The sequence below is a fragment of the Helianthus annuus genome, chromosome 9 (genome assembly GCF_002127325.2).
Source record: "Helianthus annuus cultivar XRQ/B chromosome 9, HanXRQr2.0-SUNRISE, whole genome shotgun sequence".
NCBI classification, from domain to species: domain Eukaryota; kingdom Viridiplantae; phylum Streptophyta; class Magnoliopsida; order Asterales; family Asteraceae; genus Helianthus; species Helianthus annuus.
The window spans coordinates 161,403,476-161,475,564 of record NC_035441.2 but is presented as its reverse complement, the minus strand read 5'-3'; the positions used below and the strand labels follow the sequence as shown (position 1 = coordinate 161,475,564).

General features: G+C 38.7%; 1 protein-coding gene and 2 long non-coding RNA genes across 3 annotated transcripts; 1 reads left to right on the top strand and 2 right to left on the bottom strand.

The window, feature by feature from the left end:
* Window positions 1-20,227: 20,227 nt before the first annotated feature.
* On the bottom strand, window positions 20,228-22,196 carry LOC110876631 (extensin-like). The gene is made up of 2 exons (XM_022124795.2): window positions 20,964-22,196; window positions 20,228-20,266 (listed from the first exon to the last, which is right to left on the bottom strand). Exons 1-2 carry the CDS (start codon window positions 22,194-22,196, stop codon window positions 20,228-20,230), a joined length of 1,272 nt encoding a protein of 423 aa, XP_021980487.2.
* A 10,370-nt stretch (window positions 22,197-32,566) lies between these two features.
* On the top strand, window positions 32,567-34,416 carry LOC110874859. The gene is made up of 2 exons (XR_002556276.1): window positions 32,567-32,871; window positions 33,719-34,416. It is a non-coding gene; the product is annotated as an uncharacterized LOC110874859 (long non-coding RNA).
* A 32,135-nt stretch (window positions 34,417-66,551) lies between these two features.
* On the bottom strand, window positions 66,552-69,331 carry LOC110879287. Its single transcript, XR_002558601.2, has 3 exons — window positions 69,146-69,331; window positions 68,315-68,590; window positions 66,552-68,224 (listed from the first exon to the last, which is right to left on the bottom strand). It is a non-coding gene; the product is annotated as an uncharacterized LOC110879287 (long non-coding RNA).
* Window positions 69,332-72,089: the final 2,758 nt, after the last annotated feature.

Sequence of the window (72,089 nt, the reverse complement as noted above, 5' to 3'; positions counted from 1 at the left end):
TAATCGACCGCCGTCAGCCCCTTTGCTCTCCCGGATGCGTGGAAACCCAACCTCCACACGGTCGAATGCACGCCAGTGGAATAATCGGTAAAACCTCATCTTCGATCCAAGACGAACCGACGCAACCCGTATTCGACCTTCACCTGAATGCCGCAAAAAATAATAGAGCTGGGAGTCGAACCTTAGTCATAAGGAACACCAAGTCTTTCCCCAGCCACTCCATCACTAGCTCATTGGCATTAGGTATTCTTTATAAATGGAAAAGCTGTAATTAAATAAAATCTATCTATACTTACTATATAATAAAAGAAACCACTTTGGGGACACTTGTCATCACACTGGGCCATCTCTTATAGATAATTATTATTTTACTTTAATCTTTTATAGATAATTATTATTTAATTTAATATTATTTAGTTTAATATATCTTATATTATAGATAACCCTTCTACTAAATATTATTAGTTTAATATCTTATAGATAATTATTATTAGTTTAATCTCATTCTCATTTATAATATTATTTATTTGAATTAATTATATTTGAACGTTTTGTTTACTTTGTTATCAAATAAATTTTACGAAACTTAAAATAAAAATAACTAATATTATTTATCATTTATACATTTACGGAGTTTTAAATAAAGGGTTAAATTTATTGAGACTTCGTTAACAAATTTTGCAACAACAGAATAATCTATTTTTATAACGAAAACCAAATTTGTATTAATATATTAAATATTTTTATTTTCACTAGACAAAATTACGTTTACTCGAAACATGTAATACATGAGGTTTTTTAAGATATAGCTTTTTATTATTTGATATATGTTGATACACGATTGTGGACGCGACTCAACTCGACGCGACTCGACTTGACGCATGTTGACTCGTGCAATGGCTTTCCTCCGTCACGTACAAGATCAACAATGATGGATCAAGACTTCAAAGACTGGATCTTAGTCCTTGGGCTGAAACAAGGTGGCGAAACAAGTCCTTGGGCTTAAAAGGATTGACGAAACAAGACATTGGGCCTGTTCCTTTGGGCCGAAGCCCATAATCGACGAAACAAGGACATGGTTGACGAAACAAGCCTGTTTCGTCAACATCAATTCAGTTTCGTCGTCTTTCACTTGTGATTCGTCGATTGTGATTGTGTTTCGCCAAGATCTGTTTCACCAAATCTGTTTCGTTGTGTCTGTGTGTATAAATAGACTGTCACTAGTCTTAGAACATAAGAGAACACACACAGAGCAAAAACACACACACAAAAGAGAGTTTGAGAGAGTTTGCAAAATATATTTGTAAACATTGCTTTGTAACTGAATCTTTCATACGTATTAATACAGAGGTGTTAATCGGTGAATATTGCGTGTCGTGTATTTGCGTGTTCTATCTCGGTTTGCCTTTCCGGTTGGATTCCGCACAACCGGGTTGGTTTGTACACAAGGATTAGGCGACTAGATCCTCCTAGCCGGACCTACAATATATAAAATTAGTTTAAATAAATGGTTAAATTTATTGAGACTTCGTTAACAAATTTTGCAACAACAGAATAATCTATTTTTATAACGAAAACCAAATTTGTATTAATATATTAAATATTTTTATTTTCACTATACAAAATTACATTTACTCGACCCATGTAATACATGAGGTAAATTACATTTACTCGACCCATGTAATACATGAGGTTTATTAAGATATAACTTTTTATTATTTGATATATAAAATTAGATTTATTGAATTCGTAAAATACACTGGGTTTTTTAAGGATGTATATTTTTTTTATTATTTAGTACATAAAATTACACTTTTTCAAACCGTGTAATGCGCATATTTTTAAAGATGTAATTTTTTTATTATTTGGTATATAAAATTATATTTATTCAACCCGTGTAACAAATGAGGTTTTTGAAAGATGTATTATTTTATTATTTTGTAAACAATATTACATTTATTCAACCCGTACAATTTGGTTCTTATAGATATAACTTTTTATTATTTAATATATAAAATTATATTTATTCAACCCGTGCAATAAATGAGGTTTTTAAAGATATATTGTTTTATTATTTAGTATATAAAATTTATTTATTTAACTTGTGTAATACACGAGGTTATAACCTAGTAATTGTAATATACGGTTTATATTCTTTCCAACAACTATAATATCTATTCTATATATAGTGTAGTTAATTAATATGATATAAAGATAAGATATAATTTAAGTAATATGATATAATAATATGATATGATAATATGATAAGATATAATTTAATCTAATCTAATCTAATATAATCTAATCTAAATATTAATAAAAGACAACAATTAATGCCATGCGGCAATTTCTTCTTCAACTTCATAATTATATTTTTATTTCTATTTAAAAATATCTTGTTATCCTTCTTATTATTATAATTATTACTATTATTATTATTATTATTATTATTATTATTATTATTATTATTATTATTATTATTATTATTATTATTATTGTTGTTGTTATTATCATCTATAGATCCCTTAATTTCAATTTTAATATTATATATAGAAAATATTTTGTTTTCCTTATCCTTATTATTTTTATTATTATTATTATTATTAAATCTCTCAAATTTAATTTTAATAACATACGGAGGAATATTATATTTTTGTCTTTTTGTCTTCTTTTTTTTTCTTTTTTTTTTGGCATTATGATTTTTATTTTGTAACAAAAGTTTTATTTTTATAATTTGTGTCACAAAGGTTAAATAATTTTAGTTTTTGTTTTACGTTTTTCTCGTATTTGTTTGTCGTTCGTTGCTATTTAGCACAGTGTTTGATAGTCACATTTGGCTCCTTAGGTTTTTTTTTTTTTTTTTTCATTCGTATTTGGTGGTCACATTTGTTCTTTTAAGTTTGTTTTACCCCCTCCACTTTCTAATACACATCGTTATAAATTCGACTCCTTCTACGTTTTACGTCATGTAAGTAAGTCACTTTGTATTGGAAATTCGTGTTTTTTAACGCTTTACTCGGTTTTGGTCTTCGTTCGATGCTACTTTGCATGGTTTTGTGTCCCCATGTCCTCAACGTTGGTAGCACGTTTATGATATGATAAGATACAATTCAATTAATATTATATAATAGAGTATAATGTAATATGATATAACATAGAGATGTAATATGATATAATTAGGTTATAACCCCGTGTATTACACGAGGTTGAAAAAATATATTTTATATACTAAATAATAAAACAATATATCTTTAAAAACCTAATTTATTGTACGGGTTGGTTAAATGTAATTTTATATATTAAATAATAAGAACCATATTGTACGGGTTGAATAAAAGTAATTTTTTATACCAAATAAAAAAGTTATATCTTTAAAACCACGTGTATTAGACGGGTTGAATAAATGTAATATTGTTTACCAAATAATAAAATAATACATCTTTAAAAACCTCATTTATTACATGGGTTGAATAAATGTAATTTTATATACCAAATAATAAAAAAATTACATCTTTAAAAATATGCTCATTACACGGTTTGAATAAATGTAATTTTCTGTACTAAATAATAAAAAAATATATCCTTAAAAAACCCCGTGTATTGTAGTGTATTGTATGAATTAAATAAATCTAATTTTATATATCAAATAATAAAAATTTATATCTTAAAAAACCTCATGTATTACATGGGTTGAGTAAATGTAATTTTGTATAGTGAAAAAAAAAAATATTTAATATATTAATACAAAGTTTGGTTTTCGTGATAAAAATAGATTATTCTGTTGTTGCAAACTTGTTAACGAAGTCTCAATAAATTTAACTCTTTATTTAAAACTCCGTAAATATATAAATGATAAATAATATTAGTTAATTTTATTTTAAGTTTCGTAAAATATATTTGATACCCAACTAAACAAAACTTTCAAATATAATTAATTCAAATAAATAATATTATAAATGAGAAGGAGATTAAACTAAATAATAATTATCAATAAGATATTAAACTTAGGGGTGTGCAAAAAACCGAATTAACTGAACCATAACCGAATTAACCGACAAAACTGAACTGAAAAAAATCGAAACAAATAAAAAACCGGTGGGTCGGTTAATAGTTTTTTGAAAACCGAAAGTAGTGGGTTGGTTATGGTTATCATTTTTTCCATACCCACCATAACCGAACCGAACCGACATGTAATAAATCTTTGTAGGATTTAGGATTTTTCACCATATTGTTAATATTTGATGTTTTTGACTTGACTGAAGATTTTTAGTACCTATGGGTTTTTCATATTATTTTGTGGTTTTGGTTGAATGTTTATTTGAATATATGAAATGCATCATATCACATTATTTGAATATTCGATAATAATTGGTATTAATACTATAGATTATATGTATTTTTTAATACTATGTAATATACTAATATATACAAATATGCAATAACAATTTATTCCATGTTAAAAAAATTAAGCTATTCTTAACTAGGCTAAATACACGGTTAACCACCTATAACCGAACTGTTATAACCATCAAAACCGAATAACCATAACCACCATAACCGATCGGTTATGGTTATGGTTATCTAATAACCGACATCGTGGATATGGTTATGGTTTTTGGTCAAAACCGACCCAAACCGACCCATGCACACCTTATTAAACTAATAATATTTAGTAGGAGGGTTATCTATAATATAAGATATTAAACTAAATAATATTTGGTAGGAGGATTATCTATAATTAATTAGAAGAGATTAAACTAAAATAATAATTATCTATAAGAGATGGTCTAATATGATGAAAAGTGTCCTTAAAATAGTTTCTTTTATTATATAGTATAGATTAAGCTTTGGTTTAAGAGTAAATTAAAAAAAAAAACACGATTGGTTTAAGAGTAAATAATAAAAAAACCACTATGTGCAAAATATAATAAAATAAGTCTTTGGTGCGTGACATAGATAAGTTTGAGCTTAGTTGGTTGTACTCTTAACTTTGGGTGATTTTCAAAAAAAATTGAATTATGTGGTTTTAAATGTTTATAAATTAGAAAATGAAGTGCATTATTAATAAACTAAAATATATATAATCTATTATTTCTCAAATATTTGTTAGTTCCAAATATGTAATTAATAATAAATAAAAAGTAAAACAAAAAATTATAAAATTCAACATATAACTTTATGTTTTAGAAAATATTTATGTAATTATAATCGAATTGTTACTTAAGATCTTTCGGTTCGGCAAATTTGGTATCGGTACCCAGAGCAATTTGCTTATCTCTGACCACGGTTTTCATACGAACACGCTCGTAGTTATTTCAAAACACATGTAAACACAGACTAAATAACAAAAGAAATTCACCACAACGCGACGAAATTCTTTAAACCTAGTTTCAATTCAAAAACAACACCATTGGAATATGAATTTAATTTCAATTCAAAAACAACAACATTTAAATATTATTTTTCTATATATGATTTTTCTAAATAACTTTCAGGTTTAACAATATGAATTCAATTTCAATTCAAAAAACAATAACATTTAAATATTATTTTTCTATTTGTGAGTTTATATGATTTTCTAAATAACTTTCAGGTTTAATATTTCTGAAAAGAAAAAAAAAACTTTCAGGTTTATTATTTTGTATGTTATTTTTCATTATTGTAAAGGTATATATGAAATTAAATAATAAATTTTATAAATTTATCATTACCTTTTATCTCTTCTTTTTTTTTTTTATATATCCCATATATATCCCATAGGTTTTTAGCTTCCTTTAACCAAAATATAGCTATAAGTAAGGTATTTATACCATTTTAATTACATGTACAAGTCAAAAAACCCAAGGTACAACATTCTTACGCAGTAAAACGCCTAAGTTACATGAGGCGCGCGCCTCAGACCAAAAAGCCCACAAAAACTCATCAAAAAATGCGCCTTTTGGTCGCTTCCTGTAATTACACAAGGCGAGAAGCAAAAAAGCCCCAAGCCCTGCGCCTTGTTGCGCCTTGCGCCTAGGCGCGCCTAGGGCGCACTTTTTAAAACCAAGGTACCGGTACGGCACCGGTATTTGAGGGTAAAAAACGGTTCCGAACGGTACCGAAAATACACACGGTTTGGTAAATTTGATACTGGTACTGGTACTCGTACTTGACATCTTATTGACTTTCCCCCTCATCTTTTTGAAAAAAGCCGTTCCACGGTGGTAAAGTAAAAAAAAATTTAATAGGTTAAATACGTTAGTAAAATTGTGCCAAGTAGCACTAATGCCAAACCATTGCCAACGAACACCAACATCAGAAGAGCTTGTAAAAATAAAATAAATAAATAAGTAAAAAATAACACCGAACAAAAAGCATACGTAAAATCGTTGAACCATGCACTCCAGTCGCGGCGTGTTAATGCGAAGAAATTATATAGAAACGTAAAACGTAAAAAAATAACTAAGTCGATCTAGGATTCGCGCGTTGCGATGAACTTTTCAAACGTGAGAAAAATAGACGCGCTGCGACTGGACTGTCAAACAGAGAAAACAGACGAAAAAAACGTTGCACCCTACACGCACGTTGTTGTGTGTTAACTCGCAAAATTTAGAACGAAACGTAAAATGAAAAACTTGCGAAAGATCGAAAGTATAAGGGACCTAAGTTGAAAATAAAAAAGTTTTGGGGTTAATGTAACAACCCGTATTTCAGAACCTATCATTGTGTTTAATGTAACGTGTATGAACTCAATGTGACTAATTGATGTGTTGGTTTTATGAATGAATGTTACATGCTATGTTGTTATGTTATGTGATTGTATGTATTGTATGTGTATATGCTATGTAGTCGCACAACACAACACAACCCAACCGCACAACACTTGGCTGGTCGCACAAGCCCATTCGGGCCACACTCTTGTACTCGAACCATAAGGGCAGCCCATGAAGGGTTCGGCCCACTCCCTTAGTTCGAATAGCATATAGGGTGTTAGTATAAATCCCACGCGTTATCAAGTCACACAAAGTTTACAAAACCCTAAATCTCTCTCCCTCCCTCTCAACTTGAAGGCAAACACCCCCCTGCCCATCAAAGACCTTCTTATTCGGATCATTCTCATTCTACCCTCCCTACCGGTTAGTGTCATATCATTGTTTAATTGTTGTTATCCTTGATGCTTGTTGTATGTTTTAATATATGCTATTCGAGATTTGGATGTTAAAGTGTTATGATGAACAAACTGTCCGATCACCATAGGAGTAATGAATGCTTTGATGTTGGTCTGTATGTTTATGTAAATTGGATTTCATGTTAATGATCTAGGACCAAAGAGATGTTAATCGGCTATCATGTTCTGATTTCGGATTGTTTGCATGATGATTTTGAAAGCTGTAATCTGATAGTTTAAATGTTCTAAGATGTTGTTTATGTTTGGAATATGGCTAGGGTTCATAAGAAATTAATTGATAAAATCATGATTGATCGATAATAGTAGACATGGAAACTGTTGATGTTGCTAATTGATTTCGTGTAAAAAGGAAACTGTTGAATGATTAAAACCGGTTGCTTGAAACTAGGGAATTAGGTAACCAATCGCACAAGTCACACGAAACATGATTCACACAAGCTTGAACCACACGAAACCTGTTTCGTGTAAGGGGACTAATCGCACAAGTTGGGCACAAACCCATAAAGCACAGGGTACTGTTTAGTTATGCATGATCACACAAGACTTGTGGATCGCACGAGACAGTGCTGATCGCACAAGGCTTGGGCCACACACAACAGTTGGACTTCATATATGTATTTGGGCCGAAAGGCCAACCTAATCGCACAAGTCTTATTGAATCGCACAAGATTAAATGGATCGCACAATTTGACTCATGCTTAATTGTTGGGCCGTATACATGATGGACTGTTTATGTTATTTGGGCCGGGTATGTTCGGATCGCACAATCCGTTGTGAGTCGCACAAGGATGTGCTGGACGCACAACAGGTTGGGCCGGATACAATTGGACTTCAATTGGTGATTCGCACAAGGCTGTTGGGCCAATAGACTTCTGCAAGCCCAATCACCTGAGTCGCACAATTTGGGCATTTTGTATGTACTTGACTCTTAACATGATTATACGTGTTTGCCATGATCATTACGTGTTGTAACCTGTTAGGCTGTGTGTAAAACATATGTGCACTACTTGAACCTAGACCTGACTTGTATGGTAACCATGATAGGACGTGGTTGACCACATATAGCACAAGTGACCTTTTCATGTATCTGCCGAGCAAACCAAGGTGAGTTCACACTCTTAAGGCATGGGATTCCCGGTGAATTGGTAATGGGATTAAATAGCTAAGACGGAACTTGTACTTTCGCCACTACTAGACTACTTACCTCCGTCCTCAGATTGGGAAGGACGCCAGCGTTAAACCTACGTACTCGCTACGTACCACTGTCCTCGGTTTGGGAAGGGCACCTGCGCTAAACCTACGTGTTCTTATACGTACCTCCGTCCTCAGATTGGGAAGGACGCTTGTATTCATATACATACCTCTGTCCTCGGATTGGGAAGGACACCAATATATGCATCTAGTCTAATTGTTTATAACATGGGGTAGCCCCCACTGATCATGGTTTGGAAAACAAGGAAAGTTGGTTTACCATACTTGCAAACAAACTCTTAGTTCTTGAGAAACTACTTTAAAACAAACACCTCCTGTGAACTCGCTCAACTTTATTGTTGACTCTTTGTTACATGCCTTGCAGGACGTTAGGTGTCTATGGAGCTTGCATGGGAGTGGGAAGAGTCGTTGTGGGACATGGACAGCTGTGTGCCATGCTAAACATTTGAAACGTTTAACTTATGATTTGGTTTTAAACATTATGCTTCCGCTTGCAACTTAAACTATGTTTTGTTTGAACACCAATTGTATTGTGTTGGATTTTATAACTTACTTACATGCTTGTTCAATATGATTGGTGGCTGGATCCTGGTCAGTCACGCCTCCTAGCGGTGATACTCCGCATGTGGATTTTGGGGGTGTGACAGATTGGTATCAGAGCCATTGGTTATAGTGAACTTGGTTTTAAAAAGGGAAAAGCTTTTTGATAAAACCAGACTATAAACTGTACAGTGCTCAACGATCCACAACGACGCTTCGCTCCACGTGCAAGGCTCAACATACTAGGTGATATGATTTACGTTTATATTGCCTGCTTGTTAGTTACATAGAACATTGCTCATGGTATGTTTAGATAACATAGTGACTACTGTTTGCAACATTGTGTGCTTGCTCTCTTTTGTCACACCACACTTACGCACATTCGCGACACCTTTCTTACTTGTGTTTCCTTTGATGTGAAGATCATGAGTGGACGTGTGAACCTGACCCAAGCCCAGCTGACGGCTCTTATCAATGAACGAGTTGCTGAGGCACTCGCAGCGGCCCCTGCAGGAGGTATAACCTGTCACTTTGATCCACCATAGGATGTTTAGATCCTATCCTCGTGAACCAAATCTCGTGCTTAACCTTGTCTTTTCTTTCTCGCGCAACAGGTCAGAATGCTCAGCCACCTGTATGCACGTTCAAAACCTTCATGGATTGCCGACCTAGTACCTTCAGGGGTACTGAGGGAGCTGTAGGCCTCCTCCACTGGTTCGAGAAGCTCGAATCTGTCTTCGAGATGTGTGAATGCCCTGAGGCTCGTAGGGTAAAGTTCGCTACTGGAACACTCGAAGGTGCTGCATTAACCTGGTGGAAAGCACAGGTTCAAATGTTAGGGCTAGCAGCTGCTAATGCCACCCCATGGAACGACTTCAAGGATCTGATTAAGGAAGAGTATTGTAGTCGTGACGACATCCACAAGCTGGAGGTAGAGTTTTTCAATTTAAAGATGTTGGGGTCTTAAATTGAGGCTTATACAAAGAGATCAAATGAATTAGCTATATTGTGTCCCACTATGATAGACCCTCCCATCAAACGTATCGAGCTGTATCTCAAGGGCCTTGTGCAAGAAATTCAGAGTTATGTGACCGCGGCTAATCTTGGCACCATCCAGCAAGTCACTCGACTTGCTCATCGTCTCACTGATCAGGCGGTGGAACAGAACAAACTGCCAAAACGTGTTAATGTTGCTACAACTACTTCAGATGCTCCTAGTGACAACAAACGCAAGTGGGATGGAAATTCGAGCAAGGGTTCCACTTTGGTTCAGCCTCAGTCCCAGCAGCGAAAGACAGATGAGTACAGGACCCCAGTCAGCAGTCTTTTGGTAATCGAAGTCAGGGTGGATACAGGGGAAACCACCCTAAGTGCAATCGATGTATTTTGCACCACAGCGGGCCATGCAACAAAGATCGTTGTCAGAGATGTAACAAGCTTGGTCATGAAGCCAAAGATTGCAAGAGCTCATGTCCTGCAAACCAGAATCGACAACAGCAGCCACAAGCCCCACGGAACCAGCAAAAACAACAGCAGGGCAATAAGAAATGTTACCAGTGCGGTGCTGAGGATCATTTCAAGAGACACTGCCCACAGTTGAACCAGAATCAGAATCAGAACAACAACCAAGGAAACGGGAACAATAATGGAGGCAACAACGGGGGTAACAACGACGGCTATGGCGCCAGGGGACGTGCGTTCGTGATTGGTCAGGGAGATGCTAGGAATGACCCCAAGGTGGTGATGGGTAAGTTCCTACTGAACGACTTTTATGTTAATGTTTTATTTGATTCGGGTGCCGATACCAGTTATGTGTCCTTAAAAGTTAGTCAAATGCTCAAGCGCACACCAACCCTTATGAACACCAAGCACATAGTAGAGTTAGCAAATGGTAAAAGTCTAGAGGCCACGCATATAGTTAAGGGTTGTAATCTCGTTTTAGCGGGTCAGACTTTCTCTATCGATCTTATCCCCATCGTTCTTGGTAGTTTCGACATCTTTATTGGTATGGATTGGCTATCTCAACATCGAGCAGAGATTCTTTGCAAAGAGAAGATCGTCCGCATTCCTCGTTCTGGTGAAGAACCCTTGGTGATTCATGGTGACAAGAGTGGTGCTGTGGTGGGCATCATTTCTTTCCTTAAGGGCCAGAAGTGTTTACGAAAAGGCCACACAGCTATCTTAGCCCTCGTTACGGATGCATCAATGAAAGAGAAGAGAATAGAAGACATTCCCGTTGTACGCGACTTTTCAGAGGTATTTCCTGAGGAATTACCTGGTCTTCCGCTCATCGTCAAGTCGAATTTCAGATCGAGCTAGCTCCTGGAGCAACACCAATAGCTCGTGCACCGTATCGCTTAGCTCCATCAGAATTGGAAAAACTATCTACGCAACTACAAGAACTCTTGGATAAGGGTTTCATACGTCCTAGCTCATCATCCTGGGGAGCTCCAGTCTTGTTTGTGAAAAAGAAAGACGGTACCTTCTGAATGTGTATTGACTATTGCGAACTCAACAAGGTGACCGTGAAGAATCGCTATCCTCTTCCACGCATCGACGACTTGTTCGACCAATTGCAAGGGTCGAGCTACTATTCGAAGATTGATCTGAGATCGGGATATCATCAGTTGAGAGTCCGAGACGAGGACGTCTCCAAAAAAATATTTAGAACTCGTTATGGGCACTACGAGTTTTTGGTCATGCCCTTCGGACTGACAAACTCACCTGCGGTCTTCATGGATCTTATGAACCGAGTGTGCAAACCTTACCTAGATAAGTTCGTTATAGTTTTCATCGACGACATCCTGATCTATTCGATGAGTCAGGAAGAGCACGAGCAACACCTGAAGCTTATTTTGGAACTCCTTCGAGCAAAACAGTTGTATGCAAAGTTCTCGAAATGCGACTTCTGGCTTCGTGAAGTCCATTTTCTAGGCCATGCGGTAAACAAGGATGGGATTCATGTTGATCCATTGTCACACCCCTAATTTCCACGTGTCACCGGTGGGCCCGGTGGGGAGTATAGTGACGTAGTTGGCATCATCATAGACAAACAACACAATATATAAATGCACAGTGGAAGCAAAGATAGATTCATTTCAACTTTAATAGAGTGTAATATCAAATATCACTAATAGTTGAAACGGATCCACAGGCGGATCAAAATAAAATAAGATATTGTTCAACAGATTTATTGTCATCCAAGCTTGCGAGACTTATTGTGGACGCTCTAGAAGACAGCCAGCCTATTACGTGTAGTACCTGCACTTAACCTTTTGGGAAAATACGTCAGTTTACACTGGTAAATACAATTTAACTGACTCATTTTGAAAAGGTTGAAAATTGATTTGAATGCTCAAGGCACAAAACATTTTTATAACTTGGGATAATTATTTATTATAATCTTGTGAATGAATTACATGTTACTTGTGCGTTCAGTAGCCCGGATCTTGTCCGGGTTAAAGATCAATAGACACACCACAATAATGAGTTATACACTGACAGGTGTACGCCTACACCTCGTGCTCTGGTCGTGGCCATCTCGTAAGATGATGCCAAGGATATCCGGGACATGGTCATTAATCCCCCAAAGGCTTAAAGTAAACAAGACTGTTTAAACGAGCCGATCAAATTATTCAATTAACCACCCAAGGATGTAAGATTTGATGCTCGATCAAGCGGTATTCTATATACCGTAACCCAAGCCCGTATAGGGAAAATAAGTTAAAAGTATTTACCTTGGTAAGTATAAATCACAACTAGCAAGTGAAGGTAGCTTTTACTGGTTCTTCTATTCTGGAACAAAGGTCTATATAACCTATTAGATTCCTAACGGATCTTTATTTAAGCCTAAGCTTAGACCGGTTAGTTTTAAGGACGATACGGTTCAAACGCACGATTAAGCAAAGACCGGGTAGAACGTGATTTAGACCCGACAAGTTTGAATACTTGTATAATATGGGTATGCTAAATACATTCTGGATTTTGAGACAAAAATGATAATGTTTGACCCGTTTCGGTCAATTTATGCAAACTAGTTACATAAACCGAACCGAACGCTAAAAGAGCGTTACGGGTAATCATAAGGGTCATATGCAAGTTCCCTGAGATAATATGCTCTAAATATGTCAAAATATCAGTAAGTTATGTTCTATTATGTCCCGAATGAATTTAAACTCAACTTATGCCTTATAAGGGCATGTTGGTCATTTAAAAGATTATAAAAGAGTTAAATTTGTAATCTGGGTTGTAGGTCTGATTCATTCAGTAAAAATACTTAATTTAACATATTATAACAGTAGGGTATGTCCCATATATGAAACTTATCATTTAAAATCAAACTATGCACCTTAGGGGTATTTTGGTAATTTCACAAGGGCTAAAAGTGTCAAAACTGGAAACCTGAGTTCAAAAACTTATACTTACTGTCGTTTTATAAAAATATACTAAGAATATCAGTAGGTATCAACCTTATATGTTTAATATGGTTATAGTGCATACTAGGCGTTAAAAACGCTTAAATAGGCGATTTAGAGCCGTTTCCGGATTTTCAAAAGAAAGCTGATATTTTTATATTTCCAGAATGCTCAAAATAATTTATTTAACAAATAAAATCAGTAGAAAAAGGTTTGGGGTCAAAAAGATTTATAAAACTCATTTTATGGCTTAAAAGGGTAAATTCGGTATTTACCGAATTAAACTTAGAGACCTATGATACGATCAGCCAAAAATTAAATAAAAATCTTTAAAAATCCCAAAATATTATATAACATCAGTTGGTAAAAAGTTTGGTATTAAAAAGTGGGTTTAAATAGGTTATATACTAATTACGCCGTTTAAGTAACATAAGGCTTTTAAATTACGATATTGGGCATAACTCTAAATCTGGACCTCAAACTGATATCAAATTTTTGGTGCAAGTTTATAAATCAGTAACAAACATTTCTTCTCTCTCACTTTTTCAAAAATCGCGTTTTATATCAAAAAGGGCAAAATAGTGATATTTAAGCATAACCGGTAACATGCATATGAATCGGATAAGTGTTGAACCAAGCTGTAAAATCTCAGAGAGTTGTACATATATAAAAATGGTCCAAATTAAGCTCTAAGGCAGATCTCAAACATGCATGCACGGATCCTAATCGAGAGTCAAAGAAAAAGTCATTTTATGAGACTTTCGGTTCCGATCCGGGTTTAAACTAAAGATTGTCGAGTTGATCATGATGAAACAAGTTTTTACATTAATTACAAAGTTATTTTGATGATCAAACAGGTTGCATGTGATCTACATTGCTATTTAAGCTATATTTTGCGAAAACACATTCTGTTGACTTTTTAAGAAAAGCTTTGACTCGACAATCAACATGCTTAGAGTGGGAATCAGAAAATACCCTTTTGAGGGTTTGTTCCCCACATAAATACCAACTTGTAGGTACTTTCAATTTGAGAAATGACTGAGCCATTTTTGTTTAATCTTAAAGTCAAACTAGATTTACGACGGATTGACTTTCGGCTAATAATCTAAGCTAGAACGAATTAGAGAAAGGTATGCACACTTACAAGAGTCCTAACAAAGCTTAGAGATCACTAGGAAGGTGCCTTGTCGTCCAGAAAGCTCCAGGAGTTGATCTTGTGAATTTTGAAAATGCAAGAGTTCTTGGTTACAACTTCAAGTCCCCTTTTTATGAAGATTTTGATCTGATTTATGGTGATGCAGGTGTTGTAAGAAGGTTACAAGTGTCCTCTATTGAATGCAAGCCCATTGGTGAGCTTGGGAGGTGATAACAGCTGTAAACAACTCGCAAAACAGACCTGAAACTGGCATTTGTGGGTTTTCTGTCGCTGGGCAGGTCACGCGCCCCGCCTAAAGGTCCCCAGGCGGGCCGCCTGGGTCTTCTGATCCACCAAAACTTTTTCAAAGTTTGCGTTTTGGTCCCTGGTCTTTGCTTACGAGGTTTTGGCCCTCTATCTTGCTCATTAGACCTTCAAACTTGATTTTTAAGGACCTTGGGACATTTACAAACATGGTAAAGTCCTCGGTTAACTTTGCGCTCACCCGAAAAGTCATGAAATTCGACGTTGACGCTTTTAACCCTTCACGCACGGTTTTGGCCATAACTTTCTCATACGATAACGAAACTTCATGAAATTTTTACCACATATTCTAGTGAGTACATTCTATCATTACAAAGCTTCGGGTCTGCCAAAAGATCACTCAGAGGTATAAATTCAACATGTTGACACGTTTAGCCCCTGTAGTTTGTAATTCCTCACTTTCTTATATTTTCCGCTTCGTATGATCCATGATTTATCCGATTAGAGTTATAAACATCATGTAGGGTTATTGTAGAGCCTATTTATCCATTGTTGACACTTTGGACCCTTATATTCCATAATTTCACTGTTTGTCAACTTTAGTCCCTCTAAAGTATGTTTTCACATATCCAAAGCTTATGCCACGTGTCAATACATTATTGGACGTAAATTTCCGAGGTGTTACATCCTCACCCCCTTAAAAGAAATCTCGACCTCGAGATTTACTGGAACAAATGAGGGTATTTTTCTTTCATTGTGGATTCTACCTCCCATGTGTATTCGGGACCTCTACGGGCATCCCATTTGACCTTAACAATAGGTATGTACTTTCTTCGGAGATTCTTCACCTGTCGATCCTCAATCGACAATGGTTTTTCCACAAACTTCAAGCTTTCATCAATGTGTATATCTGTATGCGGTATGACCAGTGATTCGTCAGCGAAACACTTCTTCAGATTACAAATGTGGAACACATTATGTATACTACTAAGTTCTTCAGGTAAGTTTAGCTTATAGGCAACTGATCTGACGCGTTCGATAACCTCAAAAGGTCCTATGTATCTCGGGCTTAGCTTACCTTTCTTACCAAATCGCATCACTCCCTTCCAGGGTGATACCTTAAGCAATACTTTGTCACCTACTTCGAAGTGAAAAGGCTTACGCTTTGGATCAGCGTAGCTTTTCTGCCTATCTTGGGCAGCTTTCAAGCGATCGCGAATCTGGACAATTTTGTCCGTTGTTTCAAAAACCAAATCTGGTCCTGATAACTGAACTTCCCCTACTTCTGCCCAACAGATGGGTGTTCTGCATTTTCTACCATATAATGCCTCGAAAGGCGCAACCTTAATACTAGTATGGTAGCTGTTGTTATAGGAGAACTCTATCAATGGTAGGTGGTTATCCCAACTGCCACCTAAATCAATCACACATGCTCGAAGCATGTCTTCCAATGTTTGGATGGTACGTTCGCTCTGACCGTCCGTCTGTGGATGGTAAGCCGTACTAAAGTTTAAGCGCGTACCCAAAGACTGTTGGAAACTCTTCCAAAAATGAGAGGTGTATCTCGTATCTCGGTCAGAGATAATCGACACTGGTACACCGTGTAGAGCTACGATCTTATCCACATACCATTGAGCTAACATTTCAGAGTTGTAAGTTTCCTTAATGGGGAGAAAGTGTGCTGACTTGGTTAGCCTATCTACTATAACCCATATAGTATCGTTTCCCTTCCTTGTCTTGGGTAATTTGGTGATGAAATCCATTGTCACCATCTCCCACTTCCACGTGGGAATTTCAGGTTGTTGAAGCAAACCTGACGGCTTCTGATGCTCAGCTTTGACTTGCGCACAAGTCAGACATTTAGCTACATACGCAGCTACAGACTTTTTCAAACCAATCCACCAGTAGTTTGCCTTTAGATCCTGGTACATCTTATCAGCACCAGGATGAACGGAATATTTGGAGCTGTGGGCTTCCTGGAGGATAACATCTCGAAGTCCTCCATAATCTGGAACCCATATTCGCCCATTCAGTCTTAGCATTCCATCCTTGTCATAGGATAACTGCTCCTCAGTTACTCCTAGCTTTTCTTCAGGATAGTTAGCTTCCAACACAGCTTCCTTCTGTGCAGCTAACACCCTTTCGTTCAAATTATTCCTTATTTCTATGCGCTTGGCATTGATTCTTATCGGCTTTACCCTTTCTTTTCTGCTTAAGGCGTCAGCAACTACATTCGCCTTGCCTGGATGGTATCTTATCTCACAGTCGTAATCATTTAAAGTTTCCATCCATCGTCTTTGTCGCATGTTCAAGTCCTTCTGATTGAACAAATGTTGAAGGCTGTTGTGATCCGAATAGATCACACACTTGGTTCCATACAAGTAGTGTCTCCAAAGTTTCAATGCAAATACAACGGCACCCAGTTCCAAGTCGTGGGTGGTGTAGTTTTTCTCGTGCACCTTTAGTTGTCGTGAAGCGTAGGCAATGACCTTGCCTCTCTGCATGAGTACACAGCCCATGCCAGTGTGTGACGCATCGCAATACACCATGAATTCTTCTATACCATCGGGCAATGTTAACACTGGTGCATTGCTCAACTTCTTCTTCAGAATGTCAAAGGATTCCTGCTGCTTAGGGCCCCAATCAAACTTGATCTTCTTACGTGTCAACGAAGTTAGGGGCGCAACAATCCTTGAATTTTTTTTTATGAATCGCCTATAGTATCCTGCTAATCCTAGAAAACTGCGAATCTCGGTAGGTGTCTTTGGCTCTTGCCAATTCATAACTGCTTCTACCTTAGCGGGATCTACTTGGATACCACGCTCACTTACCACATGTCCAAGGAATTGGACTTCTCGAAGCCAAAATTCGCACTTTGAAAATTTGGCATAGAGTTTCTCATGATGTAGAAGTTTGAGAATACAACGAAGGTGTTTCTCGTGGTTAGCCTGGTTCTTTGAGTAGATAAGGATGTCGTCAATAAAGACGATGACGAATTTATCCAGATAAGGCTTGCAGACGCGATTCATGAGATCCATGAATGCGGCTGGTGCGTTAGTGAGCCCAAAAGGCATCACTAGGAACTCGTAATGTCCATAACGAGTCCTAAACGCTGTCTTGTGTACATCTTCATCCTTGACCTTCAACTGGTGATAGCCTGACCTCAAGTCTACCTTTGAAAAGTAGCTTGCCCCTTGTAATTGATCGAACAGGTCGTCGATCCTAGGCAAAGGATACCTATTCTTAATGGTGACTTTATTAAGCTCGCGGTAATCGATGCACAGACGCATCGATCCATCCTTCTTTTTGACAAACAAAATCGGCGCTCCCCAAGGAGACGAGCTAGGTCTAATAAAACCCTTAGCTAGCAGATCGTCTAACTGCGTCCTTAACTCCTTCATCTCCGTTGGTGCCAACCTATATGGTGCTCTCGCTACTGGCGCCGGACCCGGAATGATGTCAATTCGAAACTCCACTTGCCTATCCGGCGGTAAACCAGGTAGTTCTTCCGGGAACACTTCAGGGTATTCCGAAATGACAGGGATATCTTCAATCTTTGGCTTTGGCTCATCAATAGTAACTTGTGCCATGTAAATGACACAACCCTTCTGCATACATCTGGATGCCTTGAGCATGGATGCTTGCTCAGGCAACCCATGCTGAGTATCTCCTTGGATAGTGAGTGACTCACCAGACGGAGTTTTAACTACCACTTGCTTTCTGTTGCATAGGATCTGGGCTTGGTTATGCGATAACCAATCCATACCTATCACTATATCAAAACCGGCTAGCTTAAAGGGAAGTAAGGATAATGGAAAAGAGTGATTCCTAATGGATATAGCACATCCATCTAAAACAGTTGAGGCGGTTTCTATGGTCCCATCAGCTAATTCCACCTCATACTTCACACTAAGGCTTTTACAGGTAATTTCAACAATTCACAGAACTTATTATCTACAAAAGACTTATCTGCTCTAGAATCAAACAATACTCTAGCAAAAATATCGTTTACAAGAAAAGTACCTGTAATCACGTTGTCATCTTGAACAGCTTCCTTAGCGTCCATCTTGAAGACCCTTGCGTTGGTCTTTTTCCCTTCTTCGGTTTTCTTGGTGTTCTTTGGGCAATTAGACTTAATGTGCCCCTTCTCGTTGTAACCATAACATGTTGCATCCTTCAGCTTCTTACATTCCAAGGTCTTATGATCTGTGGATTTGCAGATTCCACAGGGTCTCGCGTGAGACTGGGATTTTGACTCAAATCGACACTTCCCAAAATGGTTCTTCTTGCAAGTTTTACATTTGGGCTTATCCCCTGATTGTTGCCTTTCCTTTTTAGATCCCGACCCTTTCTTGTGGTCGTCATTTCCTCGGTGTCTCTTCTCTGATCTTCGTGAGGGATCATCCTCACGCATTCTCTTACTCTCTTCTGAGTTCCTAAGAGCTCTCAACCTGACTACGTCCTGGGTGAGAGAGAGGGATAGATCAGCTACTGATCTGAAAGTTGTAGGCCTCGATGCCTTAACACTTGCTTTAATCTCAGGGGCCAAACCCCCAATGAAACGGGCAATCCTTCTCGGCTCTGGGGTTACCAAGTATGGAACCAACCTAGATAGGGTATTGAAAGTGGTGAGGTATGCCTGGCAGTCTAGATTTTTCATCACCAAAGATACGAAGTCTGACTCGATCCTTTCTACTTCATGTTGTGGGCAAAAATTCTCTTTAATAAGGGCTACGAACTGATCCCATGACATACTGTAAAGTGTGGCCTTTCCGGCAGCTTGTAAGAGAGATTTCCACCACGCTAGTGCGTCCCCTTTGAACGATTGGGATACGTACTTCACTACATCCCGATCAGCACACCCGCTGATATCTACCACTGTATCCATTTCGTCCAACCAGGTCATGCAGTCAACCGCTCCCTTCTCCCCAGTAAAGTCCCGGGGTTTACATGAGACGAAATATTTGTATGTACATGACTTACCACGCGGTTCTGACTTATGCTCAACCTCCCTTGATGGAACACTGTTTTGGTTGGATGAATGTCGCTCATCATCCTTCTTGAGCTCATCTTTCTTAGATGCATCTTTCTTAGAGGGCAGTTTGGTATGAGCCTCCGAATGACCCTTGGTCTTGGAATGTGGCGCGGACCGGGTCCTACTTCGGGTCCTATTTGATTCACTATATTGCCTTTCAATGGCTTTGGCAACAGCATTTTCTACTAATGCTTGTAGCTCCGCACCAGTTATATGTATTCTAGTGTTATCTGGGCCTTCCTCTGGGTGACTGTTTACTTCTTCAGACTTAGCCATGCGGCTTTAGGTGCTACATAAAAGTAAGGACAAGGTCTATTTAGAAGCCTAAACAGTATTATCGTTCTTGACGATTTATTAACGATGGTAAATAAGAGCCATACTAGTTAATTAGTTTCATTCATGATTTTTTTTTATTAGCTACTTTACCCTAGAATGAAATATATATTGGCACAATAGGCCTAGTCACTTGGACAAATTTCTAAATTTAAATTTAGATTCTATAGGATTAAAATTTGAATAATAAAAACAATTAATCCTTTTCTTGGTAGGGGGTCTATAAACCACGGCTGCCTTTTTGTTGTATATGACATTAGTTATAACCCGTAGGCATTATGTCACAATCAAATATATATATATATATATAGAATATAAATTTTTGGATAATTTATTAAAAGGGTGACATGTGTGATTTTATGGATCACACTAGCCAAGAATGCTAACATGTTTACAGATGTTAACAGAGATTTGAATCTTTTTAAACAGGTTCTACCATATTGGCCAGGTCTTTAATATGACATTCAAGCTAGGTTTTACCTTTTTAAGATTCTTATTATTAGAATGGTAAATTAAAATAATAATTGCTATTTTTCATTTATTCGTATATTATAGTTATGCATATAATTTAAAAATGAAAAACTTAAATTAACCATTTCAAATAAAATTAACTAACAAGAGTTTGCCCTAAACGGGACTTTTACACAAATAACATACCCACGCAGGGGCTAAACTAACAAACAAACCCACGCAGGGGTCAAACAGAAACAAACAAACCCACGCAGGGGTAGAACAGAAAGGAAAAATATGCCCACGCAGGGGCAGAGTACAGAAATAAATGTACTCGCAGGGACATGATTAAATAACTAGCAAACAAAGGATTTAGTAGTCCTTCTTGCTTTTTCCCTTGATTAAATCCACCATCTTCTTAAACATCCCACGATTATGCCGACGCTCTTCCCGCAATTCGTGCCGCATTTCACGTCGCACATCGTTTATCCCTTGAAGGATTTCTTGAACTTGTGGCGGCGACATCATCGGTGATGGCGGTGGTAGCGGATAATGCGGTGGTTGAGGAGGCTGCGGCTGCTGATATCCATATGCTGGGTATCCATAGGTCGGTTGTTCTGTAGTCCAGGGACCTCCAAAAGTACCTTCCGGATTGAGAGAGTTGTAGTTCGCAGCTACCCAGTAGGGATCCTCTGTAAAGTTATAACCTGGGGGAAACGTCTGCTCGAAGGGATTATATGCTGCCGCGCTAGTATAAGCAGGGATTGGGTTCCCGAAGTCCTGTGGTGGTGGTGGCGCGATTGGTGCAGAAGTTACTTCTGAGACGGGATGTGAAGATTCTCCCATCTCTGGTTCTTCGTGAAGTGGCGAATATCGGCTGCTACCTGAATGTGGAGGGGTGCCGATGCATATTCCCCCTCGTGCGGAAATCCGTGCGTTCCTTCCTCTTCGCCTCGGAGGCGGAGGAGGCAAAACCGGAGGTGGTGGCGGCGGTGGAGTGACCACATCACGCCGGAAATCCTCAGAAGGATTTTGCTGTTGCTGTGGCTGCTTTTGCTGGGAGTGCAAGGGAGAGCTGTGTTGTGGCTGGTGCAGGGGAGAGTTATGGTAACTAGGGGTAAATACCCAGTCATGCTGCCTAAATCTCACCTCAAAGCTGTCGGGACCATTGTATGGTGATCCCACAAAAGGTAACCCATCAGAAATCTCGATAGGGTGGTTCGGAGTTCCAGATGGTGGCATTGAGGGATCGGTATCTTCATCGACCTCCATCGCATTGTCGCCAGGGAAATGGTCTTCTGGTCCAAGTGGGTTAAAACCCATAGGCACATCAAGGTAGTCAGCAGGGTTGAACAGGCCTTGGAAAACAGGTGATGGTTGGTCAAAGGGTGATTGGTGTCCTTGGAGAGGGATATAGGACTGGTGAGAGTTGTGGGGCTCATTTTCTGATTGAGGCCCAAAGGAGTATGGGATAGAAGGTGAGGTACTCTGTGAAACTGAGTGCCTTGCGGGTTCAGTAAAGGATCTCCACAGATTTTGAGCATCTGTGTTATGGGAGCCTGAAGGTGTTCGCCTGTGCGAAGGTCCGGCTTCATGGTCGTTTGGGGCTACATATGCTCCTTGTCCCCTTCCTCTTCCTCTCATACGTGGCGGCATTTTGGTGATCCTGTCAAAAATCAAACAAGTGGCACAACAAAATATATATAAGACAAAGTTAGAAAAGAAAAAAAAAATTTGGATATTTCCTAAGTTCTTTGTCTAGACTCGAGAATCGAGGAATGTGCAATTGTGTAACTGAGATTAAACACAAAAGGCCAGTGTTTAATTCACTCAGAGTTGGCTCTGATACCAACCTGTCACACCCCTAATTTCCACGTGTCACCGGTGGGCCCGGTGGGGAGTATAGTGACGTAGTTGGCATCATCATAGACAAACAACACAATATATAAATGCACAGCGGAAGCAAAGATAGATTCATTTCAACTTTAACAGAGTGTAATATCAAATATCACTAATAGTTGAAACGGATCCACATGCGGATCAAAATAAAATAAGATATTGTTCAACAGATTTATTGTCATCCAAGCTTGCGAGACTTATTGTCGACGCTCTAGAAGACAGCCAGCCTATTACGTGTAGTACCTGCACTTAACCTTTTGGGAAAATACGTCAGTTTACACTGGTAAATACAATTTAACTGACTCATTTTGAAAAGGTTGAAAATTGATTTGAATGCTCAAGGCACAAAACATTTTTATAACTTGGGATAATTATTTATTATAATCTTGTGAACGAATTACATGTTACTTGTGCGTTCAGTAGCCCGGATCTTTTCCGGGTTAAAGATCAATAGACACACCACAATAATGAGTTATACACTGACAGGTGTACGCCTACACCTCGTGCTCTGGTCGTGGCCATCTCGTAAGATGATGCCAAGGATATACGGGACATGGTCATTAATCCCCCAAAGGCTTAAAGTAAACAAGACTTTTTAAACGAGCCGATCAAATTATTCAATTAACCACCCAAGAATGTAAGATTTGATGCTCGATCAAGCGGTATTCTATATACCGTAACCCAAGCCCGTATAGGGAAAATAAGTTAAAAGTATTTACCTTGGTAAGTATAAATCACAACTAGCAAGTGAAGGTAGCTTTTACTGGTTCTTCTATTCTGGAACAAAGGTCTATATAACCTATTAGATTCCTAACGGATCTTTATTTAAGCCTAAGCTTAGACCGGTTAGTTTTAAGGACGATACGGTTCAAACGCACGATTAAGCAAAGACCGGGTAGAACGTGATTTAGACCCGACAAGTTTGAATACTTGTATAATATGGGTATGCTAAATACATTCTGGATTTTGAGACAAAAATGATAATGTTTGACCCGTTTCGGTCAATTTATGCAAACTAGTTACATAAACCGAACCGAACGCTAAAAGAGCGTTACGGGTAATCATAAGGGTCATATGCAAGTTCCCTGAGATAATATGCTCTAAATATGTCAAAATATCAGTAAGTTATGTTCTATTATGTCCCGAATGAATTTAAACTCAACTTATGCCTTATAAGGGCATGTTGGTCATTTAAAAGATTATAAAAGAGTTAAATTTGTAATCTGGGTTGTAGGTCTGATTCATTCAGTAAAAATACTTAATTTAACATATTATAACAGTAGGGTATGTCCCATATATGAAACTTATCATTTAAAATCAAACTATGCACCTTAGGGGTATTTTGGTAATTTCACAAGGGCTAAAAGTGTCAAAACTGGAAACCTGAGTTCAAAAACTTATACTTACTGTCATTTTATAAAAATATACTAAGAATATCAGTAGGTATCAACCTTATATGTTTAATATGGTTAGGGGACTAGGGGTGGTTCACTAGTGATAGAATTTATCACTCACAAGCACCAATCAAGTTTCGCCATGTCATTGACCATTTTTCCATCACTCACAAGCATTTTTAGTAGGGGTGGTCATCACTCACCACCACACCCAACAATTTCCCCCCAACCAACAAATACCCTCACAAACCAAAATGATAACGCGTGAAGGAAATAACGGAAAATGGTTTGCGTTAATGTATAACGCGTTATGTAAATGAGGCGGGGTGGAAAAACTGAACTTCCACGCGTTATAGAAATGCCCATCACGCATTAAATATGACCGCCCCGGGTCCTCTTATAGTGCATACTAGGCGTTAAAAACGCTTAAATAGGCGATTTAGAGTCGTTTCCGGATTTTCAAAAGAAAGCTGATATTTTTATATTTCCAGAATGCTCAAAATAATTTATTTAACAAATAAAATCAGTAGAAAAAGGTTTGGGGTCAAAAAGATTTATAAAACTCATTTTATGGCTTAAAAGGGTAAATTCGGTATTTACCGAATTAAACTTAGAGACCTATGATACGATCAGCCAAAAATTAAATAAAAATCTTTAAAAATCCCAAAATATTATATAACATCAGTTGGTAAAAAGTTTGGTATTAAAAAGTGGGTTTAAATAGGTTATATACTAATTACGCCGTTTAAGTAACATAAGGCTTTTAAATTACGATATTGGGCATAACTCTAAATCTGGACCTCAAACTGATATCAAATTTTTGGTGCAAGTTTATAAATCAGTAACAAACATTTCTTCTCTCTCACTTTTTCAAAAATCGCGTTTTATATCAAAAAGGGCAAAATAGTGATATTTAAGCATAACCGGTAACATGCATATGAATCGGATAAGTGTTGAACCAAGCTGTAAAATCTCAGAGAGTTGTACATATATAAAAATGGTCCAAATTAAGCTCTAAGGCAGATCTCAAACATGCATGCACGGATCCTAATCGAGAGTCAAAGAAAAAGTCATTTTATGAGACTTTCGGTTCCGATCCGGGTTTAAACTAAAGATTGTCGAGTTGATCATGATGAAACAAGTTTTTACATTAATTACAAAGTTATTTTGATGATCAAACAGGTTGCATGTGATCTACATTGCTATTTAAGCTATATTTTGCGAAAACACATTCTGTTGACTTTTTAAGAAAAGCTTTGACTCGACAATCAACATGCTTAGAGTGGGAATCAGAAAATACCCTTTTGAGGGTTTGTTCCCCACATAAATACCAACTTGTAGGTACTTTCAATTTGAGAAATGACTGAGCCATTTTTGTTTAATCTTAAAGTCAAACTAGATTTACGACGGATTGACTTTCGGCTAATAATCTAAGCTAGAACGAATTAGAGAAAGGTATGCACACTTACAAGAGTCCTAACAAAGCTTAGAGATCACTAGGAAGGTGCCTTGTCGTCCAGAAAGCTCCAGGAGTTGATCTTGTGAATTTTGAAAATGCAAGAGTTCTTGGTTACAACTTCAAGTCCCCTTTTTATGAAGATTTTGATCTGATTTATGGTGATGCAGGTGTTGTAAGAAGGTTACAAGTGTCCTCTATTGCATGCAAGCCCATTGGTGAGCTTGGGAGGTGATAACAGCTGTAAACAACTCGCAAAACAGACCTGAAACTGGCATTTGTGGGTTTTCTGTCGCTGGGCAGGTCACGCGCCCTGCCTAAAGGTCCCCAGGCGGGCCGCCTGGGTCTTCTGATCCACCAAAACTTTTTCAAAGTTTGCATTTTGGTCCCTGGTCTTTGCTTACGAGGTTTTGGCCCTCTATCTTGCTCATTAGACCTTCAAACTTGATTTTTAAGGACCTTGGGACATTTACAAACATGGTAAAGTCCTCGGTTAACTTTGCGCTCACCCGAAAAGTCATGAAATTCGACGTTGACGCTTTTAACCCTTCACGCACGGTTTTGGCCATAACTTTCTCATACGATAACGAAACTTCATGAAATTTTTACCACATATTCTAGTGAGTACATTCTATCATTACAAAGCTTCGGGTCTGCCAAAAGATCACTCAGAGGTATAAATTCAACATGTTGACACGTTTAGCCTCTGTAGTTTGTAATTCCTCACTTTCTTATATTTTCCGCTTCGTATGATCCATGATTTATCCGATTAGAGTTATAAACATCATGTAGGGTTATTGTAGAGCCTATTTATCCATTGTTGACACTTTGGACCCTTATATTCCATAATTTCACTGTTTGTCAACTTTAGTCCCTCTAAAGTATGTTTTCACATATCCAAAGCTTATGCCACGTGTCAATACATTATTGGACGTAAATTTCCGAGGTGTTACATCCATCTAAGGTAGACTCAATCAAGAACTGGCCTGCACCTCGTATACCAACAGAAATCCGTCAATTCTTGGGTTTGGCGGGCTACTACAGAAGGTTTATCAAGGATTTCTCCAAGATTGCGCAACCCCTCACGTCGCTAACTCAGAAAGGCGTCACCTATCGTTGGGGTGATGCACAGGAATCTGCATTTCAGCACTTAAAGGATAGACTTTGTAGCGCACCTATTCTCTCATTGCCAGAAGGCACAGATGATTTTGTGGTTTATTGCGACGCATCCATTCAGGGTCTTGGATGTGTGCTGATGCAACGTGACAAGGTCATTGCTTACGCGTCACGCCAACTTAAAGTTCACGAAAGGAACTACACTACACACGACTTGGAATTAGGGGCAGTGGTTTTTGCTCTTAAGATATGGAGACATTACCTGTACGGTACCAAGTGCACCATTTACACCGATCACAAGAGTCTCGAGCATATCTTCAAGCAAAAGGAGTTGAACATGCGACAACGTCGATGGGTCGAGCTTTTGAACGATTACGAGTGCGCGATCAAGTACCACCTGGGTAAAGCCAATGTTGTGGCTGACGCCCTCAGTCGAAAGGAAACAAAACCTAAGCGTGTACGTGCATTACAACTTACCATCCAATCTAGTCTTCCTAAGCAAATACGAGATGCCCAGATCGAAGCATTGAAAGCAGAAAATATCAGGGCCGAGTCCCTGCGAGGATCGAGGAAGCGGTTAGAACAAAAGGAAGACGGCGCATACTATGTAACAGGACGTATATGGATCCCACTTTATGGAAGCTTACGCGAGCTTGTGATGGATGAAGCGCATAAGTCTCGTTACTCAGTACATCCTGGTTCGGATAAGATGTACCATGACTTAAGAACTACGTACTGGTGGCCTAGCATGAAAGCCCACATAGCAACCTACATTGGTAAATGTTTGACTTGTGCGAGAGTCAAGAGTGAATATCAGAAACCATCAGGCCTACTTCAACAACCAGAGATCCTGAAATGGAAATGGGAGCAAATTTCCATAGATTTCGTTACTGGCCTGCCTAGATCTCAACGCGGAAATCACACTATTTGGGTAATAGTGGATCGATTGACCAAGTCTGCACACTTTTTGGCTATCAAAGAAACAGATAAGTTCTCCACTCTAGCAGACGTTTACTTAAAGGAAGTGGTTTTGAGGCACGGGGTGCCAACCTCCATTATTTCTGATCGTGATGCACGATTTACTTCTGAGCCGTGGCAAGCTATGCAAAAATCCTTTGGCTCACGTTTAGACATGAGCATCGCTTATCATCCACAAATGGATGGGCGGTCTGAACGCACCATCCAAACCCTTGAAGACATCTTTAGAGCATGTGTAATCGACTTTGGCAATGGCTGGGATAAGCACCTCCCGTTAGTAGAGTTTTCGTATAACAACAGCTACCACACCAGTATCCAGGCCGCTCCGTTTGAGGCATTGTACGAGCGTAAATGCCGATCACCTCTTTGTTGGGCAAAGATTGGCGACAGCCAGATCACTGGCCCAGAACTTGTGGTAGACACAACAGAAAGGATTACTCAGATACGACAACGAATGGCGGCACCTCGTGACCGTCAGAAAAGCTACGCTGATAAGCGCAGGAAACCACTCGAATTCCAGGTTGGGGATTGAGTGCTACTCAAAGTCTCACCTTGGAAAGGTGTAGTTCGTTTTGGCAAACGAGGCAAACTTAACCCACGATACGTTGGACCTTTCGAAATCATAGAGAAAATAGGCAAAGTGGCCTACAAACTGAAGCTACCTGCAGAACTTAGTGGAGTTCACAACGTTTTCCACGTGTCGAATCTGAAGAAGTTTCTGTCAGATGAGACCCTTATAGTTCCTATGAAGGAGCTCACTATCGACGATCAGCTGCGATTCGTCGTGGAACCAGTAGAGGTTACTGACCAAGATGTGAAGATTCTCAAGCATGCCAGAATTTCTCTTGTTCGAGTTCGTTGGAACTCCCGTCGTGGCCCAGAGTTTACCTGGGAACGAGAAGACCAGATGAAACAAAAGTATCCCCAATTGTTTATGAATAGTGCAACCACTACTGAGGCTGAAGCTACTGCGGAATTTTGGGACGAAATTCCAAACCAACGGGGGAAGGATGTGACACCCCAGGAAAACCATGCAACTTAACTAGCTTCCTCAGTGAGTACGTGCTAAATTTCGGGACGCAATTTCTTTCAACTTGGGGATGATGTGACAACCGTATTTCAGAACCTATCATTGTGTTTAATGTAACGTGTATGAACTCTATGTGACTAATTGATGTGTTGGTTTTATGAATGAATGTTACATGCTATGTCATTATGTTATGTGATTGTATGTATTGTATGTGTATATGCTATGTAGTCGCACAACACAACACAACCCAACCGCACAACACTTGGCTGGTCGCACAAGCCCATTCGGGCCACACTCTTGTACTCGAACCATAAGGGCAGCCCATGAAGGGTTCGGCCCACTCCCTTAGTTTGAATAACACATAGGGTGTTAGTATAAATCCCACACTTTATCAAGTCACACAAAGTTTACAAAACCCTAAATCTCCATCCCTCCCTCTCAACTTGACGGCAAACACCCCCTGCCCATCGAAGACCTTCTTATTCGGATCATTCTCATTCTACCCTCCCTACCGGTTAGTGTCATATCATTGTTTGATTGTTGTTATCATTGATGCTTGTTGTATGTTTTAATATATGCTATTCGAGATTTGGATGTTAAAGTGTTATGATGAACAAGCTGTCCAATCACCATAGGAGTAATGAATGCTTTGATGTTGGTCTGGATGTTTATGTAAATTGGATTTCATGTTAATGATCTAGGACCAAAGAGATGTTAATCGGCTATCATGTTCTGATTTCGGATTGTTTGCATGATGATTTTGAAAGCTGTAATCTGATAGTTTAAATGTTCTAAGATGTTGTTTATGTTTGGAATATGGCTAGGGTTCATAAGAAATTAATTGATAAAATCATGATTGATCAATAATAGTACACATGGAAATTGTTGATGTTCTAATTGATTTCGTGTAAAAAGGAAACTGTTGAATGATTAAAACCGGTTGCTTGAAATTAGGGAATTAGGTAACCAATCGCACAAGTCACACAAAACATGATTCGCACAAGCTTGAACCAAACGAAACCCGTTTTGTGTAAGGGGACTAATCGCACAAGTTGGGCACAAACACATAAAGCACAGGGTACTGTTTAGTTATGCATGATCGCACAAGACTTGTGGATCGCACAAGACAGTGCTGATCGCACAAGGTTTGGGCCACACACAACAGTTGGACTTCATATATGTGTTTGGGCCGAAAGGCCAACCCAATCGCACAAGTCTTATTGAATCGCACAAGATTAAATGGATCGCACAATTTGACTCATGCTTAATTGTTGGGTCGTACACATGATGGACTGTTTATGTTATTTGGGTCGGGTATGTTCGGATCGCACAACCCGTTGTGAGTCGCACAAGGATGTGCTGGACGCACAACAGGTTGGGCCGGATACAATTGGACTTCAATTGGTGATTCGCACAAGGCTGTTGGGCCAATAGACTTGTGCGAGCCCAATCACCTGAGTCGCACAATTTGGGCATTTTGTGTGTACTTGACTGTTAACGTGATTATACGTGTTTGCCATGATCATTACGTGTTGTAACCTGTTAGGCTGTGTGAAACTTATGTGCACTACTTGAACCTAGACCTGACTTGTATGGTAACCATGATAGGACGTGGTTGACCACATATAGCACAAGTGACTTTTTCGTGTATCTGCCGAGCAAACCAAGGTGAGTTCACACTCTTAAGGCATGGGATTCCGGTGAATTGGTAATGGGATTAAATAGCTAAGACGGAACTTGTACTTTCGCCACTACTAGACTACTTACCTCCGTCCTCAGATTGGGAAGGACGCCAGCGTTAAACCTACGTACTCGCTACGTACCACTGTCCTCGGTTTGGGAAGGGCACCTGCGCTAAACCTACGTGTTCTTATACGTACCTCCGTCCTCAGATTGGGAAGGACGCTTGTATTCATATACATACCTCTGTCCTCGGATTGGGAAGGACACCAATATATGCATCTAGTCTAGTGGTTTATAACATGGGGTAGCCCCCACTGATCATGGTTTGGAAAACAAGGAAAGTTTGTTTACCATAGTTGCAAACAAACTCTTAGTTTTTGAGAAACTACTTTAAAACAAACACCTCCTGTGAACTCGCTCAACTTTATTGTTAACTCTTTGTTACATGCCTTGCAGGACGTTAGGTATCTATGGAGCTTGCATGGGAGTGGGAAGAGTCGTTGTGGGACATGGACAGCTGTGTGCCATGCTAAACATTTGAAACGTTTAACATATGATTTGGTTTTAAACATTATGCTTCCGCTTGCAACTTAAACTATGTTTTGTTTGAACACCAATTGTATTGTGTTGGATTTTATAACTTATTTACATGCTTGTTCAATATGATTGGTGGCTGGATCCTGGTCAGTCACGCCTCCTAGCGGTGATACTCCGCATGTGGATTTTGGGGGTGTGACAGTTAAATTGAAAAGTTGAAAAACTTTGGGTTAAAACTAAAAATGTCAAAGGGTTTAAAATGAGAAACATAAAAACCTTTGGGTTAAAACTTAAAAATGCAATTTTTTTTTATTTTTTATATTTTTAGCTTTTGATTTTTTTTATTAAAAATGTTTCTACATGTATTTATAAGAAAAAGCGTCAAAAAAAATTTAGAAAAAAAATAATTTTTAACATGTTAAATATAATTTTTAAAGGTGTTTACTGGTTATCTACTTTTTTTTTTTTTTTAGTGTTTATAAGTGAACTCTCCCCTAGTACTGTAATATCCTGTCTATTTAAATATGGTGACACGTCATATTACATAATGGAAAATGGCCCACTTTGTTTGTATGTTTTTGGGCCCTGGATAGATTGTCTTTCAAGCGACGATTTGGCCCGCAATTCACAAAAAGTTCCGGGTCCCCGGTAGCGTGCTATTTTCGAGCTTTTCAAGCCACTGTCGAGTTATAATTGGGTCACACCCTTAAGCCGACCAATTTAAAGGGTCCAAACTTATGTACAATGAACATTTTAATCTTGTTCTATTATATAAAAAAATATTCTTAAATTAACTTCAATTGAAGTTAACTAGCAATAAGACTCGCACGCATTGCGTTGCGGTACGTCACAAACTTCGAATGGATTAGTCCAAAAGTTATGTGACAAAAGGTTAGTCAATTTTAGTGAATTAGTTTGGACTTCGGACTTATTTATTGTTCGATCTGATTTATGTATTTTAAGTTACTTAATAAAGTTGAAAATTAGTATATTATATACGTTGGTTTTATATATGTTAGAAACAACTGAATAATTCTGTTAGAAACAAAATGTATTATAGAGAACCCTAAAAGTAAATTAAGAGAAATTGGCACTTTCAGTTTCCGTATATTCAGGTAAAAAATGCTAAAAATAGAAAGCCTAATTGGCTTTTATGTTCCTAGATCCATTTACTGTCGGTTTATGGCAGGCAAAGCAACAAAATCTACTTGTTTTATTTTAATCATAAATATTTTATATGTTGAATTTTATAATTCTTTGCTTTACATTTTATTTATTATTAATTATATATTTGGATCTAAAAAATATTAGAGAAATAATAGATTATATATATTTTAGTTTATTAATAATGCGCTTTTATAAACATTTAAAATCACATAATTCAACTTTTTTTGAAAATCACCCAAAGCTAAGAGTACAACCAACTAAGCTAAAACTTGTTGTTTATTTATAATGTTTAAATGAGATGTGATGGGTTAAACAAAACATTCAATTTTGGGCATTTAAGAAACCATGGGTGGGCTAATGAGGTAGTGGTGGAGTGGTTGTGAAAAGACTTGGTGTTTCTTGTAACTTAGGTTCGACTCCCACTCTCTCCATTATTTTCTGCGGCATCCAGGTGAAGGGTGAATACGGATGGCGACGGTTCGTTATCCGTATAGAATATTAGATTGTATCTTGTCTTATCCTATTCAATTTGAATCACTGACGGACCATTGGAGTATTATCGTGCCAGCAATGGAACCACCCGATCATATCCATCTCCACTAGGTATAAATTCTTATCTCACCACCAAAATACCACTAGGCTATAAAACATCGACATCATATTTCTGCAATAGAATATTAGATTGTATCTTGTCTTATCCTATTATATTTATTCCATAATGATTTTTTTTCTTTTTTGCTTTATTCAGTCTATATATGTGTTATGTTGATATGCTGCCGAATAGCGGCGTGTCGCACAATAGAAACCCTACCTGCACCACATACTCCTGTCAACCGGCCCTCCCAACTCCACCCGGCCAATCACCATGCCGCTTTCAAGCTGTTGACATCTTTTCCGGTGTTCTGAATCCTCTGTGTGCGATAACGTTAGGTGTAATCTGACATCTTTTCTGGTGTTGTGTCTCCCCGTGTCTCCGGCTTATATACACATAAATCCATGAACCGGCGAATCTTCTTGGAAAACATGACTCTCCTCCGTATGCCATAACGTTAGTTTAAGGTAACATGTTTGTTTGTTTTCTGGTTCCTTCTAATCTTAAAAGGGTTTATTTGCGGATTTGAATGTTTATCTAGACAACAAAAGGATCTAGAAATGTGCAAAAAAAAATATTTGAAGTTACAGTTATGTTTTTAGTCCTTATTACATTTAGCTGAGTGTTGTTTTATTAATAATTAAGAGCCAGGTTCTGTAGAGAAGAAGCTATACTCTAATTCCTAAAGTCGATGTAAGGATAGCGATGTTACCAAGATATATTCTTTGTGTTTTCTTTTATTTTAACTCATTTTTTCTACTTTTGTAAAACACATCTATTATCTAAGCCAAGGAACATATGCAATCTTTGTATATAGTTATGTATATACAAATCTCCTGTTTTATATACATTGAATCTTTTTATAATCATAAATGTAATCTTTCTTTGTTGACAAATTTCTTAACAGAAAAGAAAAAGATTGATGTGCTATTTATCTTTCCTGGGATCGGAGTATGGTATATTTATTTAAATCAGATCCACTGATGAACATTTCACTAGGTAGCTAAAAATTTTCTTGGTATCAACCGCATATGAAGATTATACTGGGGATTTACATATTCAAGGACACATAGAGGGATGGTCATAAATGGGTTGGGGGACACTAAAGTAAATCCATTTGACCATCCAAGAATAAGACTAAGCTCATGCATTGTCTGCAAAGTAGTTGTGGTACTTTTTGTGGCTCACCTACAAATGCTCCATGTCTGGAGTTGGAGGCACAGATAGTTTGATGTTTGGCATTGATTTATATATAATCTGAATCACACTTGTAACAAGTAATTAAATTGATTGGTAATGGTCGTTTTTTCTCAGTTGCTGGCAAGAGCCGTGAAGTTGCATTTTATCTATGAAGATTATACTGGGGATTTCCATATTAAAACACACATAGTGCTCGAGATGGTAAGGAACGCTTCAACAATAGGCGTTTAGGGGGATGATTCAGATGGTAGTATTCCACAGTGGGCAAAACTGTTTGATCATGCACAAAAGCCAATTTCAATTGTAGAGCTTGAACTTGAGCTTATCAAAGTCGCCGCCATCAACGTCGCCTCCTTGGCGCCCATGTCGTTGCTGCTGACATTGTGCGTGCTTTTCATGTGGTTGGAGGTGGCGCCGCCTTTCTATATATTATAGGAGCCGTTCCGAATTGGGATTGATTTTGGAACAAAGGAAGGCTTCTACAGCGTAGAACATGTGGTTGGAGGTGATGCCGTCTTTCTCACTGCAAGAAACAGCCACCTTTTGTCGCCGCTATTGCCTTGTTTTGTCGCCACTATTACCTTTTACCGGCGACCTGTCGCCGCTAACGGGTCGTCGCTATTGATGGGTCGCTATTGCCCTTTTTGTCGCCGCTATTGATGTCGTCGCCGCTATTGCCCTATAGCCGGAGTTTTGCCTGAAAAGAGATTGTTTCAGTGCTCCAAATGTGCCAAAATGTTGGCAATATCAACTGCTGTTCATCAAATATATGTAATCAATACAAAAAAAATAAACTCTGCAAATCATATATATAACATATGTTTGTAGGTCCCTTTTCTCGGAGGATCGAGAACAAACCTAAACCTTGTTATACTAACCCGCTAGCAAGTGCGGAATCCAAGCTAGTAGGCAAACCGGGATGAAGCAAGAACAAACACAAGAACACACAAGATTCAACGATTAACACCACTTGTATTAATGCGTAGAAAGTTTCCGGTTACAAGCACAATGTTTACAATCAGTTTGCAAACTCTCAAAGTGTATGTGTGTGTGTTTTCAGCAGAGTATCCTCTCTATCTCTCGGATGTGCTCTCTCTTGGTGTCTAGCCGAAATACAACACACTGCATGGGTATATATACCCATACACAGCAGGTCTTGGTCGAAGGATCCGATAGATGGTCCGAAGGATCATCTATCGATGACAACATGTTCGAATGATCAGCAATGACCTCGAAGGATGATCCTTCGAGGTCCAACAATTCGAAGCATATCTTTCGAGTACCTCGAAGGATCAACAGTATCCTTCGAGGCTATCCTTCGATTCAGACTAGCATATTACAAACAGATTGACCAAGTCAAACTAGGAGGATAGTTGACTTGGTCAACTTACAGACTAACTTAGGACATCGTTCACATACAGACCGAATACAGACAAAGTACAGACACAAGTGCACCAACAAACTCCCCCTTGGCTGTAGCTTTGTCTTTATCTTCTATAGTTGTAGACTCGTCTCGAACTTCGACGGTCTTTGGTCTTCGAGTTACCAAAACTCTGATGTCCTTTCAAGTCTTCAATGTCGGAGGATCTTCAAAGTCTTCACGTCTTGAAGGCAGAGAGTGTATCAACAAACTACCCGTATCATTTAGGAAGTGTGTTGACAAACTCCCCCTTAACATAAGCTCCACCTTGAGTTATGCTCGTGAAATACTTTAACTTTATGAAGTGAGATCCTTGTGGTGTTGATAATGGCCAGCGGCAACTCGATCATCTTCATCAGTTGAGTGCCTTCACGTTGTGTCTTCATCCCGAAGCTTGTCATCGACCATGTTCTCCTAGCCTTTAGAATCTGCACATGCAAGAAATCTAAACGCATAATGAGAACAACTGCTTGGAATATAGATAATCATAAACAAGTGACACACGAATGACCATGTCACAATCAAACACCGTCCGACAGTTTGAAAGTTTAATAAATTTGTCAATTTTAGACTTAACTTTCAAAACTTGCAAATTTCGACCGTTTATGAAGATTTAGTCAATTCGGTTTTCGTTCAGGTTTCAGGCAACGAAGACTCGAGTTCCAACATCGTACGATCGAAAATAAAGTAGAAAGAAAATCTTTTTGGCTTTTATAAAGTTTATATTAAAACACGGATTTTAGGCGTGTTTTTGAAATTAAAAGACAACAATTTAAAATCCTTTGAGTGTTATCAAACGACATCACCGCTAATGTCGTGCTGATATGCACCAAACGACGAAACTGTTTAAAAGAAAAACAATAAAAGTTAAGCAGTAAATAAATATTTACAGACATTCTTTTTGCGAGTTTCGAGGGTAAGAGAATCATATCAGTGTACGGTCATGCCAAAACACTCTTGTTGTTCAGTTAGTTAACATTAAGATAAGCATCCTATAACAATTATCGGTATTGTTGTCCACTTAAGCTCAACTTATCAGATGTAATCATGGCGAGGGGATACGTTAATGTATGATTTATACTTACCGACCGGTGTTCATCCACATCACGACACATTCCCGTATCAAGGTATGCACGAGGGTTCATCTTACCGGTGAGTATACCGATTATCATCTGTTTGACCGTATAAAATGTGAGATACTCACTTATTTTGATTTGAAAACAAGCCCTATGTGATATAATCACTTATTGATGAGGAACTTGATTTTCGTATGCATGAGGGCACAGGTGCAAGTCCGTGAACAGGTCAGTACTTCCGTACAGCAGAGAGACGAACTTGACACCCGGATAAATGTGATATTTTATCACTTATTTGATTTGGACATGTGATTGTTTATCACTTATTGAGGTCGAATGCAGTATGTAATATGTACACGTATGTATAGTATCATGGAAGATCTAGACTTGCGTCCCCGTTATTTTTCGGTAAAAGATACAACCATGATACCCAGATGATAAGCAGCATAAAGACCGAATATCTCAGAACCTCGGCAATCTATCAAACGAAATTTCGGTACTAAGACCATATGCCAATGAATGGTTCCCACCTGATCTTCAGTCGATTAAGATTTATATCACCCTGCACACTTTAAAATGATTGTGAGCCTACCGATACATCTTATATAGAGCTGCTTATCGTTTTACATTTAAGGTTTAAAAAGGTTTGGATAGACCACTGATGTACTATCATTTTCTCTTTTGCTCGCCAGGAAACTCATTTTTGTTTTTTTATTGTTTTTGTGTTTTTGAAATTTTTCGATGTTTTTGGATTTTCAGATTTTTGGATTTACTCCCCCTAAAATCAATAAACTAAGACAAATTTAAAAACACAAAGGTATTTACAAAAATGATTTTCCGATGTTGGTTTACTCTTGCTTGACCTTAATGCCATTTACCAATAATAAGAAGTCAAATCTAGATTTGTCAAAAGCTTTGGTAAATAAGTCGGCACGTTGGTCATCGGTGTGGACCTTAACAACATCGATTAGCCTTTTCTCAAAGCAATCACGTATGAAGTGATATTTGATTTCGATGTGTTTGGTCTTTGAATGCTGCACAGGATTTTTAGTAATATCTAAAGCAGCAGAATTATCAACGTAAATAGGAGTAGTTAGGAATTCAAAACCGTAGTCCCGCAATTGTTGTTGGATCCAAAGAACTTGTGAACAACAACTTGAGGCAGCAATGTATTCAGCTTCGCATGTTGATGTAGCTACACACGTCTGCTTCTTACACTGCCATGTGACTAGGCGATTTCCTAAAAACTGACATCCAGCCGTTGTGGATTTGCCGTCGATTTTGCATCCGCCAAAATCAGAATCACTGAATGCGACCAAGTCAAAGTTATTATCCCTAGGATACCACAGACCGGTGTCGGGGTAAGCCTTCAAATAACGAAAAATCCTTTTGACAGCTGCAAGATGTGAGGCCTTCGGATTAACTTGATATCTGGCAAGCAGGCACGTTGGGTACATTATATCTGGCCTTGATGCTGTGAGGTACATAAGGGATCCGATCATTGCGCGATAGTATGAAGGGCTAACAGGTTCACCCTTCAAGTCAGGAGTTATTCCGTGATTAGTGGGCAATGGGGTACCAATGGGCGTTGCATCGGACATCTGGAACCGGCTCAAGATGTCTCCAACATATTTAGTCTGATGGATGAATATCCCAGACTCCGTTTGTTGCACTTGTAGGCCCAAAAAGAAATTCATTTCCCCCATAGCACTCATCTCGAACTTATCCTGCATGATGCGCTCGAAATTCCTACACAAAACATCATTAGTAGAACCAAAAATAATATCATCAACATATACCTGTACCAGAAGAAGATCTCCATCTTGTTCTTTGATGAAGAGAGTACAATCGATAAGACCTCTTCGAAAACCATTCTCCAGCAGATATGTAGATAAGGTTGCATACCAAGCTCGTGGCGCTTGATGAAGACCATAAAGAGCTTTGTTGAGCAACCAAACCCGATCGGGATGGACAGGATCTTCAAAACCTGGAGGCTGTTCGACATATACCTCTTCTTCAACCACACCATGTAGAAATGCACTTTTGACGTCCATCTGGTAAACCTTGAATCCTTTGAATGAGGCATAAGCCAGAAAGATCCGAATAGCTTCCAGACGTGCAACTGGTGCATAGACTTCGTTATAGTCGATCCCCTCTATCTGACGAAAACCTTGAACGACTAAACGAGCTTTGTTCCGAATAACCACTCCACGGTCGTCTTTCTTGCATTTGAAGACCCATCGAGTGCCAATCTTCTTGTAGTTCTCAGGCTTTTCAACAAGCTTCCAAACACCAAGCTTGTGAAATTGCTGTAATTCTTCCTGCATGGCTTCAACCCAAGCACTATCTTTCAATGCTTCTTTCCACGACTTTGGTTCTTCTTGTGACACGTAACACGCGAAGGACCAGTCATTTTGTTGACCAGATTCTCTTATAGCTGAATACAAACCAGCATTCCGGTTGTTTCTCAGCTGATTACGCGTCTGCACACTGCGATGGACATCTCCTATTATGTTCTGCTGGGGATGGGTATCGTGAATCCTCATTTCAGGATTATCTGGCACACGAGCATTGATACCCAAATTATTCAGATTAAGATCAACAACCAACTCCACACCAGGAATGTGGGTAGAGGTGGATGCATTCCCTTCAGCAGTATCTATATTCTGCGTATGAGGTGTATCACCAGAGGCACCTTGAACAGGAGCAGCTGGAGCTGAAGATCCTTCGGCTGCATCATGATATTCATCATCTTCAGAAGAGTCATTATAATCAACAGCATCTTCATAAACCTCATTTGTCTGTACTTGTGTCTGTACTTTGTCTGTATTCGGTCTGTATGTGAACGATGTCCTAAGTTAGTCTGTAAGTTGACCAAGTCAACTATCCTCCTAGTTTGACTTGGTCAATCTGTTTGTAATATGCTAGTCTGAATCGAAGGATAGCCTCGAAGGATACTGTTGATCCTTCGAGGTACTCGAAAGATATGCTTCGAATTGTTGGACCTCGAAGGATCATCCTTCGAGGTCATTGCTGATCATTCGAACATGTTGTCATCGATAGATGATCCTTCGGACCATCTATCGGATCCTTCGACCAAGACCTGCTGTGTATGGGTATATATACCCATGCAGTGTGTTGTATTTCGGCTAGACACCAAGAGAGAGCACATCCGAGAGATAGAGAGGATACTCTGCTGAAAACACACACACACATACACTTTGAGAGTTTGCAAACTGATTGTAAACATTGTGCTTGTAACCGGAAACTTTCTACGCATTAATACAAGTGGTGTTAATCGTTGAATCTTGTGTGTTCTTGTGTTTGTTCTTGCTTCATCCCGGTTTGCCTACTAGCTTGGATTCCGCACTTGCTAGCGGGTTAGTATAACAAGGTTTAGGTTTGTTCTCGATCCTCCGAGAAAAGGGACCTACAATTGGTATCAGAGCCATGGTGCCCGATTTAGTAAAACTAACCGTTTACTAAGTCACATGTGCTCTAGATCTGTGATTTTTGTGTGTTTTTGTTCAAGATGTAAAAATGGTGAAAATGAGAAAAACTCAGATCTGGACCTGAATATCCAGATCTGTGCTAAAACGAGTGTTGGGTTTTATGTTTTTCTCCTAAATCTTCAAGTTTTCTTCATAAAAATCGTGTACGAGCGTTTTCATCAAATCTGCAAATTTTACACAGTAGCTGTGTTCTTGAAGTTCTTGATATCTTCATATTTCGAAAGATGTTAACAGTACCTTGAAGGATCAAAACTTTATTTCGAAAGGTCATGTTTGGTTTCGAAAGGTCATGTTGACAGCTTGATTTTTCGAAAGGTCAAGTTTTTGTTACGAAGGATCAATTATCTTCTAGAAAGATCAGCTTTGTTCACCCCAAATGTCTTCGAAAGGTCAACTTCATCTTGTTGTTCGAAGGGTCACCAAACAGAATCGAAAGATCAACAATTCGAAGGGTCACTCTTTCTTCTTTCGATTGATTCAGTTTTCGAAGGATAATTGGTCAATCAGTTATTGGTCAATCTGTGCGCTCACTTCTCAAAATTGTGCACCACCCAAGAAAATAAAGGGACATAGTGCACCGCCCAATTGTTACCAAACCGCCGACCTTTCGTACTTTGTTGCCCACATGTCGGACAAAGCACCGCCCAAGTAACAAATAATGTTTGATTGTTTATTGCTTGTGTACACTGCCCAAGGCAACACCCATTTGCACCGCCCACTTTCACAAATCATATGTATTCGAAAGATGCTTGGATAATTGCTGTGCACCTCAAAAGTAACCAATGAACTTGTTGTTTGTTGTTGGTATTCACGGCCCAAATAAGGATTCACGGCCCAGATCATTTCTGATTATAAGACTTTTACCAATTTCAACATAAGACAAATGCTTGTGATATCACCATGACATCACAATGATGATGTCATGGTGAGGTGTAAACGGGAATGGGTTTGTGGCGCTCCGTGCTTCGCGTGTCGAACTCTGGGGCGCACGACGGAGGAATGTCGTGACGTCGGGCTTGAGCCTGACCTAACCGTGTCAAAACCGAGTCGAACCGAGCCGAGTCGCGTCCACACAAGGTGTATCAAAGTGAAAATCTAGCGCCTAAAATTATATTTTGCTAGATTTCTCTATTGGGCCCTTTTGGTGTGAATTTTGGCAAAAAAAAAAAAAAAGGATCCATTGGAACAAAGGTTTTTGATGCAGAGTGGGGTCGGATATTTGCGGAGTTGATCTGAATCGCGCTCCTAATATCAAGGTCCAAATTCGTATGGGTTTGGGAGCGCGCGGGATGATTCGGAATGATGAAAACAGAAGATGATGAAAACTTGATGTTTGAAAAATTGTGGGGTAGTCACGGTTACCGATGCAATGGCAAAAATGGTAACGCGACTATTATGGGCCAAAAACAACACGATATGTTCGCTTCCGCGCATCAGTATTTATGATTGTTACCGGTTATTCGGAAATGTTCGAAAGGATTTTGTTTATTGTCATATTCTCGCATTTGAAGACGAACGTATGAACCTGGAACGTCTATACCGGTCCTAACGAGTTCACAAAGTCTTTGGTCTTTGGGGGGATACAAGTCAGATCCTACGGGGTACCAGGGGACGTTCTTATTCAACTAGATTATGCAAAGAAGAAAGTCATGTTCGTGAATTTTCGGAACCGAGAACATTCAATGAAGATTGATGACAGTTCCGCTCAGTGGAGGGAATTGGTGAACATTTGACGACAGTTTCTTTGAAGTGGAAAGAATCTGTTAAGGTTTAGAGATCTTACCAAAGAAATGGGGGGATAAAAATTTTCATATGTTGAATTTCTTCGGTAAAATTCTAAACGCAATCACAGGTGGTAGAGTTTGTGATTTTCTGGTGAGACAAGGGGGTTCTGCGTGGAATGTTTTGCACAGAAAAGTGCATTACTTGGTCGATTCCACAAAGACGGTTTACAGAAGATAGTTTACCAGAAATCTCTATCAATGTAGTATGCTTGAAGATCAAGACTTGATGCAGTTGTTATAGAATGGAACCCTTATCAAATGCCGGTTGGAGTATTGGAAGATCAGCGGAAGATCGGTCAATTGAGTCCTTTGAGGAAATTGCACAACACTCAACACGGATGCGCGTACTCTGAGGGGGAAGTTTTATACAATGAGCATCAAGATACTACTTACCTGGATCATCGGTCAAGGGGGAATTTGTTTACACAGAGAAAATGATTACTTGACTGAAGATCGATGATTGCAGTTGCATTTTTAGCATTCGACAGCAACGGACAAGGGGGAATTTGTTGATGCAGATTTTGTGTCCGATGCTTGTCGAATAGATTAGTTATTATTTTACGCTGAATTTGTAATAGTTAGTGAAACGGTCTATCGAACATGTATAGACCCGCTCGTTTGAAGTGGTCAAACGAGAGGGTTATTCGGTTGACCGTGTGTGTTTGCTAGACAAGTTATGGTTGTTTAATGTTGGTGTCGAAGGATAAGGCATCGAAGGATTGTGTATCCTTCGATGAGCTCGAAAGATATCCATCGAAGGATGGACCTCGAAGGATATGTGATCCTTCGAGGTATATGTGTATCTTTCGAAGACTGTCTGATCGATAGATGATGTTTCGATCAGACTGTCTGATCCTTCGACCGTGCAACCTGTGTTTGGTATAAATACCAGCACCTTGTCATTTGCAACACAAGAGTGAGAGCACAAGTGTGTGCAAGAGAGTGATAGGAGGTTTGAGACCTCACCGGGAGAAATCACCACTTGGTTTCTCCCCGGATGTATACTTCTTTGGTATTAGTTCGGTTATCACGTAATCGGGCCGACTTGTAATGTTTTACTACCGGATTAATGCAAAGTTGTTTGTTTATCATCTCTTTATCTCTTCCATCTTTGAACATGAACATGAAAATCACGGAATCGATCCCGAAACCCGGTCCTACAATGTTACATAAAGATGTTTTTTTACATAAAACTACAAATCTCATATATTTGATCAAACAAATCTCATATACTTAATCCATTCAAATCTACGGTGACGAAGAAGATGCTCCGGTGAAGATGAATGTGCTCCGGTGAAGATGCAGGTGCTCCGGTGAAGATGAAGGTGCTCCGGTGATGCTCCGGTGTAGACGCAGGTGGTCCAGTGACGAAGGAGAATGCTCCGGTGACGAAGGAGAATGCTCCGGTGACGGATTATTTGTGACGGCCGAGATGAACGTGCTCCGGTGACGGATTATTTGTGACGGCCGAGAAGAAGCATGACTTGTGTTTGTTTTGAAGAGAAGAATGAAATTGTATTTGAAGTTTGAGAAGATATTGTTTTGTTAGAAGATATAGGGTTGTTCTTGAGGATAAAAACAAGTAGTGGCGGACCCAGAAATTTTTTCATGGGGGTGCGAAGCATTTTTAAAAATTTTAGACCCCTAGGTATATAAGTAAAAAAAATCGGTTCGTATCGGGTCGGTTCGGGTCGGGTCATGTAAAACAAAAGAAATTGCACCATAGCGTCCCTACTCATGGTTCCTATCACAAACAAATTGATGCATAAGTTCATCACTCCATAACATAATGTTTAAATTCTAATTTTCAACCCTAGAAATCGTGTGTAATCACCTTAAAAATCATTTAAACAACATAATCACCCTAAAACAACCATAAACAACGTCAAAACACATGAAATTTCAAACCTATTTAAGAATTTTGTTACCCTTTGGTGTCGGCGGTGGTTCGCGGCTGCTGATGACGTGCTGTTGTGGTTGATGTTGTGTTCGATGATCGCTGGTAGGAGACAACCAAAGAGAGGAAGGGTGGGAGGAATTCTAAGGGACTGTTAGGCTTATTTTAATTATTATAGTTTGAACTTAGGTTGAGTTTGGTTAATGGGCTAATAATTAGTGGGCTAATTATTATGTTTAATGAAATAGTGGGTTAAGGTATTGGGTATTTGGGTTAAGTTGGGTGGTATAAGTTTATATAATTTAGGTAGTTTTTTTAATTAGAGTTTACTAAAAAAATTAAAATATAAATCGAAAACATTTTTTACCTAAGGTGTGTGGACGAAAAATTCCAAGGGGTGCGGATGAAAAAATTCAAGGGGTGCGGACGAAAAAATCCAAGGGGTGCAGACGGGATTTTCAACAGAAAATAGCACTAAAATTTTTTTCCCCGGGGATGCGCCTGCCCACCTTGGGCTTCATGTAAGTCCGCCCCTGAAAAGAAGACATGTGTTTGTTTCAGGAGAAGAAGATGACCCTTAGATCATTGCTTAATCAACGGCCAGCAGCAGACCTTGGAGTAGCACACGGATCGGAATCAATAGCGGCGACACTCCGACGCCGGTATTGCTCATTGTCGCCGGTATTTCCGGCGCCGCTAATACTGTATGTTTCTTGTAGTGCGATCTCCTCAAAGACGAGAGTGGGTTTGGAAGATCTCGGTTCTAGTAGAATTGTACTGCGCGTCGACGCCTTATCGCCAGAGCTCTCTAGGGAAGAGCTGGTCGAACATTGTACGCAAGAGCATGATTGAGGTAGACACAAGCATACGCTGATAGTAGTGATGATTGAGATGGCATAAAGAAACCCGGAAAGTTCAAGATGTCCTGTTAGATAACATAGATGCTTCTCCTACTGTTCACCATGAATCCCCACCATCAAAAGACGACCTGAGTGACGCCATAAATTCTAAACAACACGTACATACGGTGATGATGAGATCCAAAATCTCAAATTTGAACAAGATAATCCGTGGAGCCTGAGTATGGAGTTAGGCTATACCCCACATGGTTGTGTCCTTTATTCCTAAGAATCATAATGACTCAAAACAACATATGGCTAAGAGGGTTTTGGGTAACGATTGTGTATGAAGATTATACTGGAGATTTCCATATGAGTTAAATATGACTTTAATCCTTGTGGTATAGCCTATGTAACGATTTTAGTCCAATACTTTGGAATTGACTTGTTTAGTCCCATAGGTTTTTTAATCACTTACAGAATACAATCCTCATTCAAATTTCTGTTTATTTTTCGTCAAAAGACCTAAATGCCTTTCATAATTAACCAACAAACCCTACCGCCACCCCCCCTCCTTTGAGGAATTTTTTGCAGGTTTAGGTCGTTTGGAACTCAAATGATCACTTCTAGGTGGTCATGAACAATGAAAGCATCGACGGTTTGGAACTCAAATGATCACTTCTAGGTGGTCATGAACAATGAAAGCATCGACATTCATGATAAAATACTCAAAAACCTGCAAAAGCTGCAACAATTCTGAAACATTCCTTTTGTAGCCTAATGCCGCTGTTTTAAACCCCTACTTAAAGAATGTCCCTGTTTCGTTCCAATATGTTAAGGAACGTCGCTGTTTCGTTCCAATACTTACATGAATGTTGCTTAAGGGTTTGCATACTTTAATAAACATCGTTGTATTGTTTATATACTTTCAGAACGTCGCTAATTGAATGATACTTTAATAAACATTGCTGTTTGGTTTTGATACGTTAATAAACATCGCTGATTGATACTAATATGTTAGTAAACATCGCTGTTTGGTTTCGATACATTAATAAACATCGCTGATTCATACTATTTTGAACTGATACATCACTGATTCATGTGATCTGCCAGAAAGCGATAACTTATTAAATTTCATTTGGTGAACTTAATTCAAAGCTTGTGAAGATCCATGTTTGCACCGGAGAACAATATGAAATCCCCTTGTATTCTTTAAAGTTATATTATGGTTTGAAAAACCCATGTGATGATCCACATGATTTTCTGAGAAAAGTGTTAATATTTACAATGTCTGAATAAATAATAGGTAGGCATTTAACTGGAATACTTGCAGGAATACTTCTTACTTCACATGAAAGCAAAAATCGGGATTGTTTTGTTTCAACACGACGTTTTTCTTAGCTTTAAAATTCCAGGTACCTATTGGCGATGGTACGTGGAAGAGAACTTGTGGCCGTTTTCTGTAGGTGCTGAGCATCACAGACGAATTTCCCTCCAAGTTACCGCATTTTAATACAGGAAGATCTCATAAGCAACTTGGAGATGACAACGTGTTAATTAGAGCTTCGACCTTTGATAGTAAAAAATTGATTAGTTATTTCCTCATTTCATTTTCGTTGTTCATTGTACCCCTAGTTCGTGTCAACTCCTCTATTAATGTTGTACAAATCCACAACGGTGTAGTCTAGTATTGTATTTTATTGGTTTGTGTAATAATTAAAATTTGAGTTGAAAAACACTATACCTTCATTTATACCTTCTACATTTAAAATTATAAGATGAACAATATATCTGCAATTGTTTTCTAACAAAAATAATTAAAAAAATTGTAAATTAAAAAGAAATAACTGGTTCCATGCCCTATAAATAGTACCACCCACATTTCCCGTTAGTCAGTTCTTAAATCAAAGCAATTACTAATAAAATATGGGTGGTGGTTATAATCCAAGTGGTGTAGTTGGAACGTCGAACCGTAGTCCATCGTTGGGTCGGCGTTCTATGCCTTCTCTGTCAAATAATCGACCTGTTGCAGTCTACTGTTGGTGCACTTGTGTCTGTACTTTGTCTGTATTCGGTCTGTATGTAAACGATGTTTCCAAATCAGTCTGTAAGTTGACCAAGTCAACTATCCTCCTAGTTTGACTTGGACAACATGATGTTTGTCTGGATCGAAGGATAGCCTCGAAGGATACGCATCATCCTTCGAGGTGCTCGAAAGATATGGTTCGACCATTAGACATCGAAGGATGATCCTTCGATGTCCACGCTGATCGTTCGAGCTCCCTGTCATCGATAGATGATCCTTCGGACCATCTATCGATCCTTCGACCAAGACCTGTTATGTATGGGTATAAATACCCATGCAGTGTGTTAGTGTTTGACAGATGCACACATAGAGAGTTAGAGAAACTCTGCTGAAAAACACACACACACATACTTTAGAGAGTTTGCAAACAGATTGTAAACCTTGTGCTTGTAACCGTAAACCTTCATACGTATTAATACAGTGGTGTTAATCGGTGAACTTTGTGTGTTCTTGTGTTTGTTCTTGCTTCATCCCGGTTTGCCTACTAGCTTGGATTCCGCACTCGCTAGTGGGTTAGTATAACAAGGTTTAGGTTTGTTCTCGATCCTCCGAGAAAAGGGACCTACAAGTGGTATCAGAGCCTCGCTCTTTACCTTGTTTAAAACCGGTTTGTTCAAGTTCTTGGTGTGTTTGGACACTTGGTTTAGTAACCGTTTTTGGTAGTTTTCTGCATAAAAACGCGTACTAAACCTATCGGGAGTGTTCGGGGTCGGTTTGGGTAACATAAAAATCGTTTTTGTGAAACCTTGATTTTTCCGGCTATATCTCCGGTGTGTTTCCGGTGACCAGTTCTTGAAGATAAGGTTGCTTATTTTGGCAAAAATTTTTTGAAAGTCAATTGTTTGGTGAAAAGTTGTTGCAGAACCATCCTTTCTGCCGAAAGTTGGTACATCAACACATCACCTTTTTCACCAACCCGTCGTACTTTGTGTCAGTGTGTCAGAGCTGTCGAAAGATATCCTTCGACATCGAAAGATATCCTTCGACATCTTTCGATCAAAGGCAGCTCGAAAGATAAGCATCCTTCGAGTAGTCTTTCGAAGTCTAAGGGTTATCCTTCGTAGTTGGAATCTTTTCGAAAGTTGGTTGTCCGAAAGATAAGGATACATCTCGAAAGATAAGGATCTTTCATTGTGAATCCTTCGAGATCAGTATTCGAAAGATATAAATCTTTCGAACATTGAATCTTTCGTGATAATCAGTCGAAAGATAAGGATCTTTCATTGAGAATCTTTCGAAGACTATTGCTCGAAACTCAACAGTAATCTTTCGATCACTGTTGATCCTTCGAACAAGTCTTGATCTTTCGATCAGATTGTATCTTTCAATTGTTGTCTGTTTGTTGTTAACAGTTTGTGGTGTGTAGGTTATTTGTTAATTTTTGATCACAATGAGTTGCACAAGTCCTTGGGATTGGAGTACGGATCCACAACCAGATCTGAAACAGATGTCGATGGCTGAATATATGACGAGTGCCATTCCAAAACAACAACAATCAATAAGTTCGTGTCAATGGGCTTTGGTATCCAATCAAAGTCAAAGTCTTCAGAATCTTCTGATTAGTGAGAGTGAAACAGGCAGTAACAATCGTCCACCAAAGCTGAACCACATGAACGATTTTCCGTCATGGAAAGGCCGCTTTCACACATATGTTCAAGGACAAAGCACCGACCTTTGGATGTGTTTTGTCAATGCATTCAATGAAAGTCTTGAAAGTAGAGCATCCACTTCAGAAGGTTACGCCAATATGCTTGAAAATGACAAGAAGGCTTATGAATTGGAGAAAAAGGCATATGCCATACTTACTCAAGCACTCAACAAAGACATCTACCATCAGTTTTCATATTGCAAGACCACGAAAGCATTGTGGGATGCCTTAGTTGCTAGAGGAGAAGGCAATGCAGCCGCTCGAAAGTCTAGGCATGATTTGTTGAAGAAAGAATTTGAATCTTTTCAGTTTTTGGAAAACGAGACTCTGAATGATATGACCACACGTTTCTATCATTTGATTAGTGAAATGTGTGCTTATGGGGTGGCAGCTACTCAACAAGACATGGTGAACAGGTTTGCTGACGCCCTACCCCCAAAATGGAGTTCGTTTATTGAGCTGTTGAAGCATACTAAAGCTCTAGATGAGATTAACATCTATGAGTTCATTCAGAAGCTGGAACATAAAAATGATGAAGAAATTAGGAAAGCAAGGCGTGCTCCAGCTCCTCAAAATACAGAAATGTATTTGCCTGGTTTTGGTCCTTCAGCTAGTTCTGTTCAGCAACCGAAGCTTCAAACTGCTTTTGTGTCCAATACAAGTTCCTTTCCATTTCCTCAATCAACAGCTGCTCCACCACAACCTCAATTCGATCCGAGGTCCTATATTCCTGTTCCAACACAGCCACAACCACAACCTCAACAACAACAACAGCAAGCTCACTATACAAGCAATCCTCAACCTCAATCCCAAAGTCATCATACAATCCGAGTCGACAACTCAAATCTTTCACACCTTAGTATTGAAGTTGCTAAGGAACATATGGAAATTATCAACACCATGGTCAGTGCTTACTGTGGTTTGGTAGCTGGTCAGCTTGGAAACATCAACATGACCAATGAAGATTATGATCAGATCGACAAGGAAGAAATGGAGTTGATGGATATTAAATGGGCTTTTGCTAGTGCGGTTAGAAGGGCAAAAGATTTCATGGCGAGAACTGGAAGAACTTCGTTGGAAGGAAAGAAAAACACGAAGTATGGGTTTGATATTAATGCCGTCACGTGCTTTAATTGTGGCGAGAAAGGGCACTTTAAACGTGAGTGCACTCGACCAACAAAACACGGCAATCACAACCCGTTCAGAAACCAGACTAATGCGAATGCCCAACAAGAAAACCGTGAACGGAGGATGGTGGCAGTGAATAACAATCAGGGACAGCCTGGAGCTACCAATCACAATCGGGCTTTGGCTGTTCAAGCTGATGAAGGATGTGACTGGTCAGTGCAGTTTGGTGAAGGTGATCAAGGAAGTGGAACTGCATTGTATGCTAAAGTCATCGAGCAGGTTCATAAAGAAGAATCTTCTGGGAGCGATGACAGTTCTGGTTATTCGGGCAGTTCGGATGAAGAAGGCTCTGTTTCTGGGGATAATCACTCAGAGCCTGATGTGAATGAAGAAGGAGATGATGATATACAGGAGCTACTGAATGAAGCTGATGAGCTTAAATGTCAGAAATCAATTCTGATTAGGAAGGCTGCTGATACATCAATGGAAATGGAAAAGCTATTCTCTGAAGATGGAGCTTTTTCTTTTCAAACTGCCTTTATGGCAAATGGTTCAGCCTCTACTAGTCAGGTAACTTCTGAACCTCCTGCTCCTAGTATTTGTAAATCATGTGCAGAGATGAAGCTTGAATCAGAAAAGCTTCATAGTCATAATCAGAATTTGGTTATTGAACTGTCAAAATGCCAAGAGGCAAACATGGCTTTAACCCGGAATGAAAAAGAATTTAAATCTGTAATAGAAACATTAAAGAAAAATGTGTCCGAGGTTAACAAAGTAGTTTACCACAAACAAGTAAGTATAAATGAGTACATTAACCTTGTGGAAGAAACTAAGAAGCAATTAGCCATTGCCCAATGCAAGCATGATGCGATCAAACAGAAATTGGATAGTTATTCTAACTCCCGATTTGTGCTTGATCACATCATAGACGTTCAACAACTGAAAGGTAACGTGAAAGGTGTAGGGTATAAGGCGTGTCCACCCCCTTTGATGGACAACTATACCAAGATGCCCGATGAAGAGGAAATGCCTCGGTATGAACCCAGTGTGCCTTTGAACTTTGAGGAATTTTCTACTGGCCTAGGGTTCAAATCGGACAGTTCTTCAAACACAGCCCCTAAGGAACAAGAAACTTCACCATCCATGAAACAAAGTCCTCCAATTATCGAGGACTATGAGACATCGGATGATGAATCAGATGTGGCTGTAAGTGATCAGGATAAATCACTTGGCAAGATGAAAGGAGTAGATATTCCACGAGAGAATCACATCCTTTGTGATCCTGATACTCCTGAGGTTCCATCTGTTAAAGAGCAAGTGATTGATCCTGTCAAGGTTGAAAAGAAGGCGGTGTCTACTGTTAAAAGCAGTAATGTGTTGTATACCTTGGTTGGAGATAGTAAAATCTATTCAGATCACGTTTTTCCAATTAAAAATGTAAATAAATCTTTGATTGATAAAGTCTTTGAAGACAATACAAACAAATTTTTGGGAAAAACTCTACCAGGAATTGTGGTAACACAATGTGATCCAATTCCTAAATCTGAAATTAGAAAACAGTTTAGGAATCAGAAATCTTCAACCACTCTACAACCTAGTGCTTCTAAAGGTAAACAACCAATCAATCGAGCTCAAAAGCCTGAAACAACAAGAGCTCGAGTTCAAAAGAAAGAAAAGGATGTCAAGTTTGTGTCATCCAAGGGTACTGATAAGATTGAAACTTTTGAAAACAAATCTAATACAGATTTTGTAAAACAAGTCACAATCTTAAAACGAAACAGTGATAACAATTACACTCAACACACAAACGGGTGTGATGAAAAGGCTAGTACCTCTGGGTCCACGACCTCAACATCTGGTAGTCGATCAGGTTCTCCTAAGTCTGTTGAAAGGAGAACTTGTTTCAAATGTGGAGAAATTGGGCACATTATCAGAAATTGCCCAAATGCTCCAAAGAAGAAAATGGTTGAAAAAGCTTCACCTGAAACAGTTCACCCTCAACGTCGGTCAGTTTCACCTAAACAAGATAAACGAACTGTAAAAGAACAAGAAACTAAACAACGACGTAAGAACATAAAAACTGTTGAAAAAGCTTTAAAATCTGAAGTTAAAACAGTTCAGAAGGAACCAAGTGTGTCACAACCTGTTAAACCAGAATCTTCAAAAACTGGTAGGCACAGACAAACTTGGTTACCTAAGTCGGGTGACAATTCAGGGGGAGCAGTTGTTCTTGAAAACCATCAAGAGATAGAGCTTACGTATCGTGATGCCAAGGGACGACCCAAGACCACTAAGGCTTGGGTCCCCATTCTCAACTGATGTGTTTAATTGACATGTGCAGGATGTTCTAGGAGGAACTATTAATAGTCATTGGATTGTTGATAGTGGAGCATCCAGGCACATGACTGGCGACTTACGGCTCCTGTATGACGTGAGAAATATCAGAGGAGGGTATGTTGCCTTTGCGGGTGATAAAGGAGGGTACATCACTGGAGAAGGAAGTATCTCCAATGGCATCGTGTGCTTTGATAAGATCAATTATGTGAAGCAAATTGATCACAATCTTCTCAGTGTGTCGCAAATCTGCGATAAAAAGTTCTCAGTGATTTTTGATGATGCTGGCTGTTATGTGCTGAAGCCTGGATTCAAAATTCCACAAGAATGGGTTCTCTTATCGGCTCCGAGAGTTAATGATCATTATATTCTCGATATGAGCCAAGCGATTACTACATCTGCACAAGTTACTTGTTTTGTCTCAAAAGCCACAGAAAAGGAGTCTATATCTTGGCACAGAAGAATGGGACACATTCACTTGAGAAAAATGAACCATTTGGTGAAAAATAATCTTGTGAATGGTGTGCCTGTTAGAAGTTTTCATCTACAAGATATCTGTGTCTCGTGCCAAAAGGGGAAGCAAACGAAGAAGTCTCACCCTTTGAAGAAAATCAACACTGTCAGCATGCCACTCGAACGTCTTCATATGGACCTTTTTGGACCTATGAAGCACAAGACAACGTTTGGTGATGCTTATTGTTTAGTAGTTACTGATGACTACTCTAGATTTTCTTGGGTATCCTTTATGGCACACAAAAGTGAAACTCCTGGCATCCTCAAGGATCTTCTTACAATGTTGGAAAATCTCTATACGTTGAAAGTGAAAAGGATCCGAAGCGACAATGGAACTGAATTCAAGAATCAAGTTATGGATGAGTTTTGTACTTCTAAAGGCATTCTTCATGAGTACAGTTCTCGTTATACTCCACAACAAAATGGTGTCGCTGAGAGGAAGAATCGGACTATTATTGAAACTGCAAGAACAATGTTAGTAGAGTCGGAACTCCCTATTCAATTCTGGGGAGAGGCTGTATCGGCTGCTTGCTACACGTTGAACAGAGTTCTTACAGTTAAGAGACATGGCAAGACTTGCTTCGAACTCCTTCAGAGAAGGAAACCGGATCTTTCTTACCTTGAACCGTTTGGTGCTCCTTGTACTATGATTGAGCCGGATGGAAAGTTTGGTGCACGAGCTATCGAGGGTTTCTTCCTTGGATATGCAACTCCGAATTTTCGTGTTTGGAATCTAGCTACCAAAAAGATTGAGCTATGGAGTGAAGTTAGGGTTCAAAGGTACACGAGTCCTGTTAGGGCTCCGGGTGATCCGTGGATGTTCGATTATGATGGATTATTTAACTCCTTCAATCTGCCAACCTTTGACGAAGAATCAGCAGCGGCTCGGATGTTGTTAGAAAGTGACAACGCTGCTGTCTCGCCATTGGTCAGACCTATTGTTGTTGACCCTCAAGCTTCTACGTCAGTCAACAATATGGTTCAAAATGAGGTTTATGAAGATGCTGCTGATTATAATGACTCTTCTGAAGATGATGAATATCATGATGCAGCCGAAGGATCTTCAGCTCCAGCTGCTCCTGTTCAAGGTGCCTCTGGTGATACACCTCATACGCAGAATATCGATACTGCTGAAGGGAATGCATCCACTTCTAACCACATTCCTGGTGTGGAGTTGGTTGTTGATCTTAATCTGAACAATTTGGGTATCAATGCTCGTGTGCCAGATAATCCTGAAATGCGGATTCACGATACCCATCCCCAGCAGAATATCATAGGAGATGTCCATCGCGGTGTGCAGACGCGTAATCAGCTGAGAAACAACCGGAATGCTGGTTTGTATTCAGCTATAAGAGAGTCTGGTCAACAAAATGACTGGTCCTTCGCGTGTTATGTGTCACAAGAAGAACCAAAGTCGTGGAAAGAAGCATTGAAAGACAGTGCTTGGGTTGAGGCCATGCAGGAAGAATTACAGCAATTTCACAAGCTGGGTGTTTGGAAGCTTGTTGAAAAGCCTGAGAATTACAAGAAGATTGGCACTCGATGGGTCTTCAAATGCAAGAAAGACGACCGTGGAGTGGTAATTCGAAACAAAGCTCGTTTAGTCGTTCAAGGTTTTCGTCAGATAGAGGGTATCGACTACAACGAAGTCTATGCACCAGTTGCACGTCTGGAAGCTATTCGGATCTTTCTGGCTTATGCCTCATTCAAAGGATTCAAAGTTTACCAGATGGACGTCAAAAGTGCATTTTTACATGGTGTGGTTGAAGAAGAGGTATATGTCGAACAGCCTCCAGGTTTTGAAGATCCTGTTCATCCCGATCGGGTTTGGTTGCTCAACAAAGCTCTCTATGGTCTTCATCAAGCGCCACGAGCTTGGTATGCAACCTTATCTACATATCTGTTGGAGAACGGTTTTCGAAGAGGTCTTATCGATTGTACTCTCTTCATCAAAGAACAAGATGGAGATCTTCTTCTGGTACAGGTATATGTTGATGATATTATTTTTGGTTCTACTAATGATGTTTTGTGTAGGAATTTCGAGCGCATCATGCAGGATAAGTTCGAGATGAGTGCTATGGGGGAAATGAATTTCTTTTTGGGCCTTCAAGTTCAACAAACGGAGTCTGGGATTTTCATCCATCAGACTAAATATGTTGGAGACATCTTGAGCCGGTTCCAGATGTCCGATGCAACGCCCATTGGTACCCCATTGCCAACTAATCATGGAATTACTCCTGACTTGAAGGGTGAACCTGTTAGTCCTTCATACTATCGTGCGATGATCGGATCCCTTATGTACCTCACAGCATCAAGGCCAGATATAATGTACCCAACATGCCTGCTTGCCAGATATCAAGTCAACCCGAAGGCCTCACATCTTGCAGCTGTCAAAAGGATTTTTCGTTATTTGAAGGCTTATCCAGACACCGGTCTGTGGTATCCTAGGGATAATAACTTTGACTTGGTCGCATTCAGTGATTCTGATTTTGGCGGATGTAAAATCGACGGCAAATCCACAACGGCTGGATGTCAGTTTTTAGGAAATCGCCTAGTCACATGGCAGTGCAAGAAGCAGACGTGTGTAGCTACATCAACATGCGAAGCTGAATACATTGCTGCCTCAAGTTGTTGCTCCCAAGTTCTTTGGATCCAACAACAGATGCGGGACTACGGTTTTGAATTCCTAACTACTCCTATTTACGTTGATAATTCTGCTGCTTTAGATATCACTAGAAATCCTGTGCAGCATTCAAAGACCAAACACATCGAAATCAAATATCACTTCATACGTGATTGCTTTGAGAAAAGGCTAATCGATGTTGTTAAGGTCCACACCGATGACCAACGTGCCGACTTATTTACCAAAGCATTTGACAAATCAAGATTTGACTTTTTATTATTGGTAAATGGCATTAAGGTCAAGCAAGAGTAAACCAACATCGGAAAATCATTTTTGTAAATATCTTTGTGTGTTTTTAAATTTATCTTAGTTTGTTGATTTTAGGGGGAGTAAATCCAAAAATCGGAAAATACAAAAACATCGAAAAATTTCAAAAACACAAAAACAATAGAAAAACAAAAATGAGTTTCCTGGCGAGCAAAAGAGAAAATGATAGTACATCAGTGGTCTATCTAAACCTCTTTAAACCTTAAATGAAAAGCGATAAGCAGCTCTATATAAGATGTATCGGTAGGCTCACAATCATTTTAAAGTGTGCAGGGTGATATAAATCTTAATCGACTGAAGACCAGGTGGGAACCATTCATTGGCATATGGTCTTAGTACCGAAATTTCGTTTGATAGATTGCCGAGGTTCTGAGATATTCGGTCTTTATGCTGCTTATCATCTGGGTATCATGGTTGTATCTTTTACCGAAAAATAACGGGGACGCAAGTCTAGATCTTCCATGATACTATACATACGTGCACATATTGCATACTGCATTCGACCTCAATAAGTGATAAACAATCACATGTCCAAAACAAATAAGTGATAAAATATCACATTTATCCGGGTGTCAAGTTTGTCTCTCTGCTGTACGGAAGTACTGACCTGTTCACGGACTTGCACCTGTGCCCTCATGCATATGAAATTCAAGTTCCTCATCAATAAGTGATTATATCACAAAGGACTTGTTTTCAAATCAAAATAAGTGAGTATCTCACAATTTATACGGTCAAACAGATGATAATCGGTATACTCACCGGTAAGATGAACTCTCGTGCATACCTTGATACGGGAATGTGTCGTGATGTGGATGAACACCGGTTGGTAAGTATAAATCATACCTTAACGTATCCTCTCGCCATGATTACATCTGATAAGTTGAGCTTAAGTGGACAACAATACCGATAATTGTTATAGGATGCTTATCTTAATGTTAACTAACTGAACAACAAGAGTGTTTTGGCATGACCGTACACTGATATGATTCTCTTACCCTCGAAACTCGCAAAAAGAATGTTTGTATATATTTATTTACTGTTTAACTTTTATTTGTTTTCTTTTTTAAACAGTTTCGTCGTTTGGTGCATATCAGCACGACATTAGCGGTGATGTCGTTTGATAACACTCAAAGGATTTTAAATTGTTGTCTTTTAATTTCAAAAACACACCTAAAATCTGTGTTTTAATATAAACTTTATAAAAGCCAAAAAGATTTTATTTCTACTTTATTTTCGATCGTACGATGTTGGAGCTCAAGTCTTCGTTGCCTGAAACCTGAACGAAAACCAAACTGACTAAATCTTCATAAACGGTCGAAATTTGCATGTTTTGAAAGTTAGAATTTAAAATTTGAAAAATTTATTAAACTTTCAAACTGTCGGACGGTGCTTGATTGTGACATGGTCATTCGGGTGTCATTTGCTTATACTATGTTCCAAGCAGTTGTTCTCATTACGCGTTTAGATTTCTTGCATGTGCAGATTCTAAAGGCTAGGAGAACATGGTCGATGACAAGCTTTGGAATGAAGACACGACGAGAAGGCACTCAAAAGATGAAGATGATCGAGTTGCCGCTGGCTATCATCAACACCACAAGGATCTCACTTCATAAAGTTAAAGTATTTCACGAGCATAACTCAAGGGGGAGCTTATGTTAAGGGGGAGTTTGTTAACACACTGCCTACATGATACGGGTAGTTTGTTGATACACTCTCTGCTTTCAAGACGTGAAGACTTTGAAGATCCTCCGACCATGAAGACTTGAAAGGACATCAGAGTTTTGGAAACTCGAAGACCAAAGACTGTCGAAGTTCGAGACAAGTCTACATCTATAGAAGATAAAGACAAGATAAAGACAAAGCTACAGCCAAGGGGGAGTTTGTTGGTGCACTTGTGTCTGTACTTTGTCTGTATTCGGTCTGTATGTAAACGATGTTTCCAAATCAGTCTGTAAGTTGACCAAGTCAACTATCCTCCTAGTTTGACTTGGACAACATGATGTTTGTCTGGATCGAAGGATAGCCTCGAAGGATACGCATCATCCTTCGAGGTGCTCGAAAGATATGGTTCGACCATTAGACATCGAAGGATGATCCTTCGATGTCCACGCTGATCGTTCGAGCTCCCTGTCATCGATAGATGATCCTTCGGACCATCTATCGATCCTTCGACCAAGACCTGTTATGTATGGGTATAAATACCCATGCAGTGTGTTAGTGTTTGACAGATGCACACATAGAGAGTTAGAGAAACTCTGCTGAAAAACACACACACACATACTTTAGAGAGTTTGCAAACAGATTGTAAACCTTGTGCTTGTAACCGTAAACCTTCATACGTATTAATACAGTGGTGTTAATCGGTGAACTTTGTGTGTTCTTGTGTTTGTTCTTGCTTCATCCCGGTTTGCCTACTAGCTTGGATTCCGCACTCGCTAGTGGGTTAGTATAACAAGGTTTAGGTTTGTTCTCGATCCTCCGAGAAAAGGGACCTACATCTACCATCCTCCATCTCCATCTGAAGCAGTCTACCCTCCTCCACCGGCAGCAGTCTACCCTCCTCCACTAGCATCATTCTACCCTCTTCCACCGGCAGCAGTCTACCCGACAAAGACAGCTAGGCCAGGACGATCACCGCGTATAAATCCTAATTTTTTAAGGCTTCACCACCGCAGTTTTATGATTGGGATGGAACCACAGACGAGGAGTGGAACCCAGTGTATGAGGAATGTATGGCTCAACTCGAATTGCATCGACTTCGAGTAGGGGACGGTCAAACAAACTCCAGTACAACCCCCCTAACCCTTCGTCCAACACAAGTCGTACCCAGCTGGGCTGAAAGGTACGAAACTAACCCGCGTGAAGAATACGTATCACCAATCCGTGAGCAACCATCCCCTCCAACTCCCGACTATGGACGCGTACCTCACGATTATAGGTCAGACGGTCGTGACAGCGATAGAAGTGTGTCGTCACCGTCTGACCTATAATCTTGAGGTATGCGTCCATAGTCGGGAGTTGGAGGAAAATGTGTATATAGTCTCCTAAAACAATGTTGAACTCTAGCATCTTAGATTTTAGGCTTTTCCTTATAAAGTTTTAGCTTGTAGATTTTAGAACTTTTTTAGATCACTATATCTTTTTTATTCGGCATCGTGTTTCTTCTTTATTTTCGCCGTTGTGTCTTTTTTGCAATTCATTGTGTCTTTTCTCATCAGCGGCATTATGTTATATTTTACAATCAATTGTAGTATATTTTACAATTTATTGTCTCTCTACCAATCCTAGATTTAGAAAACTGAGTAGGATAACTCAACCCAATCCTATGATATAATGTACTTAATATAACATAACATGATAAGATACAATATAGTATTATATAATAGTATATGATGTGATATGATATGATACAACACAGAGATATGTAATTTGATATAATTAAATTATAGTTTAAGTAAGAGCTTTCATATGCATGTCTCCATCTTTATTCTCAAATCCAAATTTTGAAAATTTCTCTATTTTGTTCATTAGAATCTCCATATCCATCTATATCTTCAAAATCTAGAGTTTTATGAATAACAGTTCTCCTTATATAGAGATCCATTACTCCTCATTCCTATTCTCTATTTTGTTCATCAGAATATCCATATCCATCTATATCTTCAAAATCTAGAGTTTTATGAATAACAGTTCTCCATATATAGAGATCCATTACTCATCATTCTTATAAAGAAGTTATTATCCAAGAAAAAGATAAATATGTTAAAATAAGTGTTTTTGCGTGAGATAGAGACAGTGTGACAACCGATAATTTTTCGGTTTATAATTACGCACATAACAAACATTAGGACAATAATAACTGATGTTTTAGACTCAGTTTAACCTAATTAGGCCCTTGGAAAGCCTAAGAACGTCTATTCGGCTTCACACTACGCGAATGGTGATTTGCTGGAAAATCTGCAAAACATTTGAACTTTAACAAACTGACACTGGATGAAATGCTGACAACACTGAAAAATGCAAATTTGAACACGTATATTTTACATATATGAATTTATTTACGAATTTATTCTGCTTCCGAATGCAACAGAACGCATACGTGAACAAAAAACGCGGCAGTAAAAACGCACCGACATCGAAACGGGACCACCGGACTCGTTAAGTATCTTAAAACTGATATATTATGTTATATTTTACAATCAATTGTAGTATATTTTACAATTCATTGTCTCTCTTGTTGGCGGTAATTCCCGACTCATTACAAGTAGGTGATGTGAAAGGGTGACAAAGGAGTTCAAGTCACAAGTCGGTGAACTTGAGGGATCAATGTTGACAAGTTGGTCATAATTGGTTAAGTTTCCTAATTACATTATAATTATATTTGGTAATATCTTGGTCATTAAGTTAGGGTTATATGGTAATGTCTTGGTCACCAAGTTAGGGGTAGCCTATATAAACCAAGGTAGGGTTAGACATTATTAAGACTTAAGAGTCAAGAGTCAAGAGAAGATAAAACCGAGTTATGGTTTTATGAGTTATTGTAATCAAGTTTTTGAGTTATATTTTCTTGGTTATAATAAAAGTTCATTGGAGAGTTATTCCATTCGTTCTTGTTCTTGTGTTTGATTATTCGATTGGGACTTGAATTGGTATCAGAGCCGAGTTCAAGAACCATAATCGAAGTCGTTGTCGTCGGAAGTAGCCGTCGTCACCGGAAGAAGACATCGCCGTTGCCGTTGTGTTTTCGGATTGAACTAAGCCGAGTTCAATCGTTATCACCGTAGCCATTCGCGTTATCGTTGTCGGTTCTTTCATGATTGAACAAGGAATAATACAGATTGGTTCTTGTGTTACAAGTTTGATTTAATTTCTTTTGGTGTATCATTGGTCCGGAAATTGGTCAAGGAATTCACTGGCGAAAATCGTTTTACGGGTTAGTGTCTTTTGTAACAGTCTCTTTATAATAATAAACAATAAGTCAAAAAGGTACCTTAATTCTTTTTGGGATCTGACAAGATATTCAAGAAGAAGAAAAAAGGAGTTTAATTTTATTTTGTTGCTGGTGAACTAAGAACAAGAATAAACAAAATATAAGTTTGTGATTTTATTTGGGTTGTATCGAAACTCAATAAAGAGAGAATACAAATTTGTGTTAATTTCAGTTGAACAAGTTTAAGTTCACTGTTGATTTGAGTTGAACAAGTGGATTTAATTCAAGATTTTTTTATCCGGGTTTTTCGAGAGGTATTCGTGATCGGGTTTCTGTGAGCAAAACGCATTCGTTTCTGAAAAGTTGTTCAGAAATCAATGACGGACGGGAACAGACCACCACCGGTTGTGGTTAAGGATCAAAGTACCACAACTTTACAATGTCCAATGTTAACCGAAACAAATTACAACATCTGGGCGATTCGTATCAAGGCAGTATTCAAGGTTCATGGAATACAACAAGCTTTAGAACCAGGCGAAAAGGAGGTAGATGCCAAGAAGGATGACATGGCAGTTGCACTTCTACTTCAAGCAATACCCGAAGAGCTCGTGTTTCAAGTAGCTCAGTTTCAGACTGCAAAGGAAATCTGGGAAGCGTTGAAGACACGGTATGTTAGGGTTGAACGGGGTCGAGAGGCAAAGCTTAAGCAACTGGAAAATGAGTTCGAATCCTTAAAGATGAAAGAAACAGAGACAGTTGATTCTTTCGCGGGCAGAATAAGTCAGTTGGTTACCAAGGCGGCTAGTTTGGGAACCACCTGTGAAAACAGAAAGCTTACCAGAAAGTTATTAGGCTATGTTCCAGCAAAGTATGTTCCAATTGTAGCTTCAATTGAACAATTTGCAGATTTGAAGGCCATGACGTTTCAGGAAGCGATCGGTAGACTGAAGACGTTCGAAGACAAGATTAAGGGTATCGAGTCTTTAGCAGAAAATCAAGGTAATCTAATGTTTGCCAATGGCGAGTCATCCTCGAAATCCAAATCCTATGAATATACACGGGGGCGTGGGCGAGGTGGTTCAAGTTATCGAGGCAGACGTCAAGACCCGGGATGATGAGGACCAAGATGAAAGTCAAAGCCGGGATGGTCAAGATCATGGGTCAAAGCAGACGGGTCAAAGAAGAACCAATGATCGTCAAAAAGGAAGGAAAGATAGATCACAGGTTCAGTGTTACCGTTGTGATAAATTTGGTCACTTCGCGTCAGGATGTCCCGATTGTATGAAGAAACAAGATGAAGCTAACTTAGCTAAAAACGATGATTTTGATCCATCATTATTCATGATGAGATGTGATCAACAGACGGTTTTTCTAAATGAAGAATGGGTGAATCCGAAGCGTTTCGAGACTGAGCCAATGGAGAAAGACACTTGGTATCTCGACAACGGAGCATCGAATCACATGACGGGTAATCGAGCTTATTTCTTTGAACTTAATGAGCGTGTCACGGGAAAGGTGAAGTTTGGAGATGGATCTTGTATTGATATACGGGGAAAGGGATCAGTATTACTTGAAGGGAAAACGGGGGAGAAGCGCCTGTTAACCGATGTTTACTACATACCGAGTTTGCAAAGCAATATCATAAGTCTTGGTCAAGCAACGGAAGGTGGATGCGACATTCACATGAAACGTGATTTGCTAACCATTCATGATGATACAGGAAAACTTATGATGAAGGTGACAAGGACCAAGAACCGTTTGTACAAGATCAACCTCAAGATAGCAAGTTCCGTTACACAAGATAACATGACTGGAATAAAGAATTTTGCGGGTAGGGATTTACAAAGAGTTGACCTGAAAGATGATACACCAAGTATGAGTCAGAATCTTCTCAAAGATCCAAGTTTAATGAAGAAACCCAAAATTCAAAGTCCAAAGGAAAATGTTCAAAAATTCAAAGAAAAGGTTAAGCAAGAGATTCAAACCCAAGGAGGTACATTTAATGATCCAAGAAAGCGGATGTTTGCTCAAGGTCGCAGCCGAGTCAATGGTGATGCGAGTTCTTATGATCAAAGGACGAGTCATGGAAGGACTAGTCGAGTACAAGGTCGCAAGAATGTTCGAGCTAGGAAGGAGCCGAAAAACACAGCTAAAGATCATGATGTGTTCTATGAGAATCAAGACAAAGAAGACATGTTGGAGCCTACCTATTTCGAGTCGGAAATTAAGGGGGTGATTGTTGGCGGTAATTCCCGACTCATCACAAGTAGGTGATGTGAAAGGGTGACAAAGGAGTTCAAGTCACAAGTCGGTGAACTTGAGGGATCAATGTTGACAAGTTGGTCATAATTTTCCTAATTACATTATAATTATATTTGGTAATATCTTGGTCATCAAGTTAGGGTTATATGGTAATGTCTTGGTCACCAAGTTAGGGGTAGCCTATATAAACCAAGGTAGGGTTAGACATTATTAAGACTTAAGAGTCAAGAGAAGATAAAACCGAGTTATGGTTTTATGAGTTATTGTAATCAAGTTTTTGAGTTATATTTTCTTGGTTATAATAAAAGTTCATTGGAGAGTTATTCCATTCGTTCTTGTTCTTGTGTTTGATTATTCGATTGGGACTTGATCTCTACTCATCCTAGATTTAGAAGATTGCGTAGGATAACACAACCATATCCTATGATAAGTAATAAGTCCACTATTTCGCAGAATAATTTCGTGAATGAATTTTTTGTGAAATGTATGATTGGACGAAAGACCAATAGTTCGTGATATAAGACAAAAGCAGAAAGATTTTTCGTTGGATTATATGTTTCGCAAGAATTGAAAACTGTGAAAAGTTGGTGAGAAGTTACTATTTTAAGCAGAATCTGGATCCTGACTAAGGAAAGAAGGTTTGTGCATATCCAGATACGGTTAATAACAGAATTCGAAACTTCAACTTTTCAAAATATTTTGAAGGTTATCTTTTCAACAGAGTATATTCCGGTTACTTTCCCGGCCAAACACCTCACCGGAATAATTGGCGAAACAAAATTTTTGAAAAAATTTTAAGAAAAACCGAATTTTAACATGTCTCCATGTGTTTACACACGGTTTTTGTGAAAATTTTTTGCAAAACAACAAGTTTTCTTAAACTTTTAACCCATTTTGTTTCAAAAACTTGAAAAACCTAGTTTAATGTTCAACAAACTTTCAGAAATTTACTCAAAAACACAACGCAAAACTAGGTTTTAACAAGGAAAAGAGCCACGGTTCTGATACCACTTGTAGGTCCACTCGGAGGATCAAGTTAACCTACTTCCTTGTTACTGGAACACACCCGCAAGTGCGGAATCCAAGTGGGTATGCAACCAAGCTAAGAACACAAAATACAAGAACAAGATTCAACGTTTAAAGATAACTTGTATAGATCCAGAAGAGTTACAAAGTACAAAGTTTAACAATAAAACACTCTAACTCTCTCTGGAATGCTCTATCTCTAACTGTTCTGCAAGTGACCTTTTATAGTCAAAGAACAACAACCCTACGAGAAGGATACTGGGCCCAATAAAGGAGGCCCACGAAGAACATGAATCCACGAAAGATTGAGATCTTTCGTCGAATACACCAACCAACGAAGAATGTGAAGCATGTTCTTCGTTGTTTTTTTTGTTAATGTTGAAGAAATATCAAATCCACGAAATATGTCATGTTTTTCGTGGATATCAGGCCCAACAGTACAAGGATATTTATGAGATGCAAGGCCCAATATGCATTAGTTGTTGAAATGCATGGCAGTATTCGATCAAGCATATCTAGCATGCATGGATAAGTTATTCACATGACATCATCATGGTGACGTCATGGTGATGACAGTTCGCGACTCTTCGTGCTTCGTGTGTCGATCTATGGGGCGCGCGATGGAGGAATGTCGCGACGTCGGTATTGACCCGAACCAAACTGAGCCACATCCACACAAAACTGTATCAACAGTTCAGCAGATTTCTCGCAAATCACCATTCGCGCACTGTAAAGTCGGATAGACGTTCCGAAACAATTCAAAGGCCTAATTAAGTTAATTTACGTCTTAAAAACCACTAATTATTGTGTTAATCCTTGTTTTGCACGTAATTGTAAACTAAATTACCGGTTGTCACACATTAGGACAATAATAAATTATGTTTTAGACTCAGCTTAACCTAAGTAGGCCCTTGGAAAGCCTAAGAACGTCTATTCGGCTTCACAGTTCACGAATGGTGATTTGCTGGAAAATCTGCCAAACGTTTGAACTTTAACGAATTGACAGTGGATGAAATACTGACAACACCGAAAAATGTGAATTTGTACACGTATATTTTACATATATGAATTTATTTACGAATTTATTCTGCTTCCAAACATAACAGAACGCATACGTGAACGAAAAACGCGGCACTAAAAACGCACCGACATCGAAACGGGAGCACCGGACTCGTTAAGTATCTTAAAACTGATATATTTAGCTTCGTAATTGAATTTTGATATACACGGGTTGAAATCGGATCGAAAAACGGGTTTGAAACAACAACCAAAACATCTTACACGATTCTAACGCAACCGACGAACGCAAGCATCAATTACCGACTTCCAACATAATTCTAAGTGTTTCTGACCCTAAACAAACATTTTACGACATTCCATGAATTTCAGGTGCGAAAACGGGCTTCATAAACGTATTTGGGATGCATAAAAGAGTAGGAACACGATATTGGGCTTTAGGCCTAACCCACACATACCCTAGGTGTAAATACCTACACCTACACACTTACACCTCACAAAGACACAATCTTCTCCCTCTCCTCACTTAACTCTCTTTGCTCTCTTTCTCTAAGATAACTGACGACTGGCGGAGCCGGCCGGACGACTGCGGCGGTGTGGCGGCTATCCGGCAAAAACTTTCCAGCCAAACCCACCTCTCCCACTAATTTGGACCTCCCCAACACGTTGGTGGTGTCCGTTTTCGAAGAATCAAAGCCATTTGGTGGCTTTAAAAATCTAAACTTGTAACAGTGTCATAATCTATGGGCAATCAGTCTGCCCCGTACCAATCCGTTGCGGGTCGGGGTGTGACAGATACCAGTCGGACGACCCTGGATTTTGCGGGTGTGATAGGTGGAGAATGAGATGTTGTTGGTTAAACAAAAATCAAAGATAAATTTAGAGAAATGTGATTTTTATTGATGTGATTTTCAACCATGCATGGCAATCTTGACCCAAAGCGTTGATATTGGGCTTTAGAAAAACAATGGATTGTTTTGAGTCAAGTTAATCTCTAAGAGGTTAAGAATGGGAACTTTTAAAACAAGAATAAAAGTGAATGGGTTAGAATGGAGAATTCTAAAACAAGAAGAAAAGTGAACGTGTTCAGAGTAGGTTATGTGCTTATACCTAACAATATATGAGGTAATTATTATACTCAACTCTGTCACTCCACCTCCACCGTGCTAGACACAAAATTGAGAAACTCCAACATAATTATTGTGCCAAGAGTAAACAAGCTATCTCATTCCCCAGTTGCCAATATCAGTTGACATGGTTATACTTTATACTATAATTTCCATTTAATTTAACATATGGCTAAATATGCAAGTATAAATAGTTAATTAATTTTGTACATTGTCTTTACCTTATTTTATAGGGGAGATACTCCCTTAGTTTTTGTTTTCTAAGCGATGTGGGACAAAAAAAAAGAAGGATGTAAACCTTATCGAGCCGGCTCACGAGCCGAGCCAGGCCAAGCTCGAGCTCAGCTCGTTTACAAACCGAGCCGAGCCGGCTCGTTTACAACCGAGCCAATTTCAAGCTGAGCTTTCTTCGAGCATTTTTCGAGCGAGCTGCGAGCCACGAGTTTTATGAACACCCCTACTTTATAGACACGAATTCAATGGCGAGAATCAATAACGGATCTAGCATCCATGATAAGCAAATAATCATCGAACATATGCAATCTCAATTATGGTGGTATGCACATTCTTAACCTAGTTTTGAGAATTGTCAATGTTTACGTTATCTAAAATGGGTATCTATACCTTTGTTCTTGGAGATTAACCCATCTCGAATCGGGCCGGTCTTCTATCTTACAATATTTAAGTTTCCAGCCGTTAAATCTATGAGTTACGTTTGTTAGGTTTCTGGGTTCTATCATAATGCAGCGGTATCTGAGTGTTCCTTACATGGCTTTTGCCAGCAACTGAGAGAAAACGGTCATTAATTAGCAATCAATTAACTTGCCATAAGTGTGACTTATATAACATGTAAATCAACGCTCAACGGCTGAAGCATTTGTTGGTGAGCAACAAAAAATGCCACAACCACTTTGCAGAAGTGCACAAGCTTAGTCTTATTCTTGGATGGTCAAGTGGAATTACTTCAGCATCCTCCAACCCATTTATGACCATCCCTCTGTGTGTCCTTGAATATGTAAAATCTTTCATACGCAGTCCATACCCAGAAACTTTGTTAGCTACTTGGTTTTTATCCAGCAAGATTCTTGTAAATAACGTTGGTGTCTAATGACAATAAAACGTTCATCAGTGGATCTGATTCAAATAAATATGAGACTCCGATCCCAGGAAAGATAAATAGCACATTAATCTTTATGTTTTCTTTTAAGAAATTTGCCAACAAAAAGAAATTGCATTTATGATTATAAAAAGATTCTATGTATAGATATATCATCCACCACTCATATGTATATACGTAAGTATATACAAAAAAATATCATCCACCACACATATGTTCCCTGGTTTATATCCAAGTTTAATAGATGTGTTTTACAAAAGTACAAAAACTGAGTAATAAAATGAAAACACAAAGAAGATATCTTGGTAAATTCGTTATGCTTACGGAGACCTGACTCTTAAATATTACTATTGTTAATAATACAACACTCAGTTAAATCAAGTAAGGACTAAAAACATAACTGTATATAACTTCAAATATTCTTTTGTACATCTCTAGAATTACCAAGGATTGGTGATTTTGCAACCCCGTCTTGCAAAAGGACATTGAAGCTCTTGTTCAAGCTTTTCAAATGTAATTTGCTCTTCCCATCCAATAACGTCTTTGAAACAACAGAAAAAATCATGCACCTCAAGAAGGTTGCCAACTGCATGAGAAGACAGCCTTGAGCTAAGTAAACCTCCTTGAGGGAATGATTGCTTATCGAACACACTCTCTTCGATGAGCTAAGTAAACCATCTCGGCCACTATGTGTGTCTGAATATGGAAATCCCCAGTATAATCATCATAGATAAAATGTTGCTTAATTACACAACTCTTGCCAGCAACTGAGAAAAATTAACTAGCAATCAATTAACTTGCCATAAGTGATGGTTCACGATCTTCATGATGGCATGGCTTTATTGGAACGGGTGATGCGATCACTTTGATGTTCTTGTAATCAGGAATTTCTTGGTCTTATATAGTTTCTTTGATGGACGACTTCCGCTAGTTTAGCAGACAACAAACGATTTATGTAATTTATCTAATATACCTCTAACCAAGAACACATCATACCTCGTATATTATTGTAGCAGATTTAACAAACACACACCACGCAGACCTCCATTTGGGGCTTTCCATTGAACGTCTTCTTGCTCCATCAGGTAATGCAGCTTCCATATCCAATAAGTCCATCATCAGCCGCCTTATCATATGATGAGTGTTCCCCCAAAGTGGCTCTGACAATGACTCGGTGACAGTAAAGCTGCTACCAACCTCATGTTTGATTTTACAAGTAGAATTCTTGTGGTTTTCAAATTCAACACTCGTGAAGAATGTTTCATGGCATTTGACACAATGGTATCGAGATGGAAAAATGGGCCCCAGACAATCACACCTGTACCAATTCACCATGTCTTTCCTCTCGGCTTCTTTGCAGAGTTGGTTGCATCTGACTCCATACAAAAACCGTAGTATCGGGCCTCAATCAACATGGTTGCATTTGTAGCAAGACAATTACGAGAAGGAAGATTGTTCAAGCTTGTTGAACAAACCGTCTCTCCCCCCATTGACTCACTCCTTCCAGTGCGTTGACCACTTCGTAACATTGTGTTTTGCCATAGCAATATAGAATCTCTTAAGCTACCTGAGCATCCAAATCAACGCGTGCAACATTTGTGGGTGAGCAACAAAAGACGCTACAATCACTTTGCAGACAGTGAATGAGTTCAATCGCATTGCTGTCAGTAATCTTTACGGAAGTCCGCCTCGTGTTAGCAAGTAAGCAATTATATATTTCCGAAGCTGGTCTACCTGAGTTTTACTTGCTAGCTAATTTTGACCCTAGTTTTGAGTTTACGACCGAAGCTGGTCTACCTGACTTTTACTTACTAGCTCGGGAAACAGTTTACTGCGGACCAGAACCCCGTCTCTTCGATGAGCTAAGCAAACCATCTCGGCCACTATGTGTGTTTGAATATGGAAATCCCCAGTATAATCTTCTAAGATATAATGTTCCTTACACGGCTCTTGCCTGAGAAAAAACGGACAGTAACTAGCAATCAATTAACTTGCTACAAGTGCGACTCAATAACATGTAAATCAACGCCAAACATGAAACTACCTGTGCATCCAACTCAACGGCTGAAGCATTTGTAGGTGAGCAACACAAAGTGCCACAACCACTTTGCAGACAGTGCATGAGCTTAGTCTTATTCTTGGATGGTCAATTGGAATTACTTTAGCAACCTCCAACCCATCTATGACCATCCCTCAATGTGTCCTTGAATATGTAAATCCCCAGTGTAATCTTCATACGCAGCCGTTACCCATAAGCTTTTTTAGCTACTTAGTGTTGATCCAGAAGATTCTTCTGAATAAGGACTTGTCAAGTAGAAACCTGATTCAATGAAACGTTCTTCAGTGGATCTGATTCAAATAAAAATTTCATACTCCGATCCCAGGAAAGATAAATAGCACATCAATCTTTGTGTTTTCTTTTAAGAAATTTGCCAACAAAGAAAGATTGCATTTATGATTATACAGATTCAATGTATAGATATCTCATCGACCACTCATATGTATATATACAAAGAAATATCACCCACCACTCAAATGTTCCCTGGCTTACATCCTTATTTAATAGATGTGTTTTACAAAAGTAGAAAACTTGAGTTAAGAAAAAATGAAAACACAATTAAGATGTTATGGTAAATTCGTTATGCTTACATAGATTATTATAGTAATTAGAGTGTTTTCTACAGAAACCTGACTCTTAATTGTTAACAAAACAATGCTCAGTTAAATCAAGTAAGCACTAAAAACATTACTGTAACTTCAATTAAATTTTTTGTACATCTCCAGATCCTTTTGTTCTCTAGATAAACATTCAAATCCGCAAATAAACCCTTTCAAGATCAGAAGGAACCAGAAAACGAAACAAACATGTAATTACCTTAAACTAACGTTATGGCATGCGGAGGAGAGTCGTGTTTTCCAGAACGATTCGCCGGAAATGATGTCAACATCGATCTTGAAAGCGGTGTGGTATTTCGGATGGTTGGTCGACTTGAGAGGGGGGGATGACAGGAGTATGTTCGTGCAGCTAGGGTTTCTAATGTGCAACACGGCGCTATATATGTATTCGACAGAAGGTAACAAGTATATATAGAGTGAATAATTCCAAGGATAATACAAATGATACCAATAAAAAAAATGATAGAGTGAATATTCTTTATGAAACAAAAAAAAAATTGAAATAAAATGATAGAGTGAATAAAGTAGAGGAAAATAAAAACAACAACATCGTTAAATATTATTTATAAAAATAAATAAAATAACTAACTAAATTGAATTTTAATATAGTTCTTTCTTATATAATTTACTACAACTATAATATAATATTCATCCATTATATATGTTTAATATAACTAGTATTAAGCACCCCGCGTTGTGGCGAGGTTGAGCACTAATGCCACACTACTGGCAGCGACCACCGGACACTGAAGTTGCGGTGTTAATGCGAAGAAATTAAACCGAAACGTAAAACATAGAATAAAATAACTAAGTCGATCTAGGACCCGCGTATTACGATGAACCCATGTATATTTTTTCTCGTTTGACAGGTTCATCGTAATCTATATATAATATATATCATTACCACTATACAAACCATAATGCATACATTAAAACGACCATTGCATCAATATGTTGCAAAATATATTTATACAAGATTTTGGCTAAATTAATTAAATTATTATAAATAATGATAATTTACAAATAAAACAACACAACTTTGAATGGATCAAACCGACTGAACGTGGTAAGATAATGAAACCAATATTTGATTAGGGTACAAACACTTATTCACAATTTACAACCACACATGCATACAAAACAGAATGAATTTGGCAAGGTAATGAAACCATTATTTGATTAAGATACAACCACTTAAGCACAACTTACAACCAATATTTGATTAAGGTACAACCACTTAAACACAACTTACAACCAATATTTGATTAAGGTACAACCACTTAAACACAACTTACAACCAAACAGTTAAGCACAACTTACAACAAATATTTGATCAATAACAATCAAATATGCATACAAATGTTTCAAATTAATAGTATATAATATAAATTGCTATAACTATAATATAATATCCGTTTTATAGATGGGAAAACGTTTAAATGCGCAGTCTCCTAAAACTATGTTGAACTCTAGCATCTTAGATTTTGGGTTTTTCCTTTTAAATTTTTAGCTTGTAGATTTTAGAACTTTTTTTAGATCACTATATCTTTTTATTCGGCATCGTGTTTCTTCTTTATTTTCGTCGTTGTGTCTTTTTTGCGACTAATTGTGTCTTTTGTCATCGGCGGTATTATGTTATATTTTACAATCAATTGTAGTATATTTTACAATTCATTGTCTTTCTACTCATCCTAGATTTAGAAGACTGTGTAGGATAACACAACCATATCCTATGATAATGTACTTAAGATAATATGGCATGATAAGATACAATATAATATTATATAATAGTATATGTGTTGGTGCACTTGTGTCTGTACTTTGTCTGTATTCGGTCTGTATATAAACGATGTCCTCGGTAGTCTGTAAGTTGACCAAGTCAACCATCCTCCGGATTGACTTGGCCAACAGTTGGAACATGTTTAGTATGTATGTCTGTATCGAAGGATAGCCTCGAAGGATACTGTTGATCCTTCGAGGTGCACGAAAGATATGCTTCGAATGCTTAGACCTCGAAAGGTGATCTTTCGAGGTCCCTGCTGATCTTTCGAGTGACTTGTCTTCGATAGATGATCCTTCGGACCATCTATCGGATCCTTCGACCAGACATCATAGGCTGGGTATATATATACCCATGCAGTGTAGTGTGAAAGACAGAGATGCACACAGACAGACAGAAAGAAAGTTGAGAGCATTCTGTCCGAAACACACACACACACACACTTTGAGGGTTTGCAAACTGATTGTAAACATTGTGCTTGTAACCGGAAACTTTCTACGCATTAATACAAGTGGTGTTAATCGTTGAAGTCTTGTGTGTTCTTGTGTTTGTTCTTGCATCATCCCGGTTTGCTCGCTAGCTTGGATTCCGCACTCGCTAGTGAGTTTGTATAACAAGGTTTAGGTTTGTTCTCGATCCTCCGAGAAAAGGGACCTACAAGTGGTATCAGAGCTTGGCTCTTTACCTTGTTTAAAACCGGGTGTTGTTCAAGATCTTTGGTGTGTTTGAACACTTGGTTTAGCACCCGTTTTTGGTGGTTTTCTTGCTTGTTTAAACTGAAAAACGGTTTCTAAACCTTCGGGAGTGTTCAAGGTTGGGTTGGGTAACTTGAAAACTTGTTTTTAAGTGACTTTGATTTTTCCGGCAATATTTCCGGTGTGTTCAGGTGACCGGATTTTCTGGATAAGGGTGTCCATTTTGGGTAACCTTTTGAAAGTTGGTGAAAAGTCGTGTCTGCACATACCTTTCTGCCGAAAGTTGGTACACCAACCTGTCACTTTTCTCACCAACCCATCAGTACTTTTGTACTTGTGTCAGACCGTCGAAAGATAACTTTCGAGCTCGAAGGATCATCCTTCGATCAAGGAGATTCGAAAGATAACCATCCTTCGAACATCTTTCGAAGTCAGTGTGTTATCCTTCGAGTCAAGGAATCTTTTCGATAGATACATCCTTCGAGTTACTGTTCATTACGAAAGATAAGGATCCTTCGTGTTGGGTGAATCTTTCAAGGTTATCTTTCGAGATTATTGTTCGAGCCATCAACAGTGATCCTTCGAACACTGTTGATTCTTCGAACAAGTGTCATCTTTCGAGACCTTTGTTCGAAAGATAAGGATCTTTCAATCTTCGAAAGATAAGG

Excerpts from the sequence above, each read along its gene's own strand:
- LOC110876631 (XM_022124795.2), bottom strand. The coding sequence starts at position 22,196 with ATGAGAGGAAGAGGAAGGGGACAAGGAGCATATGTAGCCCCAAACGAC. Across the intron at positions 20,267-20,963 it reads GTGGGATGTTTAAGAAGATG|AATCTAAATTTAAATTTAGA; the intron begins GTGGATTTAATC and ends TTAATCCTATAG.